Source organism: Anastrepha ludens, chromosome 2 (genome assembly GCF_028408465.1).
Source record: "Anastrepha ludens isolate Willacy chromosome 2, idAnaLude1.1, whole genome shotgun sequence".
NCBI lineage: Eukaryota > Metazoa > Arthropoda > Insecta > Diptera > Tephritidae > Anastrepha > Anastrepha ludens.
Genome location: NC_071498.1, coordinates 75,312,180 through 75,384,268, shown reverse-complemented (window position 1 = coordinate 75,384,268; position 72,089 = coordinate 75,312,180). Strand labels below are relative to the sequence as shown.

Here is a 72,089-nt window from a genome sequence, read left to right as displayed (position 1 = left end):
GCTAAAACCGTGATCATATCTTCGAGACGAGTGTACCAACATAAAAAACTAATAATACACAGTCCTGCGAGGGTCAGTTTCTAGAATGGCTGTACTTGCTTCTTGCAGTTTTTTATGCGCTGTACTATGCGACCTTTTCGTCAAAAATTGAAAAAAAAATTTTCTATCCCAAAAAAAATTATCAAAAATGGCTAAAATGGCCATTTTTTGACCTTTAGGCTTCATTTACCAAAAATCCTGACGTGATGGAGCATTTTGAAGGTCAGATTCGTTTTCAGCGCATAAAAAACTACAAGAAACAAGTACAGCCATTCTAGAAACTCACCCTCGCAGGACTGTGTATTATTAGTTTTTTATGTTGGTACACTCGTCTCGAAGATATGATCACGGTTTTAGCAATATAGCTTTGATAAGTTATGACATTTTGAAATTAACAGTTTCAGTTATGACATTTTGAAATTAACAGTTTCAGTTACGTATACGTTGGGTATAACGTCTATTGGCGTAACTGAAACTGTTAATTTCAAAATGTCATAACTTTTTTTTTTAAAATCGTACAATAATTTAAAAAAATGGGTTTTAAAGCTAAAGAGTTGTACTATGCGACCTTTTCGTCGAAAATTGAAAAAAAAAATTTTCTATCCCAAAAAAAATTATCAAAAATGGCTAAAATGGCCATTTTTTGACCTTTAGGCTTCATTTACCAAAAATCCTGACGTGATGGAGCATTTTGAAGGTCAGATTCGTTTTCAGCGCATAAAAAACTACAAGAAACAAGTACAGCCATTCTAGAAACTCACCCTCGCAGGACTGTGTTATTATTAGTTTTTTATGTTGGTACACTCGTCTCGAAGATATGATCACGGTTTTAGCAATATAGCTTGTTTAGTTTGTTTGTGAGAGGCATAAATAAGACAAGTGTTTTGCATGGTCGGCGATTTTCTGCCATTGAAAAAAATGGATCAAAGAAGTTGCATCAAATTTTGTCTAAAAAATGAAATTAAAGCTCAAAAACACTTGAAATGTTGACAGTGGCATACGATGAGAGTACTCTGAGTCAAAAAAATGTTAACAAGTGGTACAAGCTTTTCACAGAAGGTCGAGAAGATGTGAATGACGACTGAGGATGTCGGCATATCGGTTGGCTCATGCCAAGCAATATTTTCGGAAATTTTGGGCATGAAGGGTGTGGCAGCGAGTTCGTTACAAAACAACGTCGCATGAACCTCTCTCAGGAGCCAAAACCCAAATAAGCACGCAAAGTTCGATCAAATGTCAAAGGTTTGCTCACTGTTTTCTTCGATTACCATGGGGTAAGGCATCAGGGGTTCTTACCACAAGGTCGTACGATAAATAAGGAGTACGGAAAAATGCCCGGAATTGTGGAACAAAAAGTCACGGCTTTTGTGTCATGCACCTGCTCACTCATCTTGGCTTGTGAGAAATTATTGTATTTGGCGAAGCAACACCGTTATCATGCCTCAGCCACCGTATTCAACAGATTTGGCCCCCTGCGACTTTTTCCTGATCCCAAGATTGAAGAGATCCACGAAAGGACGGCGTTTTGCGACGATTGGGGAGATAAAAACCGAGTCGCTGAGAGAGCTCCAGGACATACCAAAAAGTGCATATCATAACTGCTTCGAGGATTGGAAAAAATGCTGGGGGAAGTGTATTATATCTGAGGAAGACTACTTTGAGAAAAATGTAAATTCACCTTATTTTTTTAACACATCTCGTACAAACCTATGTAATGACTGTAGTAATCTTTATACAAAAAATATATTGTAGAATTACCAATCAACTATTCGTTCATCGACTACTTAGACTACGATTACAGCAATCGTAATTTTGAAAAGTCGAAACGGTTACATTAATTGTAATTAGGGTTTCTTATCTTTTCAAGATTACTGAAATTATTTTCATATGGTATTGGTAATCCCATCGCCCAGTTATGGTTTGGAGCTGATTTAGTACATTTAGAAACTAGTGCAAGCAATACCAGCCTAGAGTAAAGTGCGCAATAACTCTTTTTTGCAGATATTCCTTTAGCCCGACAAAGCAAGAAAAAAGCGAAGATCGTTTTAGACGAAAGAACGCAACAGATCTGGTGAAATGCAAATATTCAATTCGCCCTACATACGGTTATATTTAACAATAATTCTAAAAATGATAAATTTCTTTTAAAACCTCTGATTTTAAAAAAATTGTAATTCAGAGGAAACTATTGTATAAGGAAGTAAATTTGTTCTGAGCCGATACTGACGGTAAATAAAACTAATTTTTTATCTAGAAAGAACCTTTTCATAGAAATCATACGAGTATTCAGGAGTATAATAAATTTTGGGGAACCTCAGACATTATTTATTTTATGTCTAGGTTTGACAGCCGGTGGGCGAGGGATAGAGGAAGTTTCTGAGTGATTTTATGCAACTCCGTAGCATTCGGAAGGGAAGCTTAGCATAACACCTATTAACCATGCATGCGCATTATTATTATTATATTTTCATACCTGCATATACATAGGGGAGGGGGCCCAGTTGTGACGCGGGTTTTGAAAAAAATTAAAATTTTTTCCTCAGTTCCGCAAATTGAAAAATGAAGAAGTTTAACATTTAACTATTAACCAAACGCAACTTTTCTCCAAAGAAAGTATGTTTATTTGAGTTACTCAAAAAATTTTGGAACAAATTTTTTCAGGATAACTTTTTTTAGGACAAAAAAAAAGTGGCCCAGTTGTGACGCACCTCAAGAAATTTACTGGAAATGAGAAAATATGAAAGGAATGTCATACCAATTGTTGTGATTTAATGATTTATTTATTTTGAAGGCTTTCAATGGCAAAAATAATGAAAAATACAAAAGAAAATGTCCGTCAATGGCCATAAATGACAACGATTTTTATTCATCATCGTCATCTAAATATTCCTAGTCGTCGTCCACGTCACTTTCGCAGTGTTTGCAAGTGAAATAACTTGCCTGCATGTTGGCGCACTTCAAATGAACTGGACGCTTGCATACGTTGCAATTGATCGAGTTGGCAGTTGGTTTTTTTTAAACAACAACAAAAATGTAGGAATTCGGCAGTTCTATATGATCGTAGTGCAAAAAAAAGGTGCGTCATAACTGGGCCACCCGCTGAGTCACAACCGGGTCACGATGCTATTTTGTGTATGACAAGCAAGTTTTTTATAGACACCACATAATCACATAAATCCATATAGAATCACAAAATATACGGCAAATACAATATTTTGATGCATTACACTCGCCTTTTCACTGTTAATTTCACAAAATTTTGGTACTTTGAAAAAAATCAAAATAACTTTTTCGCACGATTTTCAACACGATGTTTGGTGCGTGTATACACAATGCGACTACTAACGTTGGTGTCTGCACAAAAACTGCTGAACGTCAAACGAACATGATTGGCAGGGCTCAAACTGTCATTTTCATACCGCATGTCAAAAATATTTAGCTGCGTCACAACTGGGCCTGCGTCACAACTGGGCCCCCTCCCTTATACGCTAAAATAATCGGTTCGGTTGCACTGTTGTTGAGTAAACTTTTGAGTACCCACAAATTCTCAATTTTTCTGTTTTAATACTGCTTGTAAAAGACTCGCACCCTTTGTGCCTTAGGCATTGTAGGAGTGTGTATTTGTAGTTAGCTGTAGGAATACATATTTGCAATAAGGTTATTATAAATTAGATTTGAATGTGGACCCATGAAAAAAATCACGAATTTTGCGATATGTTGTTCTTAAAACTCGACCACTTCCAATAATTTTAACGCGTTGTTTTATTGTCTACTTGACATATACCAAAGATGACATAAAAAAGGGTTCCGTCTACAAATTTTTCATCACTGACATCTCGGCGTCATTTTTAAAGTATCTACTCTTTATATCATATACACTAGGCCGGGTCGATTTGTGGGGAGGCAAAAAAATCTCCCATTGCTCTGTGAAAATCATATTCTAGGGATCAAAATAAGAAACTTTGCCGAAGGAACCATACCTCTAAAACGAATTCTGATGTCCCCCAATTTGGGTCGAACTTTTAGTGTATTTTGTGGGGAGGAAAAAAAACCGCCCATTGCTCTGTGAAAATCATATTCTAGGGATCAAAATAAGAAACTTTGCCGAAGGAACCATACCTCTAAAACGAATTCTGATGCTCCCCAATTTGGGTCGAACTTTTTAGTTTCTTTTCTCATGTAAAGGCCAAAAATGGTGATATTTTGAAATAATTGTATGGGGACCTTCCCCCCCCCTGGGGAGTTCCAGGGGGTGTGCCACTGGCATGGGTGGATCGGCCGTTCAAAGTTAGTGGGGGTCGGTCATACTACTGTGGGCAAAAAGTAAGGTGAATTTATTTGTTAAACTTCGCGGGATTAAAATTTCGCTCTAGTTATTTTTTTCATGAGTTGGCAGCACTGTTAATAACATCTGTGCCAACTTTCATGTGAATGTCATTATCAGTAATATATTTACGCTTGTGTTTACCAAACAACCAAGAGCGCATTTGTTGATTTTTACAATGTTTGATTTGATTGAGCAGAGAAGTGCCATCAAATTTTGTTTGCGGAATGAAATTTCGGCTGCGGAAACGTTTAGCATGTTGCAGAAGGCATTTGGTGATTCGACCATGTCGCAGAAAAATGTTTATAAGTGGTACAAAGACTTCAAAGAGGGTCGAGAACGTGTTGATGACTTGGAGCGCTCCGGACGACCATCGATGTCAACAGATGACCAACACGTCAATAAAGTGAAGGAGTTAGTGCTCAAAAATCGTCGGTTGACTGTTAAAGACCTTACTGATATGATCGGAATATCAGAAGGATCTGTGAAAACGATTTTGAAAGACCATTTGGGCCTACAAAAAGTCAAATCTCATTTGGTACCGAAAACTATCAATTTCTTGGAAAAAAGTCGTCGCGTTGATGTGTGTGAAACAATGCTTTCGGACAAGCTCAAATGCATCATTACGGGAGAGGAGACTTGGATGTATGCTTACGACCCTGAAACAACCGACCAATCAAACGAATATCGTGCTAAAGGCGAGGGCAGACCGAAAAGAGCACGTCAAAGTCGTTCAAAAACAAAGGTCATGATGACAGTTTTTTTCGATTTTCGTGGTGTGGTGCACTATGAATTCCATGAATTCCTTCCACCTGGCCAAACTGTTAATAAGGAATATTATTCGAGCGTTATGCGTCGTTTACGTGAAGCAATTCGTCTAAAAAGATCAGAATTATGGGCCAATAACTCTTGGTTTTTGCATCACGATAATGCACCGTCTCACACTGCACTCGTTCTTCGTCACCATTTCGCCAAAAATTCCACGCATATCGTTCTGCAACCACCGTATTCGCCTGTGTTGGCTCCGTGTGACTTCTGGCTATTCCCAAAACTCAAGAGACCACTCCGAGGAACGCGTTTCGAGTCGATTGAGGAGGTAAAAGCTGAATCGAAGAAGGTGCTGATGGCTATACCGGAAATGGACTACTTAGCATGTTTCGGGGATTGGAAAAATCGTTGGCATAAGTGTATTTCATCGAGAGGGGTCTTTCATTTTACAACAAAATTCACCTTACTTTTTGCCCTCAGGTATACATTTGGACTCGATTGGAGCACTCTAAATGGGTCAAAGGGGGATTTTTCGTTCACAGAGCAATGAGCGATTTTTAAATCGAGCCGCCCTAATAAACACTGTTATCGACTGACCTCTTTCTCGGCTAGTTTGGTGTGTTAACGGTATGTTTTCCATTACTTTTTATTTTTTGGTATTCACCTTTCAGAAGTTTGTGTTGTAATTGTAAATATAATAAAATATATTAAAATAAATAAAAGAAAATAAAATAAAGAAGAATGCAAAAACTGTCAACTAGTCGGCTGCACGGTGAAATGATGTACTATGACCGCTGTATGCGATAGTTGTTCTCTCCCTCTTCATCACGCCGCATCAAGTAAATCATGCTTATTCAAATGGAACAACTCATTACGAATAGATCGCACGACAAGTGCTGCATGCAAGAAGCTATTCAAATACATGCATGTATGTATGTATACTTCATTACCTGAAGTCGCAAAAAGTCACTAAGCAAAAATAATCAAAACAACATGAGCGAGCAAAACATACAACAAAATCAAAATCAAATAATATTGCTGATAAACGAAGCAATGCTAGTAAAGAAAACGCGGAATACAGCCAAATCAACAACAACTAATACTCTCTCTTATGATTCCATCTAACAAATAAATTGTCTCCCAGCAAATTTAATTCGTACCTCAACTCCTTTAACGCATTCCCTTCCCTGAATTCTGATACTACATAGTAATACAGTAGAAATCACCGATAATGAAACATAGTAATAGAATCTTAATGACCTTCTTAACAATTACCCCGATTGAAGTTTATTAATTTACGAATTTACTCCCGAAATACAAGAGACAGAAAATCAGCTTATAACACATGGGATGAAAAGTCCCGGGCCTCACACATAGATGGACTAGTTTTATTGCGCTCAGTTAGTACTAACCTTAAAAAGACAGCTGTTAAAATTTTATCATATTCTATTCATTATTTCGTGAGTTATTGTGCTAAGAGTGGCGCTCCTTTTGTTCTTTTCAAAAAAAAAAATAAGAAAAATGTCGTGTTTTAATTTTCCACTGATTTTTGATGGGGGAAAATACCATCCAAGCCAAGCAATGGTTTGAAAAGTGTTATGGGAACGATAAACCTAAAAAAAATCCACAAAATCGTTTAAAATGAATGAATGAATGAATGAAATGAATGAAATTAATGGAAATTACGTTGATGATTAAAGCTAATTTTGAACAAAAAAACACATATTTTCTTTGTTAGGCCCGGACCTTTTCAGCCTACTCACAATAAATAGTGAGCTATTTCCTGTGTACTCAGTCAAAGCACAACCCCTTAGGCTACAAAGGTACTAGAAAAAACAATTTCTCTGCGACTTGTGCGGCTTGCCGAGCAAAAGGATAATAAACCCACATAAAAAAGGGTGTTATTTGAACATTTTACTACTAAAACCTTAGCATCAGAAAACTTTGAAAGGGGATATAACAGAATTGGAGCTCATTGCGCATTACAAGAACTTAAACGTTGGAAAGTTGGGGGAACAAATATACATAAACATATAATATTATTTGAAGAATAGTAACACTTAGCTGTCATCTGATTTGACAGAAAATTAGTTTTATTCTTCCGTTGAACGAAAATGGTTGTGTATACGCTCAAAGAACGCTGGGAAATATTGCGACATTACTTTGAAAATCATGGTAATGTTGCAGAATGTGTACGAAAATTACGTACTACGATCAATCTTTTGCGCACTGTCTTCGAAGATCGCATTATCAGCCAATATTCTGATATCGTTTGGCCGCCTCGGAGCTGCGATTTGACGCCGTTGGATTATTATCTTTGGGGTGGCGTCAAAGACCAGTGTTATGCCAACAAACCAGCAACAATTGATGCACTGAAAACCAACATACGCGATGTCATAGCTGAAATACAGCGCATACAATCGAAAATGTGTTGAAAAATTGGACCGATCGTATGGGATGGTGCATGGCTAGCCGAGGCAGCCATATGAATGAAGTTGTGTTCCATCATTAACCGGAAGGATTGTACTTCAAAATAAAAAAAACAGTTTGGAAAAATATTGATATATTGAAATATATTCTTTTTTATATCATTTTCAATTCCGTAAAGTTATATGGCGGACCCTGTACAATATAGTAAAACCTTTCCTCTGCAATCGCAAATTTTTCGATCGTGCAAAAAATTAGAAATCAAAAATTTGTTATCAGTTATCTTATTTACTATTGCCCCATTATATATTTATTTATTTATATTACCCCAATTGTTTTTTCTTATGCCCAAAGTGAACACTTTATTTATGCTGATGATGTTTTCAAAAACCACAGATATATTATGTAACTGTAATAAAAACTGCCTTTTCTGACATTTTCCACATTTGCAGGAAAATAAATGAAGTTTTTGTTATACCAAACCGCACAGGTCGCCGGTATTATTATTTTTTCTAATACTTTTGTCATGCAAGGCGAGAGGGATATTGGGCTAAATTCAAATTAATGTCAAATTTGAAAATTGGGTCTGTTTAGTTTTGAGATAGCCGAATAGGCTAGTTCGGAGCAGTTTTGATATGCACTTTTGGGTATGTCCTTGAGCTCTCTCAGTGATTCGGTTTTTATCTCCTCAATCGTTGCAAAACGCCGTCTTTTCACGGATCTCTTCAATTTTGGGAACAGGAAAAAGTCGCACGGAACCAAATCTGGTGAATACAGTGGCTGAGGCATGATATCGGTGTTGTTTTTGGCCAAATAATCTCTAACAAGCTAAGATGAGTGAGTAGGTGCATTATCATGACGCAAAAGTTATGCATTTTTTTCCACAATTCCGAGCGTTTTTTTCATATTGTTTCACGCAAACGGCGCATAACTTCAAGGTAATACTCTTTATTTACCGTGCGACCTTGTGGTAGGAACTCCTGATGCACTACGCACTACTACCTTGACATTTGATCAGGGTTGGCGTACGTTTTTTGGCCTTGGCTCTCCTGGACTCTTCCATTGGGACGATTGGGATTTGGTTTCGATATCATAACCATATATCCATGATTCGTCATCAGTTATACCATTTTAAGGAAATGTCGATCATCGTTGACCTCATTCAACAATTCTTGAGCCATGCTCATGCGACGTTGTTTTTGGTCAAAATTCAGGAATTTTCGAAAGAACTTCGATACCACACGCTTCATGCCCAAAATTTGCGAAAAGATTGCATGGCATGAGCCAACCGATATGCCGACACCCCCATCAACTTCTCTAATTGTGATTCGACGATTCTCCATAACAATTGATTTTACTCTCAATATTTTGATCGGTTGTTGATATGCTGGGGCGTCCAGAGCGAGTGTCGTCATTCACATCTTCTCGTCCTGTTGTGATAAACTTGTACAACTTGTAAACCTTTTTTTGGCTCAGAATACTCTCACCGTATGTAACTGTCAACATTTCAAGTGTTTTTGAGCACTTAATTCCATAACACAAAATTTGATGCAACTTCCTTGATCCATTTTTTCAATAGCAGAAAATCGCCGTACACGCAAAACATTTCTCTTATTTATCCCTCTGACAAACAAACTAAATATCCTATATTGCTAAAACTGCGAACATATCTTCGAGACGAGTGTATATACAAATTGGGTTAAGAAAAAATCGCATATTTTGTGTTTTTTCAAAAATTATTTATTTATTCATTAATATCTATTTTGTCCCCTTCAAAGTAATCCCCAGAGATATTATGCACTTGTGCCAACGTTTTTTCCAATCTTCGAAGCACTTCAAGAAATCAGTTTTTTTATCTTGTTCAGCTCCTCCTTCGATGGCGTCTTTATCTCATCAATCGTAGCATAGCGTCGTCCTTTCATGGGCCTTTTCAGTTTCGGCAACAGGAAAAAGTCACAGGGGGCCAGATCTGGAGAATACGGTGGCTGTAGCATCATTAGTGCGTTCTTTTGGCCAAAAAGTCGCGCATAAGCAATGATGTGTGAGCAGGGGCGTTATCGCGATGCAAGAACCAACTTTTGTTCTTCTACAACCAGTTATGATCCTCTGGAGCAAATTTGGGTCGTCGCGGTCAGAGTCCAACATCTCATTAGCAATGTTCATACAATGCTGCTTTTGGTCGAAATTGAGTAGTTTTCGTACGAATTTTGTGGCGACCCGTTTCATGCCCAAATCATTGAAAAAAAATCTAATGGCACGAGCCATTCGATATGTCTAGGTCCTCAGCAACTTCTCTAACGATGATTCGTCGATTGGCCAATACCATTTTCTTCACTTCATCAATTTTTTCGTCAGTTGTTGAAGTGCTCGGGCGTCCGACCCGCTTTTCTTCGTTCACGTCTTCTCGGCCTTCTCAGAACATTTTGTACCACCGATAAACGTTGCTTTGGTCCAAAGTAGCTTCTCCGTATGACAAATTCAACATTCGAAATGCATCCGCGCACTTAATTTCGTTTTTCCCAAAAAATTTAATACAGGTTCTTTGATCCATCTTTTTGAATAGGTGAAAATCGAAGTCGAGCCGAAACACGTGCAAGCAAAACAGCTGTCAACAATTAACTGAACATTCAAAATGGCCGAACACATACACTCTTTTTAGGTGTTTGGCCGAGCACCTCTTCCTATTTGCGGTGTGTGTTTTAATGTTGTTCCACAAATGGAGGGTCCTACAGTTTCAAGCCGACACCGAACGGCATATATTTTTTTATGAGGAGCTTTTTCATGGCAGAAATACACTCGGGGCCTTGCCATTGCCTACCGAGGGGGGACCGCTATTAGAAAAAATGTTTTCTTAATTTTCTCTATTCGGCTATGGCGGTTTTCGCCTTCGTTGTAGCAGATTCACCGGGAAAAATCCATTGTTTCGATTGTTGCTTAGTTTCTGGTGTGTAATGATGAATCCAGGTTTCATCATCGGTGATAACTCGACGCAAAAATTTCTTCAGATCTCGCTTAAATCGCTCCAAACACTGCTTCGACGTTATGTTGCTTGTGAGCAATCGCGGTACTCATCGATCCGACAATTTTTTCATCGCTAAATTATCATGTAAAATATTAATTGCCGTTCGGGTCGACGCATCTGTGGTCTCTGTTACTTAGCGCACTTCTGTTCGTCGATCAGCGAAATTCATGTCCTGGAATTTTTGAATGATTTCCTCGGTAACCACGTCTGCCGGGCGTCCTGGTCGCTCCTCATCAAAAACGGATGTTCGCTCCCGTTTAAATTCATTGAACCAATATCTAATTGTGGTCACAGATGGCGAAGCGTCCCCATAGACAGCATCTAACTTTGCTCTCCTTGTTTGTTTATATGCAGTGAAAGTATTACTGCGATACGTTTCACACATCACGCCAGTCAAATGCGTTTCCGAAACGGACACAAAGGACCCATTGCGATAGCCCTATAAAACAATTATCATTCGCCGCGACTGTCGCGCACTTAGAAGACATATTTACATACTTACATGGGTACAAATACTAATACCTATGTATATGTACAGGAAATTTCTGGCACTCGCCACGACAAAAATTCACGGTTCACCAAATATTTCGGTGTTCGTCAAGAAAAATGGATTTATGGATAGGACAGGGAAGTTGTAGTGGGCTCGTTTATAAAAGAGCGAGCTTTGTTTTGAGAAATATGCGCTTGGGTTTTGTTGTATTAAAGATCATTTTGGAATCCTTGCCTGCAAAGCAAATACAATACAATATTTGGAATTTCGACTGTTGGACCACAAAAGCACACGGAAGCAAGAAGATAGTGATGTCTCCCCGCAGATATACATACATATCCCATAAAGTCTGTTTTCAAATATTTTTAAGTTAATACAAACACTTGATTTATTTGTAGTTCAACACATAATATTTTTTCATTACATTATTTCTGCTTTACAAAAGCACGAGATTCTTCACCCCATTTTGTACATAACGGTAAATAATACAGCACCAAAATTCTGTCCTCAATTTTAAAACATATCGAAAAAGCCATATAAATAATATAGAAAAACAATAGAAAATTAATAGTTCTTTTGGATAGCCTTTATGTTATAAGGCTTCACTTAGTATATTTGGCATTGGGTTTACTTACATACTTCTCTGCTTCCTCAGTTGTCATCGCTATTTCTGTCCGCATAACACTTCGTCAAGCCGCCTTACTTGCTATTAGATCCCTCAGAAGCTCAACAGGATTGAGATCAGGTGACTGTGGGATTGTTTTGAGCTGTTTTGGAGTATTGTACTAGAGCCAAAGTTTAGATTTTATACATTGCCGATTCAATAAATTCCAACTGACCCACACCACTTACCGCCATACAACCCATAGCTTCAACAAACCCCAGTTTCTTATTTTCGCCAAACAATTTGACGACCTTACTTTCTTCTGAAAAAATGGCTTGCTTCCATAACACGGAGGGCTTATTTATATGCATAATTATTAGCGAATTCAGTACGTTCTCGACTGTCTACAAGTGAAATAAAAGGCTTTCTTCGAGCGACTCTATAATAGTATCCAGCTTTCTTGCAGTACAAATGCTTTTTTTAAATGTTTGGTTCACGTTTTCAGCAATTCTTGATAATAAGTTTGAGGATTGCCGCGTTTTTCTCTGACCTATAGCGTCCTAGTAGCGGTCGCCCCTCGGCAGGCAATGCAAACCTCCGAGTGTATTTCTGCCATGAAAAAGCTGCTCATAAAAAATATCTGCCGTTCGGAATCGGCTTAAAAACCCAAATACCCCAAAAGGGTGTACGTGCCAATTATATATATATATATATATATAGCGTCTTGGATACCCAGACCTGGAGATGTTAAAGTCCCGGTTTTCCACTACAGGCATAACAATTGTAGGTTGCTTGTGGAAAACTGTGATCTATGCAAGAATCTATACACGCGTTCGTTGTGGATAACCGTAACAAACTGAAATGAATTCCACATTACTGGGACATATTGCTTAAAATTTATTAGATGTTTCAAGTTTTTTGTTTTACATTTACTATGGCAGAAAGCGGTCAATTTCCGAACATTGTATTTTCTGACGAGAAAATTTTACAAATGGAGCCATTCGTAAACTCCCAAAACGATAGGGTTTATTTGACCGACCGTCCATATGACAATTTGAGTCAACCAGGAGGCAGTACCCGCCACAGTTACTGGTTTGGGTCGCTGTAACCGTAGATGGGCGCACTCCAATCGTTTTCATCGAGCCTGGCGTTGCTTTTAAGCCGTGGACAGACAAATATTTCGGTGGGAGACCATGGACCTTTTAATAGGACTCGGCACCGTCTCACAAAGCTCGAGAATGGCTAACAAATAACGTCCACAAAATGGGTCTAAAATTCAGAAGACGCGAATCTGATGGACTATTTTCTTTGACCCATTTTGGAAAGCAAGGTCCAAATTGAAAGATTCACCAGTCTCGAGGTGATGAAAAAGCCATTATCCGCGAGTGGGCCAAAATACCTGCAAGTCACATTCGGGCAGCATTCGTTAATCGAATTACAAAATATAAGTTAATATAAGATATGATATAAGTGGATATATGGATAATGGGTTATTTCAGTTGATAAATGGTTTGATTTTTAATTGTGTTTTGAAATCTGTGTATAAATAGTAGGTCTGCTTTACCTAAAGTCTTTGGCCATTGCTAATTGTCTATTCTCAACTTTGGTTATTGGTTGATGAAGGTGGAGCAGATTGTTCTTGTACGTAGATTGTCCTAGTTGCTTCCCATAGAGTTTTTTTTAAATAAATTAAATTAAAAAAAATAAATTTCTATCAAAGTCTTATTTCAAGAGGTATTTAATTTCTTTTATAATTGTAATACGTTGTCTGCCATCCTTTTATTACTATTCTTTTTTTAGAATATTCATTTTAATAGTGTCGGGTATGCAAAATTTTGTTCGGTTATTTGGGATAGTAGCATGATTCGCTAATTGCATTCATTATTGTGTTATTAAATTAATTAAATTTGTACGTTCAAAGTTTTCTTCAAGCTCTTTCCTGTCTCGCTTGTGAGTATAGGTTAAACTTGCCGTTTCTATAACTTTTCTTGAAAAAATACACAAACAAACAAAAAAACAGATCCCACTGATACCAGGCGTTTTTTATAATACATTAATCATTTATGTGGATGGTCATATTACATGATATCTATATTGCAGTATGTAATAACTTATATTTTGAATAATTTTTGCAAAAGCATGTTATTTACTCATATACATAGGGCGAAAGTGTATTCTTCCTAAATAAAAAAAAAAATATAAGTACATGCATTTATATGTTTATCTTAAATGTAATATCATTTCTATTTCATCTATTTCAGTTTCAATTTGTGCTAACTTCTTCTGCGTTCATTTCGTAGTTACATACAAACAAAATCGTTGTGCTTCGTAGTTTATGTCACGTTTTCTTTTTCTAAGTTTAAGGAAACATTACTTATTTGTACATACCAAGCCATTTTAACGTAATCTTCAATGTGATAGAAGTAGTAAAAGTGGAAAAGTTCAGACATTCTTGCAAAGTCATTTATTTTATTTTACTGGCAACTTCTTTATGTGACTTTCAAGTGTGTTTATACACAATTTAGCGAAAAAAGGGGAAGGCAATGCGGGTGGTGAGCTTGTTCAGATATACAAACATGGATATTCTTATATGTTCAATACATACCATATATTTATGCACATTCGCACATACATATATATGCTATAATATATAAGGATGGGGGTTTCCCAACGTGCATATGTTTTCCTTTATTTTTCTTTCTGCAGACAGGTTTTTCTGTGTCACTAACCTCGCAGCGATTATTGAACTTGAACATTAAAACTTGTAGGTCAAGGCAATAAAGTTTTTATTTGAGAATTTTTTCTTACTGTAAAAGTTCATTAGCTGAAAACCAAAAGTATATAAATATGTAAAAGAGAATCGAAATTTGTGTAATGTTAACTATGTGTTAAGATTGTTCAATATTACTGAATGCAATACCATTACATTGGCAATGTAATTTGTTATTTAATTTTTCTTACCACAATCAAAAAAAAATGTAGATACTGTATAAATTATATGCTTGAGTTGAGCATTTTATAAATGAAATACAGAAATTATTTCATAAAAATTCGGGAATATGAGGTGCTACGCGCTTTTGTTTATTCGCCAATCTGGTTTTACAATTTTTTTTATTTTGATGGTAAATAACTATAAGGATACACAGGAATGCTATAGTAGAACCCATAAACTTGCCTCACAAAGTTTTGTGGTTTCCCACTTCTTTGGATATGCCCACAATGCGCACAATCTTAAAAAGGTGAACAGATACCAAGTACGGAGGCATTAACCTTTTGAATTCTGTGGTAATATTTTTATTTGCATATTTTGATGACAATTCTTTAGCTTTCTAAACTGCATTTTCCCACTCTGAATACCCTTATTGCGTGTACTCAAATAGCTTCCTCTTGTAAGAAAGCAGTGCAATTTAATTATAGTGCTGGTAGAGCACTACTACATTGGTTTATTTAGGTTTAAAAATTAATTAATTAAAAAAATATGAATAGTTTGACTGACTGTATTCTGCTCCGTGTTTCGTCGCTGTGCAGCACCCACTCACTCACTACACTGCGACATTTTATTGGGTTGTTCTTTCACCAATCGTGTTGTTTGTATGTTAAAGAGATGCGATATTAAAAAAATTTAGATACTAGTATCGAAAGATGTATCAGAAATAGATTGTCGATACTAATATTTGTATTGGTATCGAAAGTAAAGTATAATATTTTACCCTTTTGATACAAAAATATAAAACGTGCAAGCAATGGAATATAAAACTATTTACGTAATAAATAACGCTAAAAAATGCAAAGAAGTGTCCCCATAATGATGACTTATTCCAAAAATTTTATATTACAAAATGTAGTGATGAAAAAGAATAAACAAGTATAATAACAGCTGCAGTTTTTATTTTAGCATTATTCCATTGAACTGAATACCAGTAAGTAAGTCAGTCAGGTGTATATATCAAAGTTCTCTATTGACTTTGCGACACACGTAATTTATATAGTCCGCGCCAAAAATACATATATGAAGTTTGAGAATGGACTGTTACATCCCAGAATGTAATTGACTTTGTCACGTGGTCCTACCCAAATTTAATTGACTTCGCATATTTTTTTACATGATCGGCATTTTGAGGATATGTTCTTGCAATACACAGCTCACTGTTTGGGAATAACATGGTTTACCTATTCTCAATCTCCATCTCTAATTTTGTAGCCGATATTTTCGGATTTTTAATTTCCCGAACTATGGCCATTCCTAAAATGACTTGAAACTCATTCTCGCTTTTCTAAACTAAATTAAACACAAAAAAATATCAGAAGAATTAACCAAATAAGCTAGAGAATATAAGGATAGCCCACGATGGAGAGATTAATCATTATATATTTTTTGAGGATGACCTTAATTGCATATGTTTCCACAGAAACACTATTATAAAAAAATACACGTAATAAGCCTTTTTTCTCAGTAATAGTTTCTTTGCCGTATACACAGTTTGTCTAAGGGGTTATGGGTAGTCAGAGGCCCAAAAAAATGATGATTTCCAATCATTTTTTTTTTTGCTAGCCAATTGCTTTATTTTACAAAAATAAAAACATAGCTTTAAAACATCATGTTTCGAGTTGACTTTAGCAAAATTTCCAAAAAAAATTAATTGTTAAAGTTAACGCCGGTTGTGTTGAGCCCGTTTCTCCAGAAATCCCTTGAGGTGATCATCATAAGTCCTTGGAGATTCATCTAAAAGCAATCAGACAAGAGAAATTACTTTTATTAATAGATAATCTTGTGCCCGATCGGAGCTTTTTTCAAAATTAACAATATGGCGGCCTCAGAAAATATTTTTTCAGATTTTCGAGAAAAACCGACAATTAATTGTTTAAAACAAATCGAAATTTTTGCAAAAAAAAACAATCCTTCGATCAGGCACGAGTTTTTTATGTTTTTCAAAAGCAGTATACATTTTCTTGAAATCTTCCGAACGGTTTTTAAGTTACAGTGATCACAAATTCAAAAACCATAGTTTTGAGAAAAACACATTTAAAGTTTTGCTATCGAACTCCAAAGTGCCCGAGCGCCCTTTGTTAATTGTTGAATATAACTCGAAAAGTATTTGTCGGATTCACTTCAAATTTTCACACAATATTTTTAAGAAATTATACTTTAAGAAAACGTAAACGAAAAAATTCAATTCGTTGAAACTTCTGACTACCCTTAACTCCCTAAAAGCGTGACCGCCATAACTTACAAAACTATTTGACGGATTCGATTCTAACAACCTGCATTGTGTGGGCTTATAATATTTATTATACGCAAAATATTCAATAAAATGTGTAGTCATATCATCGAGTCATACGTTTTACTTATTCATTTATTCATTTAATTTTAGTCAAGACCACAAAAGTTCTTACTGGCTGTTGACTTAGTGCTAATATAAAACATTTATTAATAAAATAAGAAATAAAATGAGCTTAAACTAAAATACAACTTGATCAAAACAATAACAATAATACTAGCGAATGAAATGATGCTTTCAGCAGATAAGAGAATTGGCTTTTAGTAATTGTAAAATCTAAGGATATGGAATTCGAGATCTTATTGAATTCGCGAAAAGTCGAGCAATAGGTGCATTGGACTCGAAACTCGTTTTGAATTTCTTGAGATACTCGTACAAAGAGTAAGAGCTTCATAAAGTTTTCGCCGGAATAAGAATAAATAATAACAAAGGAGAGCTAAAAGAGGGAATCGGGGCCAAACATTTAAAGATCTAAGGCAAATCGTTCCGCTACCCGACCATGACGAAGGGAGAAAAACGACAACGCGGCTAAAGAACAACAAAGCCGCGGGCGCCGACGGACTGCCGGCTGAGCAATTCATACAGGGCGGCGAGGAGCTGGTAAGGTGCTTGCATCAGCTTCTATGCAATATCAGGTTCCAGCGAGCGGCTTTAAACCTTGGATAGTCAGCCTTCGACCAAATTTTCACAATACGCCAAATCTGGGGTCTGGTGGTGAAGGAGGACAAAACAAAGTACCTTCTGTCATCAAACAAACAGTCAGTGCATTCGTGTATCGGCATCCACGTCACTGTTTAGCAAACCAGCATTAACATCGATAACAATGACAGCCTTGAGATCCAACGAAGAATCTTTCTTGTCAACAAGTGCTACTTTGGACTCTAAATAAAAGAAGTGCATTCGAACCACGTCCGAACAAACGCGGTAAACAGTAATTGCATCGTGTATGGGTCTGAGAAGTTGGAACTATTACGTCTAACAAAACCCGTCGTGTATGATTTTGAGATACTTATAATTGATATTACTTGAGAATGAAAAATTCAATAATAGCTTCGAACAATGTGGAAGTAATGGACAACTTTAAAATTGGTCTATAGTTACGCACATCATTCTTATTGCCACTTTTACAGATTTGAGTAACTATTGGCCCTTTCCAATGACCAATGACGATTCAGGTTGAAAGTGATTTATTAAAGATAATTTTTAGTGGAGTTGCAATAATGGGTTACTTCTTAAACCAAGTTACGGAAAGACCGTCCACATCAGCCTGAGATGAAGGTTTCAAAGCTAAGATTCCATCTGAGATGTCTCCAGTAGAGAAATTAAATTTACCAAAATTTAAGGATAACCACTGACAAGATTGCGGAACAGCATAATAGCCCCTATTTTCACGGACAAAGTTGGATTGAAAAAACTGGCCACCTCAAGAGGTAAATTCGTTACATTATCATCCATACGAATCGCAGTTGGTACACTCATGCAAGTCTTGTTGGACTTTATAAAGTCACAAAACGCTTTCGGATATGACTTAATGTTATTCTCAACACGGAAAATATAATTACGGCAAAGAAATTTATTTAGACAATTGAATACTTTTAAAAAATATTGGTATTTTACATTTTGTAAAATTTATTACGTAGATTTTTAAGTTTTCTAAACTAGGAGTATACCTTGGAAACTTATAAATAGCGGCATTTAACTTTGGGAATATTTGAGAAGCGTATTTAAATGCATAATAGAAGAATAATTAAACACAATTTTTTTGGGATTTGCTTATGGAAATTTCATAAAATTCAGCCCTAAGAAGGAATGATGCATGGCATTTGTCAGCGAGGGAAAAAGGAAGATCACATGGATAAAGAATTAAAGTTACCTGTGACGAAAATGATATGAAGAATTCGACTAAGTTTATTTCGAAGCAATTAATTTGAACTAAAACTACCATAAAGTCAAGAGATTATCGGTTAAATACAACTAAGAGAAGTTGGAACATTATTTGGAATTAAGCCATACAAAGAAAAATGTAAAATATTCGGAAGATTAAAATCGCCAAAAGTACAAAGACCGTCAACTTTATTACGAGCAGGAGTGACACTATTATCAGTATGAGCTTTATACATAGGTTTCCAAATAACAACTATAATTTTTGTTTAATTGTTAATTTATGCTCAAGTTGTGGAGGTAATCGACCCCAGATTATCCGAATTTTAATTTTTATAACTGTTTGGCCGTCCATATTTTTTCGTGTTTGAGTTTTTGCTTAACTATTGCCCAAACATGTTCAATACGGCTGGAGTTAGGCGACTGTGAAAATCAATCCAACATATCAATCCAATTTTACTCTTTCCACATTACAAATGTAATTTAGTCTTCGAATTGGTATCATTGTTTTCTTCTCAAAGTCGGTTAGTTCCTCGAAACATCTTCGCATCCTTCGGTAATAATACATATTTTTCTATAAATTTCGCTTCACGCATTGCTAACTTGTGCTTTGTCACAAACAAATCAATTATCTTCAGATCTCGTATTTTTTATACGCGGGACTCATTTTGTAAAAGCTAAGAACGCTTCCTAAATTTTTCAGAAGTTTAACAAATTGCAGCGCGTATTGAGAAAAGGATACACGTATTGGCAGCATTAACTTTTTTTTTAAACATAACTCTAAATTGAATTTTGCCGGTCACGCTAAATACAAGTTGGCGGCATTGAATATAGTGAGTTGTACTAGTTTTATGAAGTGTAACCAAACTTGCGGCCGCCGTAGCCGATTAGGTTGGTGCGTGATTAACATTTGGAAGTGCGGAGAATCGAATCAGCGGTCGCCCACCGACAGGCTATGACAAACCTCCGCGTGTATTTCTACCAAGAAAAAGCTTTAATAAAAAACAATTAGCCGTTCATAGCCGGCTTTAAACTATAAGACCCTTCATTTTTGGAGTAACATCAAGACGTATACTACAAATAGGAGAAAGAGCTCGGCCAAACACCCAGTGGCGAGCAGTTTTGTTTTTGCTTTCACATGCAAATTTTTGACAGTACAGGAAAAAGTACTTAATGAGTATTAGTAAAACCACGCTGATACGGGAAAACTTTGTTGCTTCAAGTCGTTACTTGTGACGTTTGTATTCTGTCAACACTATTTGCGTTTCCATTCTTCTCAATGTTGTCAAGGTGTGTGAACACGATGGGCAACACGAAAAGAGAATTCGCAAGGTTGAATCAACAAAAGTTTCCTTGTATGAAAGCCAAATATCAGAAGAGAGATTTAGCAGCATTGAAAATAGTGAGTTGTACTAATTTTAAGAGATGTAACCATACTCGTTAGTGGCGAATCTTGCTGGGTAACTTTGTCGTTGCTTTCATACGCTAATATTTCGTCCAGCGCGCAGAGCCCAAAAAAGGAGCACAGAAAAGTGCTGAATCGAAGGCGCCTGTTATTAGTAGGAAAGGTCAAATTGAGCGAAATATGGGTAATGAATATATATAAAGGTACCATACTTATAACTAAAACGCAAAATAACTGCATTTGGAGGTATTTTTATAAATTGCGCTTTCACAATTTAACTTAATTTTCGGTTTTCGGAAGGCGCCACCTTTAGATCATATACACTGTGTGTTTGACGTAACAGCCGAAGTTACTCTCAAAATTTTGGTTAAATCTTGTAACTTCGGCTGCCACGTCATCGCGGACTCGGCAACAGAATTCTGCCCACTTATTTCACATACACACCTAACACTTTTTTACACGCTAGATACGTTGCTTAGAAAAGGGGCACAAAAAATACATGCGACATATGATAAATTTGGGATATTTTCCACAACTTTAACCCTTGTGTTGCCACCCAAGAAACATCTACATACTCTGTCACCCGGGTACCCCGCCGAGTATAAGTCCTCTATATCCCGAAATAGTTGTATACATTCCATAAATATTTATTTGTTTATGTTGTAAGAACACATTTCTAACTGAATACATCAATAATATTATACCTATAAAGCAACTGTCTTACTCCTATATCAGTATCTCATTGGAAAAAAGTTATTCAACAAAATGTACGCCGTTGGGCACCCGGATACCCGGGTGGCAACACAAGGCTTAAAAAATCGTGCAAGATGAACAAATCCCAAAAAACCATGTTACGAAAGCATTTATAAAACAATAACAATTAATTATTAAAAACATTAAATTAATATATAAGCACAACGAAAATTCAATCCATAAGTATTTTTTTTTAATTGGCGCGAAACCGCTTACGCGATTTTGGCCGAGATTAACAAAATGCGCCATTGGTTTCTTTCTCGTACTAACCGGCGCCAGTTGGATACCCCAAGTGAAGCCAAGGCCTTCTCCAGTAAAGTAATCACCCTATCAGAAAACTAATAATTTTTGCAAATGATCAGCCATATTTGAGACATGTGAACTAGACAGCTGCAGTATACGAACAAGCAAGTAAGAGTAACTTTAGTCACATGATGGGCGTTGCACGAAAACCCAATGACGAGTTATACTCGTTATTTTACCGCAAAGGTTTACTGCAGCCGTAAATTGTAAACATACATATCATGATCTAGTATTTTCCTTTACATTTCAAAGTATCTCTTTTCATTAGTCGCCGTTTTGGCATTGGTACATGTAGTGGCCTCTTTCGAACTTCTTTGTAGTCGGCTGAGATACTGCGAAAATTAGCGACGCCAAAAGTGTTATTTTGAGCGTTTAAGGCAGTAATCTGGAGTAGCGAAATCAAGTAGTTTCTCATCTGGAATGTTAGGAGTTGCTTCTCCAATATAAAAATTTCCTGGAGTAAGTGCGACGCAGCTTTCCTCATCTTCATTGGGCTTACAAAGAGGAAATTCAATGCGGGGGCTGTTCAACACGCTTAAGGTTGACCCATAAGCCACTGAAGTGAGGGGAGTCTAGCGAAATAAAATGCCAAGCCTTCGCTATCAAAGCATGCTCTGAATTCTTTTGGTGTTGATACTATGATGCGTTAAGGCATGGTTTGCTGAAAACTGTAGGCACCAACAAAGTTTGTCCTACAATCTAAGTATAAATACAAGTATAATTGGTGCTTACGCCCTTTTTGGGTGTTTGGCCGGGCTCCTTCTTCCATTTATTCTAGAAATTTTTCCACAAACGGAGGGACCTACAGTTTTAAGCCGACTCCAAACGGCAGATATTTTTTATAAGAAGCTTTTTTCATGGCTGAAATATTGTAGAGTCGGAGGTTTGCCATTGCCGGCTGAGGGGCGAACGCTATTAGAAAACACTTTTTCTTCATTTTGGTGTTTCACGGATACTCGAAACTACGTTCTCCGAATTCCAATCTTAGTGTAAATTTTCCTCTGTGTGGAACGAGTCCCCAAAAAGCTGCGAGGAAAACTTTGCTAGATATATTTGAGACAGACTCCAAGTGGACAGCTTTTGTCACCATACACAGGAATACTCAAATATACCTTTTTGAGACTATTGGTTTCGGAGAGCCTGCTGGCGTACGTCAATTAGACCAGTATTCAAGGAGCCGTGCTTTTTCATACACTCGGAGGTTTGCCATTGCTTGACGAGGGGCGATTGCTATTAGAAAAAAACTTGTTTCTACTCTTTTTCGATATTCATGCATAGAGATTCGAACCTTCGAACGCTTGAATTGTAGTCACGCACCAAATGGCGAAATCAATTACCATGCCCACCTCCCGAAAAGAAAACACATGAAATGTGCTTGGTACTATTATATACATATATGATTTAATGTTACGTTTTACTACTAAGACTATAAAAATAATGTATATTTATTAAAGGGCAGAGAATTCCATTTTTATCCATTATGCAATCGCAACCGAAAAAAGAGATATTTAGTAAGTTAGTTAGCAGTTATATCTTTGGTTGAGTTCTACAAGTGTATAATTGTAGTGCAGCTTCAGAGCTAAAAACAACCTTACGTCGTGTAAAAAGTAATTTCCGTCTCTGTGAAAAATAAACAATAAGGTGGAGTAAATGAATCTGGACAAAGGTTCAAAGGAATCGCTTTGATGTTTGCATGAACAAAGATTTTATTGTATGAACGCCAGCAAATACAACAAAATATATGGTGATGGAATTCTTAAAAAAACACAAACTATTGCTATTAGTGCCTACTTTTTGTTGCTATCCGTTTTCAAATGCGCCTAAACTATGAATTTTTTCTTGCATCGAACTAAGGTACCCAGTAGATATAGATTTGCGCTTGTGCGCATGTAAATATATTTGTATACAACAAACAGTTATCAATATATTACAAACTTACATATGTACATACTATGTATGTATTTTTGTATGTAGGCAATTAATACAAGGTGGCGCTATATGACGATCCTACTAAACTGACACTATAGGAAGATTCATAATTTTTGCAATGGCGAAAAGATCAAAATAGAGGTTTCCATCTCTGAAAATAGTTTTTTTTGTATTTATTATAAAAGTTATTCAAAAACAATTATTAATTTTGCACTAGATTGTATGAGATTACATTAGAACGGCCAAAAATTTTATGTAGCGCGCGAACGGTTGAGTTTTCGTGTGTGGATGGGCATTTTGAGAGAGATTTATGAAAAACTAGATCTGTTAAGCCGTTTTAATTGAACAAAGAACCAGTTTTTCAGTGCTAGTTTAGCTCAAGAATGATATATTACAAGATTTGGTCATCCGAAGCAAAAATATGAGAGTAGCTTTGGCTGCTACAATTGCGCTAGCTAATTTCTCACGTATTTTTACGTTCTTCCAATCAGTCGCTGCTCAGACCACATGAAAGTGATATGGGCGGTGTCTGCGCTGACTTTTTCGTGCACGGCCAACACAATCTCAGTTTTAGCCAAACTGTGTTGTAGACAAACCCATGTTATATCCCTTATTACATCAACAAGTCAGTTTATCAATCAAGTCCGTTGAGAGCTGATTAACGGTTTTATCTTGGCCACACCTTTGCATTCTGTTCATTGCAAGTTTAACTATCCTTTCCAGTTAAACTAAGTTTAAACGCTCAATGCTGGATACTAGCTATAAATTCAGTATATAATAGATTCCCTCACTGTTAAACTAGCACTGAAAAACCGAACCTAAGAGTGGCTCAAAAAGAACGGGCAGCTATTGAAAGTGGCTCTGTGTTTTGCATAAACCCTTTTTTAAAAAAATTCAAAATAAGTGAGTAAATTTCTTTTTGTGTCGGCGGGCTGGTGTGATATAAATAGTAGACAGTGGCAAGTATTATAATGTTCACATTCATATTCAAGCAATAAAAAATATATATCGATTACTAATATATAATTTTTGTTACATTAGTACCTTACACATGAATATTTCCTTCCTGAACTTCTTGTAGTTTTTAAGTTAAAAATTCAAATAATTTCTAAACCCGCGCACTTGTGTTCAAGGCTAATATAAATGCCATATCTCATTTATAAATGAAGCAAAATTACTCAAACTTGGTACAAAATAGCTCCAAGAAAATAAATATGACTCAAATAAATTGTTTTTACTTTTCGGTAAATGGCTAATGGCTAATGACTTTCGCACACTCTTGGTACACTTATTGTTCCCCTCCTCATGTAGATCCTTAGGAATTTTCATATTATTGATTTCGAATAAAAACAACTTTTTATATGTTAAGACCAAATATGCGTCCATCCGTCTGATGTTATTTTTAGCCTAAAAATGGGAAAATTAACATTGGCGTAATGTCCTTGGTTTAAAAATTATCCGCAATGATCAATACAATTGCTAATTCGTTTGCACCACTTTGTGCAGTCGCGTTTCCAGGGCATTTTTAAATTGTGTTTAAACCAACGCGAACACACCTTTTTACCTCAAGGTGGTCATGCAAAACCTTACTGATTCTCGTCATACTAATGCCCAAAATGCCCCAATAACAATGTATGTGACGCGATGATCTTGCTGACCTATTTCGCGTACAGCATCGCTATTTTCCTGCAGAACAGCTGATTCTCGACCACCTTCCAAGAAAACTCATTGAGCCAGTTTTTATGGCACTAAGGCGTGATGTCTACTGCCGTATAATGCTTTTAGTCCATCAATTCATTCTGATCTGAATTCTGAAAAATAATTGCATGAAAATATTTACGGTTTAATTAATATAATTTTTTTGCCGATTTGAATTTTTAAAGCCAGTTTAAGCCACACTTATATGGCTCACACATCCGAATGCTTTGAGCTTTCTATTGGAAATGTCAAATGACGCCTGACAATCTTAAAATTTCCCTAGGCCAGAAATATCTCCTTTGCCATATTTCTAACGAATACAGACGTTCTGCAGCTTTCGCTTCAGTTATCGGCCATTTCCTGCACAAGGACTTGGCTTCACTGGGGAAAATCGCGCCAATTAAGAAGAAGAAGAGTATTGGAAATCAGGCCCCACACTCTGTATTCCCCAGTCATTGCACCTTCGGATTACCATCTGTTCCGATCATTGCAGTCAGTCCTTATTGGAGAGCAGTTCACTTCTTACGAGAGAATAGCAAACTGGCTCAATGAATGGATCAAGTCAAGAGAACTCGAGTTTTTCATCAGAGGAATCCGTATTTTGCCTGAAAGATGGAGTAAAGTTATAGCTTCCAATGGCACATACTTCACATAGTATCATGTATTATCTAAATAACTTTGGCTACGAAAGGACGAAAACTTGTTCCCATACTCAATGGATAACAACTCTGGTATTATTTATTTATATTAAAAATGTTTGACTCTAGGCACCAATTAAAACCAAAAAGATAAAAAAATAATAATAAGATTTGTAGTACCGAACAGAATGTACTAACGAAACTGTATTAGACGTATTCTGTAGACGAAATATATCATACTTACTTTTGAGGCTATCAAAGTATGATATTTACTCCGAAAAATACCGGATGTTTTGTTTTTTAAATAATACACAACAAAATTAGTGAAAATTATTTTTATTTTTTAAGTCAATGCCTTTTATGTATGAAGTACAGTATCCATTAAATGACAACCACACCTCCCCTAGCCACACAGAATGCGCATATTACAAAAAAATTATGCATACTTTTTTGGCATAATTCGAGTTGTATGGCATGCATACTATATGATAATTTATAACTCATACGATTTTATTTTTCGACTTTGGAATAGTCTCGGGCTTATTGTAAAAAAAAGTAAAGTAATAAATACATAAGCCCAGAGTTCTAACATAAACGTGATTGAAAACTTGTTACCTCCTTTTTAAGCCCTTTTTGGGAGAATATAAATAAATTTTAAAAATTATGCCAAAGACATACAAAGTAATAATCATAACCTTTTGTATATATCAAAAGAAAAATAAGTTTTAAACTATAAGATAAATACAAATGTATGTTAGGATAATGCTAAACAATTTAATTTTATCATAACTTTGTAAACTCCTTTATGAAAATGATTTTGGGCGATAAATGAATGAATGAATTGAAAACTTGTGTGCCTTTTCGAAGAAAGAAAATAGGGCATTAAAAACGGCAATAATGGAGGAGTGGCAAAATATACCGAATGCATACGACGTGAACAAATTGGTATATTCCATGAAAAAGCGCTTAAAAAATGTTATTGAAGCTAACAGTTATCATACAAAGTATTAAATTAATCAAATAAAGACTTATTAACATTATGTATCTAATAAAAAAAACAAGCCAATAAAGTAAAGAGTTATTGGCATTATCTAAATAGTGTGTTATAGGTTATTATCGTAATGTATCTTATCTCATGGAATGCATGGCAGTAGGATGTAGAGCTTCATCAATTACTATAGGGCAGGTTCGTATATATCTCATATACATCTTATATATAAACGTTGAACTTCCTGATATTTTTCAGAAACTGCCGAAAAACCTCAACAGAATAACTTCCCGGTAAGGAATGTAACTCACATTAAATGCTATATTTATTACTTGTTGTAATGCACATGCTTCCAGCCACTGTTATGGCTTTACTCAAAGGTTTCGAGTGAATTCTGCCGCATACCTATATCGAAGCTCTAGACACAGTAGTGAAATCCTGAAAGTTTCATGAGCACTTAAAACCGTTTTAAGGAATTCAGGATTCTTTAACTGGCAAATCTAATATATGACATCGTTTGAATCTTCGAGTAGTTTGACCTTGTTTTGTTTTTTCTTTCAGAGTTACAGCTTAAGTATTAGAGCGGTTTAGTTTTTAATATTATATCTCTTTGGTGTATTGAGATCCCTATGCGTTCCGCCTTAGAGTTTTCGATTGATAACATTGGAGTATTTCAACAATTGAGTGACTTGCTTTTCCCCAGAGTAAGACCAAATCTGTTTAAGAACTACTTTGTATACGGTCACTTTATTTTCCAAGCTCAGTGGAGAATTTTCCCTAAGAAGCCAGTGCAATCTCTTTGTTTTTTTTTTGTTTAGTTGCTTTACTTTAGCTTTTATATGTGCTTTCCATACCAGCCTTCTGTCAGGATGTGCACCAAAATATCCGCACTGTCATAGTTTGGGGAATTTAAGTACTCCACAGACTAACATGAGGGCATTCTAAGACTGCAGGTTGTGGTCAATATGACTAAAAGATCGAGGAGGTTATTACAGCTAATGGAATTTTATTGAATGAATAAATAGATATACATACATATATTTATAATAAGTTAATGGTATGTAAAAAATTCGTGAAGTTTCATAAAATCTTTTCAAAATAAAACCTAATTAGTTTTACTCTCACGTTGTATGTACGCACCCTGTACATACATGTATATATATATATATATATATATAGTATGTATTTGCTGGCGTAGGATTTATGTAGGTATTGCTTGATACATTCGTCTCCATAGTGGGCTTCTAGAGTAAAAGTTTCCTTTGTTTCACTTTGTAAAGCTTTTATTTGCATATTTTCTTCTTCCAGTCTGTTGTGTTATTCTTGTGTGTATACGTATTATATATTTGTTTATTGTACTAGTCAATGACTACCGGAAATGAAAAATATGGATTCAATTGCATTGCCAGTAATCTTATAGGGATTTCTGTTCTCGTAATTATGTCACGTTTATTCAGTTCGCTGCCAGATGGAACGACATAGATTTAGGGTTGATAGCCTCGCGGACTCGTACTTTGTGGATATCTTATAAGTTTAAACCTTATTGAACAGTTTTAAAAGCAAGCTTACTAGAATTCTTGACCTCGCCTTTAAAAATTATACCATGAACTTCTCAATCGTATTCTAATAGTCACCATTCACCCCTTAATATTTGTTTTGAATTTTATAGTTTCCAAAACCTTCGCATTAGTAATCAAATTAATTGTTTTTGTTTCAAACGATGGAATTGTGACATTGTCAATAACGAAGTCTTTGTTCTTGATTGGAATCAAGACGGATTTATTGAAGGTGGTCGCACTAGACCAACAACAATGTTTTTTACGTTTGTTTGCCATGACAAGGTATTGGCGAAGTAGAAAATAAAAAAATTTTTAACTTTGTTTTATCCTGTGCTGACCGCTACATGAACACAGCGAAAGAAAAAGGAAAAAAAAAACAAATCAGTTGATTTACCAACACCACCTTTAATAGATTCGCGTTGATTGGAATTAATTTTTACATTTTAATATTTCTTTATGCCCTGACACTTTTAAAATAAAGATATTTTATATGAAATCTGCCGCAAAAACGTACCTCGTGTAAGCAAACAATAAAAATCCATGATATACGAAAAATCTAAAAAAGCTTAAGAATTCGAAAAATAATTTTGTTAGAAAATTTAAACTAACATATACCCAAGCTTAAAGGGTTCCAAGAAGTTTAAACACTCAAGTAAAGCTCTCTAGCGGAACTATGTTCGTAAATCTGAGGCTGATAAAATTAAAACTTTGCTTACGTAGTAATTGTATTGTGCAAGAGTCTGAGAAGTTTGCACTTTTAGGACTAACAAAGCCAAGATCGAGTATGATTTTGAGATAATATAAATGATATGGTTGGTTAAAGTGGTGATTCATCCGTAATCCAACTAACGCTTTCGCGCCATTTTGTTGCCACATCCTCGCTGCCAATCCAGACAGTGCCGAAAAACTAAATTGCCGATAAATCGTGAAAAAATTGAAGAAGAAGAACATGTCCCGTGAAGAACATGTCCCGAATAGCCCGGTTGAATTGAAATGGAAAGCATCTATTATAAATGGCATTTTAAAAGACGCGCCTAGATGTCGTTTTTAAATAAAATATGTAAAAATTTAGATTCTTTCAGGTTTCAATATTTTTATTCAAAATACGGTTCTTAACAGTTATATGTGGAAATGTATATATTATAACTTAAATGCCAACCCGGAGCGCGTCTACAAGTAAAATCCGCCAAGCATTCCATTCATGAATGCCTAATTGCTGAGAACGTCGAGATATTGATACTGCCACATTTACAAGCATCGGTAGATGAAATTACAAATCTGTACACGTTGACTTCACAAGCAAGAAGATTAGCAATACTGCTAAACACTTGGGAATGGCATTGAACTCGAAAACGAAATTTACATAGAATCAAAAAAGCTTAAATGGTTAATTAGCATAAACACATTACTTATTTACAATTAAGTTCTAAAGTTCAATTGTGGAGATATACCGTTACTTCAAACATCGGTACAAAGCCAGCGAAATAAGGTGCTAATGAGTGCTTCTTGGTATATAAGGTATACGGATCTGCACAACGATCTGTCGGTGAAGAAGGTCTGTCTTTGCTACAAAGTATGAAAAACGGCTGGAAAGGAACATAAACTCCGAAGCTACAGAACTTAGAGAAGCCTTATATACAAGAAGACTACGAAGAACCAAGCCTCGAGACTTAGTGGTCAACGCATCATAGTTTGGTTTTAAAATTTTTTATTGTTTGTATCAAATATTATGAAATGTTAATATAAGAAATATTATTATATTGAAGGTTGAATTAGTTTTAAAGGTGGCACACAGATGGCGCTATTTATCACTTTATCGCGTTGGCAATACTGAATATATATTCATGACAAAGCCTCATCCCTAGGCTTTGTTTATCAGTATCTGCCATTTCGCTGAAGTATAAACAACGCAGTGTTTTCGTGCTCCGAGTATGTCAACTTTCGTGCCGTCGAAACGCAATTTGCGGGAAGCTTTGCTTTTCTGCTTCAATTTGAAAAAAAAAATACAGCCCAAGCCCGTGAATTGCTGCAGGAGGCCTACCCAGACCATACTCCGTCGATTTCAACATGTGAGTACTGGTTTCGACGATTCAAAAGTGGTGATTTTCACACCGAAGACAAGGAGCGTCTTGGCCAGCCCAAAAAGTTCGAGGACGTGGAATTGGGGGAATTGGTAAACGAGGACTCGTGCCAAACCCAAGAAGAGCTTGCTGAATCATTGGGCGTTGATAAATCAACCGTTTGCAAGCGTCTAAAAGCGATGGGAATGATCCAAAAGCAAGGACATTGGGTCCCATACGAGTTGAAGCTGCGCGACGTCGAACGGCGACTTTTTACGTGCGAATTGCTGATCGAGCGACAAAATCGGAAGGGTTTTTTGCATCGGGTGGTGACTGGCGACGAAAAATGGATCCACTACGATAACCCAAAACGCAAAAAATCATGGGGTTTGCCCGGCCACGCATCAACGTCGACGGCCAAGCAGAATATTCACGGCAAGAAAATCATGCTCTGCATTTGGTGGGATCAGGTCGGCGTCGTATATTTTGAGCTGCTCCAACCGGGCGAAACAATCACGGGGGATCGTTACCGACTGCAATTGATGCGTTTAAGCCGGGCATTGAAAGAAAAACGGCCGGAAACGGTAAAAAGGCACGACAAGGTTATTTTGCAACATGACAACGCTCGGCCGCATGTTGCTCAACCTGTCAAAAAATACCTTGGAACGCTTGGCTGGGAAGTGTTACCCCACCCGCCGTATAGTCCAGACATAGCTCCCTCCGATTATCATTTGTTCCGGCATATGAGTCTCGATTTGGCGGACCAGCGGTTCTCCTCGTACGAGGCTACCAAAATATGGGTTGAGTCATGGATAGCCAAGCAGCGGCCAGAATTTTGGAGAAACGGCATCCGGAAATTGCCCGAAAGATGGGCGAAAGTTGTAGCTAGCGATGGCCAATACTTCGAATAAAATATTTTGTACCGTTTTTTCACAATAAAGCACCAAATCTTCGAAAAAAACCTTTAAAACTAATTCAACCTCAAATAATAAATAAAGCGCTATTTTTATCCTCGGCAAAATCAATTTTTTTTTAATTTTTTGACGAATCTTTGAATTGTCAACTCATTCGGACGATTCAGTCCTCCAAAAAATCATGAGTTTTGCGATATATTTTTCTCAAAGAATGATAATTTTCATAATAATTTCAACACGTTGTTATATCGTGTAAAATTGTACTACTTGATAAATGTCAAGGATAACTTAGAAAAAGGTACTGTCTAGAAATTATCTACTACTGACATCTGGGCACCACTTTTGACAGAGCTTACAAGGTGATTCATGTAGCGGTTTTTAGTCTATGCTATTTTGACATTGACAGCTCTTTCCCGCTAGAAATCTTGAAAGAATGTAACATATCTCCACTGATGAAAATTAATCGCTTTACGCTTGAACAACACTGAAAAATATTATAGGTACATTTATTTTCGAAGCCAGTGTGTAGCCAAATAGTGCGTTTATTGAAAAAAAGTTAAAATTATATTTTCTGGCGAAGCGCATTTTCACCTCGGAGGCTACGTTAAGAAGTAAAACTATCACATCTGGGGATCGGAAAATCCGATTGTGATCGTCCATAAGTGATCTTCTGTGCCGGAAATTGAAGGCATTCCCAGGTCAGACCTTTGGTTTCACAAAGATAGCCCGCCATGCGTGTTATCGGCCGTCTCTATGAAGTCAGTTGACCAACTTACAGCTGAGAATGTTTACTGATTCGAGTAAAGTTATAAAAAAAACTCATTTTATTTTAATTAAAAAATTATGTAGAATGATTGAAGTTTCAGTAAAAGTTAAGCCTTCCAGTTTTCCGAGATTTTAAAGTTCTGACTAGAAAATGTGGTAATTTTAAGCATGATGCTATAGATGAAAATATGTCTCTCAATAAAATTTGCTTTAATGTCATCAAATTGTTAAAATCTTTTACATAACGAGCAGTGGGTGGAAACTCCATAAATTCTCAGAAAAGTCGCTTATAAAGGTCGGGCTTTTCACTCAAAGTTTTTTTTTAATATTCTTAGAGCACAAAAAGGTATTATTTCGCATGGAAATTGTAAAATAAATAAATAAACAAATTCTACCAATTCTATTCTATATGCCTTTCATATACATATATCATGTAGTTGGAGTTGATTGTTTTTATTGCAGCCAACTCGTTTAATTTCACCAGCAAGTATTCTTCGCAGACGTCGGGGAAATAGTTTTGAAATGGCTACTCTGCTCTGCAGCATGCTGATCGGCGCAGGATATGCGGCCATGGTGGTATCTGGAGTTGCACGTGCGGAGACAGTTTTAAATGATCAAAGTAATGTACCATTTCCACATCAAATCAGGGAGGTAAAGACGGAAGAGGAGGAGAAGGGCAAGCATGTAACAGGTCAAAAATATAAATTACGTACATTGCCTGATTTAGAAAGCCATCTAGAAGAAAACATGGCAGAGATGATGAGGCAAAAAGAAGACGACGAAAGGCGGATACGAGAGGAAACAGAACGTTTGGAGTTGGAGGTAATAGGTTAGCTTGTGAACTATATTTCTTTAATTCAGAATATTAATATAAATTAGGAAATGGAATTGGTTGCTGTAGATAGGTACCATTATAGGCGTACTCACGCCTGGGTTGTAATTGTCGATAATGCGTTATGGAGCATTAAGCCAAAGAAAACATATCTGAATGACGAAGGTGATGAAGTACCCGAGACACCAAAGACGCGGTTTATTGAGGCATCGACAGGCTTTATTTGTGAAAATCATTGTAAGCAGTATATACTTATTGATAGCGTATGGGATCATCAAAATTATTATGTGAATATGCAAAAGTATCAAAGAGTTGGTGAAATACGCTGGAATCTACAAGATAACAATGATTGGGAGCACCTCTTGCCAGGAGAGCCCCCCGAAATGCGAATATACACTGTAGGCTCTGATGAAAATTTCACAGAAAGTAAACGATCACTAGGAGAAGAGAAGCATCTAGACACAATACGGTCATGGGTCATTAAACTACATATTGGTCTTAAGGAATTTGTAGAAAGGTTTCCCAACCTAGAAAAAACCATTCATTATGCTGGTGCTGTTCATGATCGTTTTTCACCTTACTCCCAACGTGATGGCAAAGCTGCTCGGTTAACACTGTATAATGATAAGGAGTATAAAGAGCAAACAATACGGTGGGAACATTATGAAAATAGAGGAGATTTGTTACAACAAATTAAATATTTTTACGATACTGGGAAAATTGAAGAAATATTTTTTAAAGGACGGAATGACAGTCTCAGATGTAAGTATCTATACGGCTATTTCCATGCACGTATAATTATAATATAATATAATATTAATACACTCCGCGGAAAACTGTAGTACCTTAACATTTATACAAGTATTGACTATTTCTTTATTTACTTTTTCATTTCATTGATCATTTTTTATAAAAACACGGTTCATTTAAAAGGCTATAATAATCCCAGATTTTTAATTTTCAGAATTTCTAAAAAATTCGCCACTTTACAGCCCATTATATTTCAGCCATTTTTCAAAATTCTTATTGATTTTTGATAATTATTTCCCTGATGGTATTGCGTATTTTCCCCTTATCAAAAACACCGTCTATGGATAAGTTATAAAAACCAACAGGATTTGTTAGCTAATAATGCTTCTAATATGCTCTTTATTATACTAGAATTTAATAAACTATAAATCTGAATAACAATACGAGGTGTGTTAAAAAAATAAAGTGAATTTTGACTTTTCTCAAAAACTATTTATTTATTCATCAATTTCTAATTTATCTCCTTCAAAGTATCAATCCTCGAAGGAGTTGTGATATGCCCGTTTTAGTATGTCCTTGAGCTCTCTCAGCGATTCGGTTTTTATCTCCTCAATCGTCGCAAAATCCCGTCCTTTCATGGATCTCTTCAATTTTGGGAACAGGAAAAAGGCGCACGGAACCAAATCTGGTGAATACAGTTGCTGAGGCATGATAACGGTGTTGTTTTTGGCCTAATAATCTCTCACAACCAAAGATTAGAGCAGGTGCATTATCATGATGCAAAAGCCATGCATTTTTTCCACAATTCCGGGCGTTTTTTTTTCGTATTGTTTCACGCAAACTGCGCATATCTTCAAGGTAAGACTCCTTATTTACCGTACGACCTTGTGGTAAGAACTCCTGATGCACTACACACTACTACATTGACATTTGATCGGGCTGGGCGTGTGTTTTTTGGTCTTGGCTCTCCACTCTTCGATTGGGACGATTGGGATTTGGTTTCGATATCATAACCATATATCCATGATTCGTCATCAGTTATAGCATATTAAGCAAATGTGGATCATCGTTGGCGTCATACAACAATTCCTAGGCCATGCTCATGCGACGTTGATTTTGGTCAAAATTCAGGAATTTCGGAACGAACTTCGCTACCACACGCTTCATGCCGAAAATTTGCGAAAATCCTCAGCGATTTCTCCCATTGTGATTCGACGATTCTCCATAACAATTTGTTTTGGCTCTCAACATTTTGATCGGTTGTTGATGTGCTGGGGCGTCTAGAGCGAGTGTCGTCATCTTCTCGACCTTCTGTGAAAAGCTTATACCACTTGTAAGTAGTTATGCCGCTCACAAACAAACTAAACATGCTTTATCGCTAAAACCGCGAACATATCTTCGAGACAAGTGTACTAAATAATAATCGAAAGTCGAATGTACGTAGCCCGCGAAATGGGAAAATTCTCCTTAGTTTTTGAACACACCTCGTATATATCTTATATTAGAATCGAATTGGTCAAATAGTTTCTAAGTTATGGCTGTCATGCTTCTTTGGATAGATCATATTTGCTTTAGCTTTATTTTTATGCTTAAAGACATTCGTATAAGTATACTCGTATACCTTAGATACCCTTTTCTGCTAAAGTATTTGGTAATCGGCGGCAGAATATGAAAATAGGGCGCTAAAAATAAAACCAAATGGGCAAAATCAGTACTGTTAAAACTGGATGGACTACTCCGAAAACCGCGATTTAACCCTCCGTCCTGGCTGGCACTTTGGAGCTTCTTTGCAGGATACAACTCGCCTTTTTTCAACCATGTATAGCTGCATGTCCTATCTACATTCGCATCGTTCATTATATGAATGTGTCTTCCATGAAGTGGTTTCTGCAACCATATTGCTTTTTTTTCTTCGATTGTTACAAGAGGGAATGTTCCTTGCGTGTTATGTAGATTAACCCATTCGATCCCATTGTACTCGCTTGAGTACAGAAAAAGCATCTTTTTCGAAACGACGTCAAAAGCCAACGCTTACAAATTTTTAAATGTACTCGCCACTTTATAATACAGAGCAATGTCGAAAAGGAATACACATGTTTCTCCTTCTTTTTTTTGAGTCCCGTTATCCGTTATTCACTTGTCTTTGCGTGCACCTTTGCTATTTTTCTTCTTTTCATGGTTTAGTTTGCAATAAGCTCTCTGTTTGACAAAATCTAAGTTATCACGGAAAAAGTTCAGTGTTGTAATATTCATAATACATATAATTTGTATACTTTATACCAAAAAAACGAAAAAAGTTGTGGAAAAGTGCATTTCGGTAGGTTTAAATTCTAGTGTACTCGCATGGGTACAGTGGGAACATTCATATATATTTTGTGTGCATATTTCATGTAGATTTGGTAATGGATGTAAAAAAAATTTACGGAAAGAGGTTTCATAACCTTTCTGCGGCCACCGACTATATTGAATCAAGCGACCGTAGTCACTTCGACTTCGCTATTATACCGCCAAATACCCACTGTGACACAGATGAGGTGGACATTGAAGAGGATAATATATTGCGTGATGATATTCCAACCTTGGAATCGTATTTTTCGATTCTTCTTTACGTCATATGACCTTCTTAGAATCTTGAGAGAACAAGGATTTAAGGCTACTGGGACTGTTCGTCAACGGCGAACCAAAAAATGTCCTCTGAAAACGAACAAAGAACTACAAAAGAAGCAACGGTCTCCCCGTTTGATTTCATGTAAGTTTATCATAATGATTTATTTGAATAGTTGTTTTGTACCAAATTATGTAGGTTTTCTGACTCAGGAATACTTTTTGTGACGTGGAATGACAATAGCGTTGTGACAGTGGGAACAAACTTTGATAGAATTAAACCTTTACATACCGTCAAACGATGGTCAAGACAAGAGAGGCGCAAGGTGAATGCCCAGCAGCCGAAGTTGATAGCGGAATACAACTCAGGAATGGGAGGAGTTGACGTCCACGACCAAGCTTTGAATACTTACAATATAAAGTTTAGAGGAAAGAAATGGTGGTGGCCTCTTTTCTCCACAATGATAAGCTCGTGCGTAGTAAACGCATGGAAGCTTTATAAAATGGCAAGTAAGAGTCAATGCGACTTGTTGCAATACCAACGTGAAATTGTGCGATTTTATTTACGCAATTATAATATCCGGGACATATCTTCAAAACGATCGACAACGGCATCAATAGCTGGTTCCTCATATAACCATTTTCCCAAAGGATATCGAATCAGCTGAGGTGCAGGGAGTGTCACCAAAGAATTCGATGGATTTGCGAGTTATGCAATGTAGCCCTTTGCGTAGAGAGAGAATGTTTCAAAAACTTCCATACTGTTAACCGAACTAATAACCAAGGAAGTCTTTGAAAGTGTATTTTTATTTAATACTCCATATTTTCATATACAGGCAATGTATATTATATACATATTATCCCATTGTACTCGATTGGGTACAGCCCAAAAAATGCATTTCTTTGATTTTTTTTTTGTGTTTTTTTTTTTAAGGAGCTTAATTACATTATTTCAATAAACGTTTTATAAACGCATTTAAAAAAAAACTGTTTTATATAAGGTTGGGATTTAATGGGTTAAGTGGTGAGTAATTTTTGTCTGCTAGGGCTATTGCTTTGTGCAAACTGTATGTGTGTGCTATTGTTTGATTATTGTGTAGGTTGTGAATCGGTGTTATTATTATTATTATTTTTTCCCTCGCCACTTTCCCTCCCGCATACCGCGGGGGTCCATTTCACCAAACACGACGGCATATAACGAATGCAAGTCGTTTTGGCACTGTTTTTTGGTTAAGTTTTATTGCTGGTTTAAACATTTTCGCGTTATGTTGCATGTTTTTAAGATAATAGCTTTTTGAATTTTGTGATGTATATCGGCTTTAATGTTCAAAAATTTGAGGTTATTGACAAAACTTTTGTGAACTATCCCAGTTGCAGACATAATAAAAGGTAGGGTTTTACTGTATTTTGTTTCCAGATTCGTTTCACTTGTAAGCTTTATTATCATTATTATTATTATTATTATTATATTATTATTATTATTATTATTATCCCACGCCACTCTCCCCCCCGCATACCGCGCGAGGCGGGGTCCTTTTACACCGAACACGACGGCACATTCGGGATGCAAGTCGTGTCGGTACTATTTGTTTTTGTATTATTATTTTATTGTTATTTATGTCAAAGTGTTTCCGTTTATTATTAGTACGCGTTTAAAAAGGACCTAACTGTATTCCATGTTTTTATTATCACTGCTATCACCGTGTATTTTTTTGTCAATGTTTATTAATTTTAAATTTTCTATAAAAGTTTTATGTAATATAATATAAGTAAGTAAGTATTCCTGTATTTGAGATTATGAGTGGTATGATACTCACTTCGTTTTGTTTCCATATCCGTTTTATTTGCTCTGCTAAATCTGTGTATTTTTCTATTTTTTCAGTGTATATGCTGCGTATGTTGGTATCATTTGGTATGCTTATTTCAAGTAGTTGGGTGGTGTTGTCTTTTTTATTGATTATCGTAATATCTGGTCTATTGCATGTTTTGTCAGAGTAAATCGTTCTATCCCAGTAGATTTTGTATGTATCGTTTTCAACTATTGTGTCTGGCGGGTATTTATAAATAGTATGGCAGATTGTTTTCTTGAATGTTTAGATTTTTAAGTATTTCTTTGTGCATAATTTTAGCTACTATGTTAATAGGTCTATTTATAAGTTCGTGCGGTTTTACAACAGATGGCGTAACTTGATTATTATTCCATCGATCCACATTTCCAAACATTCATTGGAGAGCTACTGTCGTAAGGCACAAACGTCAGTATAAGTTTTTTATTTGAAGCGTAAACAACAATATTTTTACCACACTTGAAAATGTCGAATTTCGTGCCAAATAATGTGTTTTTGCGGGGAATTCTTCTTCATTATTTTAATATGAAGAAAAAAGCAGCCGAAAGTCATCGTATCTTGGTGGAAGTTTATGGTGAGCATGCTCTATCTGAGCGAACGTGCCAGAAGTGGTTTGCACGCTTTAAAAGTGGTGATTTTGGCTTGGAAGACGAAGAACGCGAGGGTGCGCCGCCAAAGTTCATGGATACCGAATTGGAGGAATTGCTCGATCAAGATCCGGCTCAAACGCAAGAAGAGGTTGCAAAAACTTTGGGAGTTGATCAATCAACCATTTCCAAACGTTTAAAAGCCATGGGAATGATCCGAAAGGTAGGCCATTGGGTGCCGTATGAATTGAAGCCAAGAGACGTTGAACGCCGTTTTATGGCATGCGAACAACTGCTTCAACGGCACAAAAGAAAGGGTTTTTTGCATCGAATTGTGACTGGCGATGAAAAGTGGGTCCATTACGACAATCCAAAACGTCGGGCAACGTATGGATACCCTGGCCATGCTTCAACATCGACGTCGGCGCAGAATATTCATGGCCTGAAGGTTATGCTGTGTATCTGGTGGGACCAGCTGGGTGTTGTGTATTATGAGCTACTGAAACCGAATGAAACGATTACGGGGGATGTCTACCGACGACAATTGATGCGTTTGAGCCGAGCACTGCGAGAAAAACGGCCGCAATACGCCGATAGACACGACAAAGTTATTTTGCAACATGACAATGCTCGGCCACATGTTGCACAAGTGGTCAAAACATACTTAGAAACGCTCAAATGGGATGTCCTACCCCACCCGCCGTATAGTCCAGACCTTGCGCCATCCGATTACTATCTCTTCCGATCGATGCAACATGGCCTGGCTGACCAGCACTTCCGTAATTACGATGAAGTCAAAAAATGGATCGATTCGTGGATTGCGGCAAAACCGACCGAATTTTTCACAAAGGGAATCCGTGAATTGCCAGAAAGATGGGAAAAAGTAGTAGTAAGCGATGGACAATATTTTGAATATTAAATTTGTAACCATTTTACGTCAATAAAGTTTCAAATTTCGAAAAAAAACCGCACGAACTTATTCATAGTCCTATTATTATTATTATTTATTAGAATAATATAGAATATTACATTAGGTAAAAAAACAAAGAGCACACTAGCTGCTTAGGCCTTCGGTGCTTGGTAATTATAAGATTATGTTTAAGTTTTAAGGTATAGGATAAATGACAATTTTACAAGCTTTCAATTAGGCAGATTACCTTAATAAAGTTATATATTTTAATGACATTCTCTGATGTGGTATTTTTCAAAAGTTCGGAGGGGTTTTTGGAACCAAAGATAGGTACACGTTTAGTATTTAAATTTGCACAGATGTCTATTATGTGTATAAGGTGAAATTGATCGTTACAGAAAGGACATGTGGGAGGAGACGTGGATAGACGAAGGTGTTAATGAGTTGGCCTGGAGTGGCCAATCCTTAAACGCACGAATATAGAAATTTGATTCTTTGATAATGAGGCTACATATACGTAGGTATTACTTTTTCACACTCTGGGTTGAAAGCTTTATACGGGTGCCTGAATTGCGCCCACGATACATATTTTTGTCGAAGGCTGTTTATGTAAGCTTGACGGTCTTTAGAGACAAGTGGAGTAAATAGAAAGACTGGGGATTGGTGCATGTATTTGGCACCGATTAATTTCCCAGAATGCCTTTGTGACTTGGTATCCAGACGATACGTATTTTGTTCCCATTTTTTATTAAGTAATCCCGTATTTGGAAGAGAATTTGACAACTACCGTAGATGTTGGATAGCCCTTGTATTACCGAAAAGCTATCAGTAAATATGGCAAATTTATCTTTCGCTTTCGACGCAAAGTCCACTGCTTTAAGGATAGCGGTTGCTTCGGATGAAAATATTGAGCTATAACTTGGTAAAAAGCCTCCTGTTAGCAAGGCACTATTGTTGTGTACTATAGCGAAAGTTGTGCTATCGCCGGATTTAGACCCGTCTATAAATATGTGAGTTCTACTAGCGAACTCTTTGTGCTTGGAAGCAGTCTTCAATGTATTAAAAAGAAGTCTATTGGCGGTGGTCAAAAGCTTCGGGATTAGCCTAAAGTAGGGATTAGCCTTAGGTAGGCCAGCCACGGAAAGTATGTTCTCTAAAAGTGTATTTGTTGTCGAATACAATACCAAGTATCTTCAGCGCATTAGCCTCAGCTATATTTGTATTTTGATGATTAATTTGTATTTGTGGACATCGTTTCTTCCGGCAGATATTCAGTGTCTTGCATTTGCTGTATGATAAAATTGCTCCCGAATGTTTACTCCAGGAACTAATATCGTCAAGCAGCTTATCGAATATTGATTGTACTTTATTGATGTCTTTGACTTTTGTGTAAAAGAAAACATCGTCAGCATATATCCGGAAGTCTAAACTTTTTTGTTTGGAGGCAATTTTATTTATTTCCTCGAAAGCTATAATAAAGAGTACCACGGAGAGGGTATACCGTTTTCAAGGCAGTGCATTGAGGAAGGTACACCATTCATTTTGATTTGAAATGTACGATTCGTTAAGTTCGACCTTACCAACTGGTAAATTTTCGGGCCAATATGCCACTCTGCAAGTTGTTCAAGAACAACATGGACTCCAATGCGGTCAAAGGCCTTTTCAAAATCTGTCGACAGTAATGTTACGTGGTTTGTTGATGACAGAGCATCTGTTATGTAGTGTTGCAGGGGAATAAGACCTTCTCTGGTGCTGTGGTGCTTTTTTAAAGGCAACTTGATTAGGACTCACAAACCCGTTTTTTTGTTATGAACCACATACGCCGTTTTGCTATCATTTTTTTCAAATGTTTTTTCTAAGCAAGAGAGAAGTGATATGGGTCTGTACCTATCGAGGTGATTGGTTGGCTTATTCGGGTTGGAAATTGGTATCACGTCGGCTGACAGCCAAGTGTGAGGGTATTTACCAGTTTTAAACATGTCGTTGTAGAAGGAAGGAAGGTTGCGTAGCAAGGGGTAAGATATCCTGTCTCTGCTTGGAGTTTTCCCTTTTGCATGCTGGATTGAGGTTTCTAGTTCAATATGGCTAAAATCAGTTTCCAATGCAAGGGCATCGCTTGTTAGCTATCTCGGAAGGTACAACTGTTGCAGAATTATTCATTTTTATTAAGATATTCTGAAGGGAAATCGAACTCACTTGAATATTCTGACCAAGTTTTGGCGAACGTCTTAGCAATGTCTAGGGAATTGGTTATTAATCCGGTTAAGACTTCTATGGAACTGATAGGTACTGAAGAGATATCCGGAAATGCTCTGTTAGAGGACCAAATTTGTTTTGGTGTTGAAGACGGACTAATTTCTTTAGTGAAAGTTGCTTACGATGCTTTTTTGGCTTCTTTGACACGTTTTTTAAAAAGGGCGTTAGCTTCCTTATAGGCAATTAGAATACGATTGGAAGCCAAAGATTTGTAGGTTTATCAAAGGGATTGTTTACTGGGTCGAAGATTGTTAAGGTCTTGATTCCACCATGCAGAATATTTTTTTAACTGGGAAGTATTGATCTGAGGTACAGCTTCATTGGCTGCTGATTTAATGGCTTTAGTAATTTTTGCTGCGAATTGATGAACGTTGGTGGAGCTACAATCAGAGAAATTTTTTTCACACAAAAGTTGATACCGCTTCCAGTCTGCGGCATCCGTTTTAAATTTGGGAGATTTATTAAGGTCACATGTGGTTAGTCTTGTTTGTATTGCGCAGAGAATAGGATAGTGATCACTGCCATATAAGTCTTTTAGAGTATACCTATTACACCTGGGGCTTAACTGTGTCTCTGTTAGTGCAAGATCAATGTGTGTGGAAAAGTGCGTTGTGACTTTGGGAACGTGATAAAAATGTGAAAATGTCATTTTCGGAAAATGATTGGCTGGGCGGTATGTAGGTGTTTATTATTGTAAAAGGAGGTGATGTGCTGAGTTCAATGGCTATGGATTGTGGGATACTATTTTGAAAAGTTTCTATGTGTGGGTTATTTCGTTTCACGAGTATGGCTACCCCTTGCTTGGATGTGGTATTAGAATTAAAGAAATGTGCTACATAGCTTTTGTGAGTTACTACCTGTTTAGTGATACGTAATGTGGAGTTCTTGTAGGCATATTATATTAGGATTTGTGTCTTTAATTAATAGGCCTAGTTCATTGTAATTATTAAAATAACCTTTTATGTTCCACTGTGCAATTAAGAACGACATAAGAAAAGAAAAAAAAGAGAAAAGAAAAATATAATAATGATAATTAAAGAGAAATCAAGAAAATATAAAGAGCGTAAGAGACGACTTTTAAGTATGAATGTTAGGTATAGTATTATATATCTACTTAAGTATATAAATGTATATTACTAAAATAGTTTGTGCTTAAAAATATAAATGTATGAATGAATGTTATATGTTGGTTGTACAATTTGGGTATTTTGTTTTTAAGTATTCTTCGATGGAGAGTGGTTGCGTGGGAGTGAAGTTTGTACTGTTGCTGAATGATAGCATTGAGGCTCCGGAGAATTGAGGTGTTGTTGGCTGTTGTGTTTTGAGAGTTTCAATATCCACAGTATTTACATTGCTGATATCAATAGATGTTTGTTGTTGTGGGAGAGTTTCTATTTCCATTGCGTTGTCGATTACATTATCGCTGTTGGTGTTGTTGGCAGAGTATGTACGCATTGTACCGTTCATCAAATCTGCTGATGAGCTGTTTTTTTCATTATCCGAAGAATACTCGTAGTTATTGTCTTTACTAGTTTTTAATATTAAATTATTGTTGGTGACTGTTTCTGTTACTTTTGTTTTTTCTGTTGAGTTATTGTTTGTTGAATTCTTTTGCCAACGCATTTCATACCGGCTGAAATTTTTTTCATGTATTGTTGACATTTAGTAGAATAAAAAAAAATAGTCAGCTGCGCGGTAGAAAGGGGAAAACACGTCAGCTGAACCGGTGAACTTGTAAAAAAATTGAAAGGAAAAGTACTTTATAGTCCGGGAGACAGGGACCATTTTGACCTAATCATTTCATGCGTTTATAGCGGTGGGAAGACCGTCAGTCGAAGCATTGAAAATTCCGCGCGCCGCCGTATGTAGATGAAGACCTCAAGCAATCGTCGGCACTAATAAAAACGAAACGGCGGGACGTCTGCATTATGACTAACGGCTGTCATAACTGGCTTTTGGTTTATCGGAGAACAAGCAGCCACAATGAGCCCTCACAATACTTACAGTAGTAAACAACCGATGCAAAAGGAAACAATCTTCCATTTCCTCTGTGAATGCCCTGCCCTATGTCAACCCTGGGCAAACCGTTGTTCGAGAGTCTCGAAATCTTTTTTAGATGACAAAAACCTTATAAGGTTCTTAAACCGCACATACTGGATATAATAGTCTTGCTGTAAATTACTAGTAAACAAGTTGGACACGAGGATGTGGCAAGAAAATAGTGCGGAAGCGCTAGGTGGATTCTGGATGAATCACCATTTTAACCAATCAAGGACTTTTCGCCATTAATTAGACAGTAGAAATATGGGTTGCTGAATTTAATCGTGGTCGTCCAAGCCGTACAATCCACGTCAAGGACATCCATAAACAAGAACAACACCAAAAATCGTGGAAAAAATATAGGATGTCGTATTGGAAATCGTCGCATCTCATTTGAAAGTGTAAATAATATTTTTACTGATGTATTGGGATTCAGAAAGCTGTATGCACAATGGGTGCCGCATTCGCTAACAAGGGAGCAAAAACACATCCCAATACGACTTTCACAGAAACATTTAGATAGAACGTTTTCGAAAGAATAAAGAAGGTTTTGTGCGTCGATTCATCATTATGTTTAATTTTGTGTGTGGAAGACACAATTCGAGAAAAAGACGCAGTTTGCGAAAGCAAAAAATTATTTTTTATCAAATCAACGTATCGACTCACAAGAGCATTTTGACAATGGCTAAAATTCATTAATTAAAGTTCGAATTGTAGGAGCATCTATCGTATTCAGATTTGCTCCCAAGCGACTTCCATCTGTTTCCAGACCTAAAAAATGCATAGGTGGAAATCGTTTTCGTCAAATGATGAGGTTAAACAATAACAGCTGTGGGAGCGTATTTTGCGTCCTTACCAGATTCCCACTTCTGTGATGGAATTCAGAAATAAGGATCTCGTTGGAACAAGTGCATTGATGGTCCGGGAGACTATACTGAATAATAAAGAGTATTTCAAACCATAAAATTGTGTTTTTCTAATCAACCGCATAACTTATTAAAAATCTAGTACATGTATGTTAAAATAGGAAAGAGAGAGAGAAAGAGAAAAAAAGTAAATACGAAATAGTTAAGCTGATGGGGGAAAAAGGCGAGAGAAAGATAAGAGTGCTTAACAATTGGTAAACTGTTTTCGAAGCTCATTTTTAAAACTAAGTGCAAATTTTAATATTTTTCTACTTATGGAAGAGACAAACAGTGAAAAAAAAATATATTGGCGTTGAAATATTTATGTCTTAAATTTAGCGTATAAGAGCTGAGATGATCTGATTGGCTTGGTAGTCTACATATGCCTGGGATCCTGGGGTTCTATATTTTCTTCAACATAGTAGGGCATCGCAATTTTAATAAATTTTTAAGAGTTGTGCAAAACTTTATTTTAATTTTTTAAACTTTACTTACATATTTACAATTTCACGCACAGACAATCTTTTTTTTTCGTGGGCAGTACATTTCCTTGGAATCATGTTATTTCGAATTTATAAAAAAATACTTAATTAACAATTTGAACGGAAAACTATTTGACAGACGCAGCATGAACGTATTGAAACCATATATGTAAAATGAGGAATCACCAATTTCGTTATAATCAACACAAATGCAATTTGTAATATGGGGAATCCACAAAAATACTGCAAACCTTACTTGGCGCTTATTTTTAATCGTGTTCATTATGTTTTTCGGTCTATATAGTTTGAAATGTAATGTCCGCGTCCTGTTAACAAAGCATCCGTTTATTGGGATGGAAAAATAAATGAGTTACCCTCGAAATTTGGCCATCTGTAAGCACTACCCGTGAACAATTTTAACTTATATTTGGCTTTTGGCCTTCTTAGTTTTGAGTGATTTTCGAATAGAATGAGAGAAGAACGCGTAGCACTGGTTAACAGTAGAAAAACCTAAGAAACAAATCAACCGATTCCTATGTTCTATGAGTCCGAAAATGCATAGGATTTCGAAAAAGCTTAAATTTTCTATCTTTTCTTTCTACTTCAGTTTTCAATAAAATCAAATATTTTCCAGATATTTACCAAGCTTATAAACAAATTGTTTGATCAATGGTGATTTAAATAAGTAAGTTTAAAAAATGTCTTGTGAGAGTTTTAGTGCGGGAGCCAGGAGTCATTTGACCTCATCATTTCATGCCAACTGATTTTAATACTAAAGGCAGACGCCATCCAATGGATGACGAAACCAACCGTCAGCTGGTCCAGTAGCGGTGGGAACGTGCGTGGGAGGCTGCGAAACGTGTCGAAAAAAGATTTTTAACAACTCATTTAATACCGGCCGAAATTTTTTTCATGTATTGTTAACATTTAGTAGAATAAAAACAAATAGTCAGCTGCGCGGTAGAGGGGGGAAAACACGTCAGCTGAACAGGTGAAGTTGTTAAAAAAATTGAAAAGTAAAATTACTTTATGCCGACAGAAAATTGTTTACATAATTTTGGACACATATGAAAATATAATAATGATGTTGAGCTGTATTTATAGCTGTGGAAAGACCGTCAGCCGAAGCGAGAATGTATCATTGCGTTCATACATATCGGAGGCGCGCGGAATTTTCAATGCTTCAACTGAGGTATTTTCCCCCAACGGACAATCAGCTGACGATTATTTTTCCATTTTCATTTATTAATACTATAATATTTGAAAATTTCAAGCGGTCTTTTATCAATTTACCAGAGATATGTTTAATAGTCCGGGAGCCAGGGGTCATTTTGACTTCATCATTTCAAGCCGACTAATTTTATTACTGAAGGCAGACGCTATCCTATGGATGACGAAACCAACCGTCAGCTGGTCAAGTAGTGGTGGGTACGTGCCTACGATGCTGCGAAACGTGTCGGAAAAAATTTTTTAACAACTCATTTAATACCGGCTGACATTTTTTTTTGTGTATTGTTGACATTTAGTCGAATAAAAAAAATAGTCAGCTGCGCCGTAGAGGGGGGAAAATACGTTAGCTGAACGGGCGAACTTGTAAAATAAATTAAAAAGTAAAACTACTTTATGCCGATTGAAATTTTTTTACATAATTTTGGACACATATGTATGAAAATATAGTAATGATGGTCAGCTGCGTTTATAGCGGTAAGAAGACCGTCAGCCAAAGCAAGAATGTATCATTGCGTTCAAATGACGTAATATATTTTCTCACCTCTACGGTGCAGCTTATTTTTTTTTTTTTTTCTACTAAATGACGACAATACATGAAAAAAATTTCAGCCGGTATAAACTGAGTTGGCAGAAATTCTTTTTCGACACGTTTCGAACCCACCCACAATCACACCCACCGCGAGTGCGCCAGCTGACGTTCACTTTCGTTATTCATGAAAGCTAAATCACAAGTATAGTCAAGAATTTAACGGTATAAAAACGCAGTCCAAAATCGACCCCTGGCACCCAGACTATTTATTGTCATAACTCAAAATGGCAAGAAAGACTAAGCGAATTTAAGAGTGTGGATGATACATTTCTTTATGCTGGCGCCAGACTAACTTCCAAGCATTACCGGCGTACATTAACAACTAATCAGCGAAATCTCTATCATCTCTTTCCCGAATATTTATAAAGCATTGACTCCAGGTAGTATTTGTAATTCATGGCAAAAGACATTTCTAATTGGAAATTTATCCAAACGAATGGCTTATACTTATTAATAGCAATAAATTGAGCCTTAAAGCTGTTTTTTCTGCAAAAAGGAACTGCGGAACCATTTATGTATACATATCGCCCATTTTGACAACTTAAAAAGAGCATGCAAAAGTAATAAAGGAGTAATGCTGTTACAATTAAGCAAGTATATTAAAAGATTCGAGAATATGCTGAGAAATCTTAACCTTTAAACAAAAAAGAAAAAAGCGCAAAGTACAAACGTATAATTGAAGACATCTGGAAAAATATGGTACTTTGAATCCGAATGTTATCAGTGTTATATGTTTAGTTATTTCTTTTGCAGGAGTAAATATGCTTCTAAAAATTCACTTCTTCGTATTTGGATTTTAGAATTTTTGTTTTCATGCGAGTAACTTTTATTTCTGTAATATCACATATCACGTGTTTTGATCGGATTCTCCAGATATCAGACATTTTTATAATCAATCTTTTTCGTTTAAGCTACGACCGTTATTTGGTGAGATCTCGAAAACTAAATACCTAACAGAAATACGTAACAAATTGTGTACATTTCGGGTTCAGAAACCGTTTCCAATAGAAATCGGATGAACTGGGAGTTTGGTTTCTTGATTATAATACTGTAATTAATACCACCCAACTTATTAGTAGCGAGGCGAGGCTCCAAAATGTATTTATTTGAGCTTGATAGCTAACTCACCTGAGCTTGATGGTGGCGGTGATGACGGACAGTGGGCCTATTACGTGATAGCCTAATTAAAGCCTGTAGTAAAAACCATCTCCCCAATTTTGGAGTGATGAGAACCACCAGACAGAGCTAAGAGGCTACCATGTACTATTTCAATTCAGTTGGCCATCCTTACTCTACTCGAACACTACTCTAGTTGTTACCGGCTCCCAACATGGCGCTTATTCGTGGCAAAGTTTTCGAGAGTGTGCTAAAATATATTCAGGTAGATATATGTAATTATATTGTTAAAATTTGTGTTTTGTCTATTACAGTTATGGAATACAACAGTGATCCAAATGAGCCAAAAATCCTACACTTTTATCCAGCTACCAGAGTTGATTCGTTGAAAAACCTCTCAGTAAACAATGAAAAAATTGTTTTAAATTATAGCGATCGTGCAGACCGGTGTATCTTCCAAGAGTTCGAATTTAAGCCAGGGGGCCAAGTTTTAAAGGTTAAACAACCAAAAACTATTTTACCTTTTATTTTTATGAAACAAATACAATAAATGGTTATTTCTTATTTATATTTTCCCAGAAAACAATTGAAAAATTTCAGCGCCAAACTAATGGAAATATACCAGCATACAAAGATATTGCAGTGCGAACGATCCTCTTTTCCCAACGTAAAATAGTATTGAAATTCCATTATGCTCGGGGAGCCCTAACATCGTCAACATTAGAGTTTATCAAACCACCGAAACCAAACTACGGCCAAGAAATCAAATTTGATCCTCAGCTTACCAAATCTTACAAAGTAATTATATACCTATATATTGTATGTATGTACATATTCCAGACTATGCAACAGAAAATCTAGAGGAGGAACAGCGTACAGTATTTGAGTGACGATGTATGTAATATGAAATAAATTTTGTTTCTGGATACTTCAGGTGAGACAGTAAGACTTCCCTCGCCAAAATGGTGTTGGATCAATTACGAGCCAAGCAGCGTTGTGATGTTTGTCATAGTTGATTTCATTCATTCGGTTGAAAACCAACACAGAACTCAGAACTTTCTGAAGCAACTGTCAAAAATTGCTTTAAGATTGGAAACACGAATAAGAAGCGCAAAGCGTGTCGCCAGTACGGGAGACAAAATCCCTTCTCTCTTCCGCGTCCGTCCTTCTCTTACAAACAAAATGTTTCCCCTCCAAATGTTTCCCTGTGTAAATGGGCACTATCACTGCGAGCGCTATGTGTGCTGGTGGGAGTCGCACTTCGAGTTGAGTCTGCTCTCCCGTATCTGCTCCTTCATGCCTTAGTGTTGGTGTTTTTATTTATGCCCATTTGCACATTGTTTTTTTTCTCAACCTATTTTTGTTTCCGCTTCGTATATTTCGTCTAACAGTAGCTACAACCTCTACACGGTCAGATATTTTCAGTTCTTTGATTGGCACTTCGTCGGCGATCTCGTTCAAGCCGCTTCTTCACTTTTTAAACCATGTCACGTGACATAGCAGTGTTTTAATGACCACCTCTATGACATTTCGCGATGCGACCAGTATCATTGTAACGGGTAATGCTAGTACAACAGCTGCGCGAGCGATCTGTACTTGATTGGCAACATTTCAGCAATTTAAGCCTTAATTGTATGTAACCCTCTCAAGTATGTTTAATGAGAAATACAGAAAAAACAAAATAACGATAGATAAACAAATTCTATAATAAGCAAAACTTCTTTTAATTTCGGATATCAGCTTCAAGGAGCAAGCTGCTGCCTGCTTAAACTTTAACCAGACTGCAGTCGAAACGTGATTTTTAGCTGTCAAATACTAATAGTGTAAGCTAAGTTGTATTCTTTCATTCAAAGCGATATGTGAAACTTAATTGCCGAAGCTAATTGGTCTGTAACTAATACGGCAATGTAAAATGACGTTGCGCAATACCAGCGGCGCCATTAGAATTGGGGAGGGCCTTCCGAGGCTTTTGATACCAAATAACGTTTCTGGCAAAGTGACTCACTGTCGTGTAACTTCTTTAACCTCATGGTGGAAAAGATCGTGCGAGCTAGCCGCAGAACTTAATCGCTCAGGCACAATTTTCTGTAAGAGCATACAATTGGTGGCGTATGCCGATAATGTTGACATTATCCGCCTTAACAAGTGCGCTGTTAGTTCTGCCTTTTCCAAACTTAATAAAGAGGTATGCGAATACATCTGGTGGTGAACGAAGACAAAACGAAGTACCTCCTGCCATCAAACTAACAGTCGGCGCACTCGCGTATCGGCACCTACGTCACTGTTGACAGTTATAATTTCGAGGTTGTAAAAGACTTCGGTTATTTAGAAACCAGCATTAACACCGATAACAATGTCAGCCTATGGTGCAGAAGCGTGGACGATGACAACATCCGATGAGGCGTCGCCTGAAGTGTTTGGGAGAAAGATTCTGCGTAAGATTTTTGGACCTTTGCACTTTGGCAACGGCGAATATCGAAGGCGATAGAACGATGAACTGTATGAGCTTTATGACGGCATAGATATAGCACAGCGAATAATGATACAGCGGCCACGTTGGCTGGGTCATGTAGTCCGAATGGAAACAAACGATCCAGCTCTGAAAGTATTTGATGCGGTACCAGCTGGTGGTAGCTGAGCAAGAAAAGACCTCCTCTGCGTTAGAAAGATCAGGTGGAAAAGGACTTGGCTTCACTTGGTATTTTCAACTAGCACCAGTTAGCTTGAAAAAGAAACGACTAGCGCGCTTTATTAAGCTCGGCCAAAATCGCGTAATGATTTAAGCTTTAATTTGAGGGTAGATTGAAGTCTAACAAGTTTTTTATGGGGTTTAACCAAGATTTTCTCAAAACCCTGACGTGGTAGACGTCATTAATAGCGTGTAAGAAAGGTATCGTGAGTGACCCGCAGGGTCACAAACATTTTGCACATTCCAACTTAGGTAGATATTTCAATTGTTCATTATTCAACATAATAAATATATGATAATGATGAGCAGAGAGCACAAAGACCATGAAGTGCCGGGTCTGAAGTCAGCCAAATGGTTCGAAGTAGTTTTTTAGACGTTGAACATAATCAAAAGCATTAATATATTGTTCGATGCGGTCAAATGCTATTAGAGTCCTGATTTAGAAACAAAAAAATTGTAGAAGCATACTACCCTACTCACCTTACTTTGTTGGAAAGCATACAATCATAAAATATCTTTCTAATATATGTATGTACATAAGTACTTTGTATATAAAAAAATTATAATTTTCAATTTCAGGCCAACGTTTCAGATCCTGATCCGACGACTTTAGAATTGTATAAGCTTTTGCTAAAAGAACTTCAACACGAAGATAAAATCAAAAAGCAATTTGAAAAGCTTGTGGAAGAAATTAACGGAATTTTCGATCTGCGCCGGCAAGAAATTAAAAACCCTATTCTCAAATTCAATATGTTTGATCCTTTGCACAACGGAGCCGCTAAAGCTTTACGAATGAAACAGGTATGATGATTGAAAAGCAAGCTGTGAGATTGTCATAGTTTGTCAATTTCATTGTGGTAAGAGACCACTTGGAGGCCGCCGCCGTAACCGAATGGGTTGGTGCGTGATTATATTAAGTAGGTATGATTAGTATAGTGATATTATATTAAGTATTCCAAAAATATCAATGTGGACCCTAAAATGGAATTAACGCAATATGGGAGAAGGGTGTGGTTATACACCGATTTTGAACTAAAGCCGTGAATTAACAAGAGAAAAATGCATTGATGAACTAACATCATTTCAACGCGAGTAAGATCATCAACTTTTAACACCGTAAAAAACTGGAACAATGAACTTTCTCGTAGTGACAGTTCGCTTACCGACGAATTCCGGGAAGGTCGTCTAAAATCAGCTGTTGAGCAGGAAAATATCGATGCTGTAAGCGAAATGCCCACCTTGTGGTAAAAAGATGTGTTCACGTTTGATCCAACCCAATTTAAAAATCGCCCTGGAAACGAGACTAGACAAACGAATGCAAAACTGTTGTGTTCATCATGGAAAATATTTGAAAAACATAAAAAAAACCTTTTCAACCACACATGTATAATAATTTTTCTATTGTTAAGCCCGAGGTATAAATGGAAGCCCACGTATCAAGGTGGCCTTGCTCAAGGTGAACTCGCAAATATTTCTGAACCATTCTCGAGTTGCATCTTGTAACATCCCGACGGAAATTTAGTTTACACATGTTGTGATATCGGAGTTTAATAATATTTATGTGGAATCTGATCCGTTTTTTGTTTTTAAGTTTACTTTTTTCGTATTTATTTTTTGATTTTTTTTGTTAGAACCAAATATCGTCGATGCTTAGCTGATTAGCATTGATTTGGATACAAAAAATCTGTCAGCATGGCTCGATAGCGCTTTCTACTTTTGGCGTTAAGTGATGCAAGATGACTTGCCAAACCTGAAGAGAAATGTGAGCATAGCTTGCCATTCTTAGCTGCCAAACCATAGTTATCGATATCGATTGTTCTTATGCAGCTGTTCATTTTTCTGTTTTGAAAATTACCGTTATATGGTAGGTTGGCGTGGTTATTGACCAATTTCGTCCATTTTCGATACCAAGCCAGATGGATGGACAGGCGGACGGAGTGACATATCTGACTGAGTGTCATATGTGTATATATAATATATCTCTATTTCAGAAGTATTTAACAATTACATACAACAAAATGCGAACTTTCGATAACATAAAACAATGGATAAAAATTATGCACAATAAATTCTTCGTTTCCTATGAAAATGATTAAAATTTACTTAAATACAATGAAAACAGCGTTTAAAAATGATATCTCAGTTATAAAAGAAATGTGGTATATGAATTATACATAAATTAAAAAAGTGTACAAATTCAATTCTGAAATGATCTCAAACCTTAACATTTTATGCAGTGATTATTTCTGTTACAGTGAAACCTCGATATAACGAATCTGAAGGGAACCAGAAAATTTTTCGTTATATCTATTTATTCGCTATAGGTATTTATTGGTAAAACCTTGGTGAAACGAAATTTAAAGAAATCTGAAAGAAAATTCGTTATAAATACTGTTTTTACCTGTTTACATCAAAATAATGATAAAACTGCACTGAAGTGGGGTGGATATAAAAAATAAAATGGTTTAAATTTTTTCAATTAGATTTAATTAAAATAATATTGTAAAATTCTCCACCTCTTCACCCCCCTCAACAATGTCGACTGTATTTCTGTTTAAAACACTATCAACAATGTCATCGTCAGTAATAGGACCCGTAGTACTGACGTTATCATCGAAAGTAACAAAATTATCAAATCGTTCATCCAAATTGAAATGGTTTTTAACAACAAGCCATTCTTCGCTGTCTTGAACACAATCATTTGTGGTCAAAATATTTGGACTGTCGATAAAGCCACATGTCGCACAACAGTTGATAATCGTTGGTTGTTTTACGTTGATATTACTCTTGCGCCCCTCTTCCATATCATTGATTAAAATTTTGACCACCTCTTTGCGATAGAATTGCTTGCAATTTTTAATTATTCCCAGATCTAGAGGTTATAGTTTCGATGTGGCGATGGCGGCAGAAATTGTAGTTTATGCTTTCCATTTCAATTCAACCGGGCTATTCGGGTCATGTTCTTCGATTTCGATCTAACTTAAATATGTTGCTCTCTGGTTAAAATAATGAGACACGTATTTTTTTGTTCGCCCGAAAAAAATTTTTTTCAACAGTTATCGGCAGTTTTGTTTTTCGGCTCAAACTCAATTTTTTTTAATTATATAAGAAACTTTTTTTTTAAATGCTCATAACTTAGTCAAAAATGAACTGATTTTAATAATTCTGGGTTCTAAATGATCGTAATTACTTACACGAGCGATTTCATGTAGAAACAGTTGCAAAAAATAGTTGAAAATTTTTTATTTTGCAAAAAACAAAAAGTGCGAAACAGGTTTTCTACTCAAAAATTCATTACTCAAAAACAACTAATTTTAGCTACTGGGCATTCAGCTTCATTGAAGTTTGAGGTGTCCTCTTGATTTGGAAAAAGTTATAAAAAAAAAAAAATACACTTTTTGAAATATTGAATTTCGAAAAAATTTCAATTTTTTTCTTTTTTGCTAACTAAAAAATTTTCAACTACCTGTTTGCAATTGTTTCTACATGAAGTCGCTCGTGTAAGTAATTACGATCATTTTGAACCCAGAATTATTAAAATCAGTTCATTTTTGACTAAGTTAAAAAAAAAAATTCTTATATAATTAAAAAAAATCGAAAAACAAAATTGCCGATAACTCTTGAAAAAAATTTTTTTCGGGCGAACAAAAAAATACGTGTCTCATTATTTTGACCAGAGAGCAACATTTTTAAGTTACATCGAAATCGAAGAACATGACCCGAATAGCCTGGTTGAATTGAAATGGAAAGCATCAGTTATCAACGAGCAATAACACTTCCCGATTAGCCTTAGTCATTTTGTTGTCAATTTTTTCTAAGTAATCCAACCATATTTCAGTAGTCATGCGAGCTTTTTTGTTCGCAAAACCCACTGGTAAGCTTTTAATATTTTTAAAGCATCTTGGATTAGCCGATTTTCCGATTACTAGCAATTTTCTCTTCTCAGTGCCAGAACTATTGAGAGTGTTTCCTTGCTATGTTTTGCCATTGTTCGATCTGGTGCGCATTTAAAAAATAGCCCAATTTCGTCTGCATTAAAAATATTGTGGGGCTGATATTCTGCCAACAGTCATGGTATAAACGTTTTCCAGTCAGAACAAACTTGGTCACTTAAGTACACTGGCACTTTCCCCACTCGTAGCGCTTTTTAAAATTTTCAAGCCGTCCGCTGCTAGCCTTAAATTCCTTGTGCCCCATACGTACAGTGAATTCTTCAGCTTTGGCTTTAATTAACGAACCTCCTAAAGAAACGTTTTGAATCCGACATTGTGAAAACCATTTAAACAAACACTGCTCAATGTCTCCATATTCAGCCGCCCGCATTCTTTTCATCTTTAATGCTTTGGTGTTGCAAATAATCTCCCTATTTTTTAAAATTGTTAAAAGAGTACTCTGGGGAATATTAAATTGTTTAGCAATTTCAATTATTATTTTTTCCTCGCGAATAGAAATTGAATTACGTTTTTATGAACTCATTTTGACAAAAGTCAAGGCACGAGTGATTACAATTTCACACATTTTTGTGTACACGTAACATAATTACGGGACTGTTGCTTATTTTGCTTTTTTCTCACTTTGTTTTGCTGAGGTTTGGGCTAACGGAACTGTAACGGCTTGCCAAAAATTTGATTTTGCCTTATTTTATTTTCGTTGTGTAGAGGAGTTTGAAAAATTGCTTCGCTATATAGGACTCAGACTCAGAAATTCTTCGTTATAACTATAGAGCATTTATGTATGTATGAAAAACTTCGTAAAAGCGAGGATTTTCAAGGGTTTAAATAAAAATTCGTTATGTTGAGTTTATCGTTATAACGAAGTTCGTTATATCGAGGTTTCACTGTATGTGCAATTGTACATGGAAAAGTATGATATATACATAATGTTTTTCTCTATAAAAAGCAAATACAATTTTCCTGCCAATTTTCGCTGTTTTTAAGTTCGGAGGGTTATACGGCTATTGGCATAGGTTGATAAGTCAGAGAATTATCGAATCTATTCGCAAACTCAACCATTGATATTTCCCTCAGACACATATATAGATAGACGGCAAATATTAGTTTACGCTTGATGGTAGTTTATTTAATTTTGCAGTTCAAAAATATCACAAAACTATTTCAAAATGTTTTTACTTCGGCTCCATGAGATTTGTTTTAAGTTTTTTTACAAACAATTGTAACTCTATTTCACTTTCTAAGTTAAGTGTTTCGAGTTGAGGGTTAAAACAATACATTTCTAATAAAGTTGCGACAATGAGAATTATCATATTTCATTAAAAAAGGTGCAATGCCTTTCTTCAGATAAAGAGTCACAATTTCAAATAATATACCTCGAAATGTAATATTTATTGCAATAGTGCCATTACATTATTACTTTTTGTAACCGATTAGAAGTGGCATGCCACAATGTCGTAGTCATAACCGTAGCCGTACCGACCTCGACCATTTGAATTTTCGTTTTTCGCCTAACCATAATCAGCTGGTTGTTGATTTGCTTCATTGTTATATATAATGACATTACATTAATGAAGAAATTATTCAGTGTTCATGTTGTTACCGTTTCTTTAGAGTCTGCACTTTCGAAATGAACAAATAAATGATAATATTATATAATATATATAAATATCAGCCTATTTTGGCTATGGCACTAATAATATATGACAGTAAATATCGTTATGATTAAGGTTATGGCGTTATGGTATACGCCTCTAATTTAACCTTAAATCAAACGCCTTAAGCACATTGACACAACTAAAAGTAGTAGTTTTCTTTGCTTTTTTTTTGGTGAATGAGGTAGGGTTCAAAATGCCTTCGCTCTTACAGCGACCGTCGTCTACTGCATCGTGTGGTGTGGCCACTAAAACAATCCCTTCGGGAGGGCCCAGAACGGCATCCATAAAGGACCAATTCTATTCACCCACGTCTGGGTCCACCATATTTGTAGCCAGCTTTCATGCTATAGGCTCGTCTTCTTGTGTCTCTATCTGCGCGGATTCACTTTGCTGCACTGTGTGGAGGTCGATTTTTTTCCGTAGTACGTTCTCGATGTATTTCTTTACTGCGTTCGAGCATTTTGCTGATTATGTTGCTCGGTGCAATGTCGCCAATCTGCCTCCTCAGAGCATTTCTTTCCGCGAGCCATCTATTACAACTATTGTAAAAAATGTGTATTCAGCGTCATCGCTCAGCGTTTCGCAGTTTATGCACTTGGAATCGGTTACCTTGCCCATGCGGTATAGATATCTCCGGAAGTATCCGTGGTCCGAGAGGAACTGAGTTAAGAAGTAGTTCACTTCCCCGAAGTTCCTTTGCACCCATTTTTCAATTGATGGAATAGGTTTCGCCGTCCATCTACCACTCGGTTCAGTGTCCCATCGGCTTTGCCACCGCAGCATGGTTTGACATCTCCGTTCTGATAAGCTAGTAATGACGGGTTTCTTCTTGGAGTCCCACGCATCCATTCGTTCCATTCGTTCCCGGACCATGAGGACGAAGGGTATCTGCCCGCTATCACGAAAATTGCTGCACCTGAGACAGTGCGGTAGGCTGAGGCAACTCTAAGTTCGTTGCACAGTGCTTTGCGCTTCGCTTTGCAGTTTAGCACAATTCCCCATTCTTCACTGCCGTACAGGAGAATTGAGTTTGTGGCCGCCATAATTAGCTTTCTTTTACTCTGTGTAGGCCCACCGATGTTTGCCATTAATCTACTTAGCCCACCGGTGTTAGCCATTAATATACTAAAAGTAGTGGTTGATACTGCGCATGTGTAGCAAGTGACACTATTGACACAAATACATACAACGGTTTATTTAAGACTTACAAAGACAGTGATGTCAACGAAATTTCTGGAAAACTGCAGGATATGTACATGAATATATAGGGTGTTTTTTAACTTCATGATAAAATGGAACTTTACGCCATTCAAAACTTTAAAGCGCACGAAGAAAAGCTGCCAATTGGCCAACTTTCATGCATTGCGGCACAATCCTTTTCTTTTTAAACCTTTTTTTGATAGTTGTCAAAGCAAGCATGCCTTGGGCCAGCATGAATTAAATATTAATTTGATGCATCACCTAGTTTTGTATATAATCATATCATTAATACGTCGTAAATTTTTGTTGTTTTTAATAAGAATAACTTCTCAAAATTGATTTAGGCTGCTGAAGAAGAAATGTTCAAATTGGACTTGGCAACAAAACCAGCTGATTTTCTGGCACCCTATTTGGTACCATATAAAAACCGGCCTTTATCATTCGAGGAATCATGGGCCGCTTACAACGCATGCTTAAACGACCTTAAAAGTCGGTTTGTGAGATTATTGAATGAACTTCAACGTCAGTACGAAGATGTAAGCGTAATGTATACATAGAATTGAAGGGATTTTGATCATTTGTTGAGTAATGTTTTTCTTACAGCTTACTACTGAAGCCAAATCACTGAACCGATTTCTAAATAAATTTGAGGACCAGTTTGACAACCATAACTATGAATCACTTGTAGAACAAGCCAATACGATCGCTTCACAAAAGCGAATGGTCCAACAGCGTTTAACTTTGACGCATGAGGAATCACAAAAGAAATACGAAACCGTGAAAAACTCTCTTATGAGAGATGTACGACTACAATTAAAACCTACACCTGTAGAAGAGAGTAATTAAATTCATATATTATATTTAAAAATGTTGCCAGAACTAGTCAATATTACCGCAAGTAATGATAATACATCCACATAAAAATTAGTTTCGCCATGAGTGTCTGACTATGTAAACTGTATGTTTTTGGGGTCGTTGAGTCCAAATCTGAGGTCGGTTAAATCTGTGTATGATTAGTAGGGCAGTCAGCATTAGTATAACTCAATTTACACTTCGGGGAGTTTTTGTGAACAAGTTGTATACGTCCAGTGCCCTTGTAAAAGCGGTTTTAGATAATTAACTTTGAAAAAAGGATATTTCTATATTATAGAACGATATATACGTACTTATATATTTATGTATATGTAATAAATCTTAAACTGAATCTTAAAAACTAAACTTGAAAAAGAAAAACAGTATCCAGTTTGTACAATAAGTAGGTATGAATGTGGATATAAAAAATAGTACTGTAGAAAAAAATTAAATAAAATCGATTTTTCTGGCCTAAAATGTCTTTAGTATAATATTTTAAAAATTCTGCGCTCAAAGGGTTAAGTTAAGAAAAATTACTAATATTTATATTTTGTTTTTCGTGCAGCCCTCACAGTCCAACGGGAGTGTCTTTTATGGCCGGAACGGCGTACCGAGGACTTGAAACACGTATTTTCTCGAAAATACATTTCTCAAGTCGATGTATCAAAAGATTTAGCGTTCTTCTAAGTAACCGAGTATATAATATATTGTAAAAAAAAACGTTTGTTCACCGTGAATTAAAAAGAGCTAGTACAGTTATTCCAGCCGCGCACCTTTAAAAAAGGCTGCGTCTAAGAAAAGCTGTGCAGCCACCATTTTTTTCTACTTAGTCTGCCATAAGTTATGTTACAAGCTAGGTCCGTTATAGATACAAAATTACAAATACTTTTTTAATGAAGTTAGTGTTATCTAATCATGTAAATATTAATTTTTTTTTTTAATTTTCATTCCAAATGGTCATTTGCTTTTATACAAGCTTTCAAACTATTAGACTATTCAGTTATTGCAGCGCACTCATTTTCCATGGATATTGACGTCGCTGTTCTCCAATGCACTCAGATCTGAACTTCCAGACGGCCAATATTCTTCGGCTATGAACCCATGAATATTGCAACTGCTAGGTAGTTTTTGCCTTATGGGCTGAAGCGGAATCTTGCTTGAAGATCCAACGCTCTCCATTGAATAGAGTACTGCTCAACTACTTCACCGCGCCATCTAAGACACCCTTAAAGTATAGTTTTGCCCCGGTCTTAACCCCTTTTTCGCCGAAATGTAACTTCTTTACAAGACACTCCCCACCATCCCATTATGGATGGTGGCCGTGCTGAACCCTTGGAACAACATTTTATGTGTCTTTAGAAGTTTTAGCATAGATTTTGTCGTTTTACTTATTAAAAACTTTTAGAACAGTGAAAATTTTCTCTTCTGTGAAAATAATATTTTCATGGCCGTTGAACGCGTGCCACCGAAGAAGCTGCTTGTATCTGTCGAGTCTCATATTCTTCAAGCGCGTAGTCAAAAGATGACCCGTTGAGCGACGGAAGGCTTTCATGTGGAGATCACCTCTAATTAGTCTTGACATGGCTCTGGTCGATATTTTCATTTCCCTAGATATGATTTTCTGCTTTCAAAGTGTATTTCTGCGAATTCTTTCTCGAACGGCTTTTATGGCTGCACTGGTTCGAATCTCGCGAGCCACTTCAGACATTTGGGAAAAACGATTGATCATGCGGTAAACAAACATTCTCGAAATATTAAGTTTTTTCAGGAATTCGTAAATCTCACTTGCACTTTTATCACATTGTGTAATGCAATCACTGCAATACGATTTTCTTTAGCTCCCCAATGAGCAACAATGTATACGAACAAAAGCTAGAATAACAGAACTCTATTCTGCGAATTTATTCTCGCCGTATGCATTGTAACATTTAATAAATTTAATATTTAGTAAAATGTATGGCAAAACTAAATATATTCCCTTGACGCTAACATTAGTAATACGATTCACTAACTTTTAACTATTCAACAATCCTTATTTTTGTCTACAGTATCTGTGTTCGGAATTCACAGAGAGAACGTAGGTTCGAGTCTCGGAGAAACACCAAAATTAAGAAAAACATTTTTCTAAAAGCGATCGCACACTTTCATCAACAATTTTTAACCTAATGCTGTGCTGTGTAATAGACGAGGTAAACGACATTTGAAAGTCAGTCAGAATTGCACAAGACCAATGGTGCATACGATGGAGTGACGAACTGGACGAACTTATTAATGGCGAAAACGTAGTACGTTACATCAAAGCTCAACGAATACGATGGCTAGGCCACGTTATGAGAATGGACAGCTCAAGAGCTCAAACAAAATTCTGGAAGCAAATGCATACAAAAATAAAGCAAAAGGTAGACCAAGATCGAGGTGGATAGATGAAGTGAAAGAAGACTTGGAAAAGCGTAATCTAAAGAACTGGAAGAAAACGGCAACGGAAAGAGCAGCATGAAGGTCTACTGTTCAGCAAGCCAAAACTCACAAGAAGCTGTAGCGCCAAACGGTGATGATGATTTGACGTTTGCTCTAACGATTGTGCTATTCACAAACTTATGTTAACTAACAATAAACAGCTGTCTTCTTCTTTTTATTCAAACTGATTTTTGCCAAATTAAGTATCTCAATGAGCGAATAACCCATTAAATTAAATTTTGAGTGGTTTTTCAATTATATTTGCACAAAGTAAGTAAAATAGAATAATTGTTTATTTGAAATTAATACTTTTTCGACCACCGTAGCCAAATGTGTCCGGGCGAATGTTCAGCTGTTGATGTGTGCGTCGAATTGAAATTCCGCTGTACTTGCGCGTACTGCCAGACACAGGTAACAAAAATATTTTCGGCTAGCGATACGATGTATACACTGTTTTGGCAACTCAACTATGCTTGGAGTATAGTAATGGTATTTGAGAGCGCTGTTAAAGCGCTAGCAGCTATCAGTTATCCCATCATTCCCATGGCAGCCGGTTCTACGTTACCGGAATGACTCGGGTTTTTCCCGATCAAGGGCTGCCGCCCAGTAAACTAGCCCTGTCTAGTGAACAGTATATCACCCCACCCCTTACGTAACAGGAGCAACTCCTCGCAGCAACCTTGCTCCAAATACTTCTCCTCAGGGCTGGTATTGAATCCAACCCTAAGCCAGAGGTATTCTATTGCTGCGTATGCCATTAACGGCTCCACCCGAACTCCACCTCGGTTAGGTGCAATAAGTGCAACGGGTGGAGACCTGTTCAGGCCTTAAGACTCATAGGGAGTGGTCCACACGGTATGGGGCCTCGTGTTGCTCCCGCCAGCAGGCGTCTGATGCCTCAACGGCTTCTACTCCCCCTGATAGGCCGGCACCACGAACCGCCATCATAACCCATACTTCCACGGCAAAGAGCCTATCGGAGCAACACAACTCCCCCGACTTAGCCCATCCCCTTCCCACCTGCTCCAACTCCAGTGCGGGGACAAACCAGCAGCTCTTGGCCCCCCGAACAGTCTGTTCCGTGTGTCAGACCAGAATACCTCGGAACCTGACATCAGTCAAATGCAATTCTTGCAATGGCTGGTGCTATTTTCGGAGGTGTTTCGCCCTGCGCACCACCCGTGAGTGGGCAACTGACTACGTGGCCCCCTGCTGCAGAGCTTTGCACCCGCAACCGCCCCCGGTGGCGCGGCCGCCCACCACCATCAGGCCGCAACAACTAGAACGGAAGGCACAGCAGACCCAACGTAGGCAACCTCACGCGTCCCTCACCCCCCGTGTTACTACTACCTTGCCAAGAAGCTTTAAGCTTATTCAATACAACTGCAACGGGCTAACGAGTAAGGTCGACGAGATACTTGACTCTATGAGCCGTCACAGTATCCCAATAGCTGCGATCCAGGAAACCCAGCTGCACGCTAGGTCCTCTCTGATCTCCAGGGATACCTATAACGTGCACAGACACGATCGCGAGCGAGACAATGTTGGTGGCCTAGCGGTTATAGTCCACCACACAGTTCAGTATCGTTTCATTGACGAAGGCATCGACCGCAGGGAAATCTATAATATATACATACTCCCTGTCACCTGCTGCCCAGCAAGATATCACCCTGATATAGGTGCGCTCATCAGAGGTGAAAACCGATTGGTAGTAGGTGACTTCAAACGCATCACGATCTTTGGCATTCAAGCCAGCTAAACGATCATAGGGGACAAATATTGGCAGAGCAGATAGACGATTCGACATTCAGCACTGTGAACAACGAAGCCCTCACCAGGGTAGTGGGCAACTGCAGCAGCTCGCCTGATCTAATAATAGCTAGCGCAGGTCTGATAAATAGCATAACGTGGAGACCTATGCTATTGCTTCCATCAGACCATTTGCCCATTATCGTCTCGACTGAGAGACCTGCCGACCTCGTTTCCGCGAACCACCGGTCGTATATTAACTTTAAAAAAACTAAATGGGCCCGCTTCGCGAAATTCCCTGAAGACACCTTCACCGCTCTTCCCATCCCTACCGAACGCGCATTCCTACTGGAAGGCTCAAGGACATTCGTCCTAATTTGCCAGCCGAAGCAGCTAGCTTGGCAAACGAGCGTGACCACCTACTCCAGGTCGATCCCGGGAATCCCCGCATAAGGGATCTCAATTTGGAGATCCGGCAACTGGTAGATCAACATTAGCGGACCAAATGGGTTGTATTGCATCCTCCGGCCGACAAAACCAAACGTCGTGCCACCAGAAGACTGACGAATGACAGTGCACCACTTACTTTCTCCAGTGATGGGGTTCAGGTGGCCATCAACAAATCAAAATCTACAAAAGCCATTGGCCCTGACGGACTGAATGCGCTCTGTTGAAGCACCTGTGACCATCGGGAGTAGGATTTCTCACAAGGGTCTTCAATCTGTCCATGGACACTCTTATCATCCGTGACAGGTGGAGAGCAAGGAGAGTGGTCCCACTACTGAAACCTGGGAAACCCGGCAACCAAGGGGAATCTTATCGTCCGATAACTCTCCCCTTTCCCCAGTAGTGAAGACACTTGAATCCCTCCTACTCCCACTCTTCACGAAACATCTGGCCGACGAGATCCGGAACAAAACTGACAGAAAATTACTGTATTAGAAAGTGTTTAGACAGTCAATAAACGACATTCACCGGGAGAATGCCGTAATCGGAGTCCAACCACCACCTATAGCAAATGAAGAGCTCCAGCTTTCCCGTGAGTCACGTGTAACACTGGCACAATTACGTTCTGGATACTGCATCAGGTTAAAGTCCTACTTATCTAGAATTGACCCCGACGTACTAAGCATATGTTCGGCACGTGAAGACACCCCGCACGACACTAACCACCTCTTCACATTCCCTCTAAAACCTACTCTCCCTCTGGACCCAACCTGTCGAAACAGCATGCTTCCTGGGCCTACCTTTAGATGAGCCAGACGAAGATGGCCGGTGATATACCCTACACTGACGGGGCTTCTATTACTGTTAAAACAATAACAACAAAATCAGTTATCCCATCGGTTTCAATTCATTTGTGGTTGAATTGGCTTAGAGAATAATATTTTAGAAGATCAAGTTGAGGTTTTAGTATGTCTTCTATAACATTGACAAAATACTTGTAAACTGTAGTCTTATGAACTCCAAATAAACTCCACGAACTCTATATTCCGCATAACAAGCAAATTTGTACTAATAATAAAGAATCTTTCCCACAAAACAAAAAAACTGCCACATTCAGAACAATTCAAAGTAGAGATATTTGTTACCAGGCTGTTGTAGTGCCCACTAGCACATATTGTTTTTGCTGATTATTTAAGTATTTGCCGAAAATGGTTCAATGAATCGTTTCACGATATCCTTTTTTCTTAGTGCACTTCTCGTTTGTTGCACCACATTTATTTGCAACTTTTCGTTATTCGACGAAATTGTTCGGCTTGGTTGTTCCATTTTACTAATACTTTTTATTAAAAAACAAAAATATATTGTAAATTAACAGCTAATTGTAATCCACATCAACAAGGATTTCCACTGATTTTTTTAACTTTAGAAACATACAACAGAAATGCGAATTCAATTGTGCTTTTATCCAATCCTACATACATATGTACGTATGATACATAAAAATTACGTGTGAATATAGCATGTCATTTTAAAAGAAATGCGCCGATGGGCTACCTTTTGGATTGCTACTAATATGAGATTTAAAAAGAAAAGAAAATCGCATTGCTTTACAATTATAATAAAAAAGAATTTGTGGAATTATTATTAATCTGTGCATCCTATTGTATAATCAAAAGAAAAATAAGTTTTAAACTCCTAGATAAACACAAATGTATGTTAGGATAATGCTAAATAATCTAATTTTATCATAACTTTGTAAACTACTATGTTAAAATTATTTTGGGCAATAAATGAAATGAATAAATGAAATGAAATGTGCATCCTGTTAACTTAAATATTTATTCAGACGTGTATCGCTTAACTCTTCTCAAGTAAGCATACAGGCAGGCAAAGTACGTAAAGTCTTAAAGTATATGATCTAAAACAAATAAAAATAAAAATATTTAAGTATAGTTTATTTTTTCTTCGTCTATTCGTCTTGCAGTTAACAATTTCTGACTTTAATTCACGAATGGTTCGGACGATATTCGCCTTGACGGTTACATTTGCTTTCTGAATTTCTCTTAAGCTTGACCTTACAGTTAACATTTCGAATACGAAAGAGCAGGACCAAAATAAAAAAGGCCTAAAACATATTTCCTAAAATTAGAAATATAAAATTCATATACATACATGGACTTATTAATTTTAACTAAGCAAACCGTAGTTTTTGCAGAATAAAATAAACGAACCTAAAATATTATGACATGTTGGTGTATATATAAATTTACAATATATACATATAGCCAGCCGCCAGTTTTCACTTATTATTACGAACTTCTTTAAAATCTTTCCCTCCATATCATTTAAGTTGGTGATGGGTAAGTGCTTTGCCTAAAAACTTTCCCAAAAGTACAGTTGTGCTAGCACAAATCAATCGGTCAACACGACATAAGAAAATGAATCGCGTCAGCGATTTGGTCCGAGACAGCATCTACAACTCATTTCGCGTATATTTTGAGATGAGGATTTCCTATCATAGGTATTAGCGAAGGACATCACATATGGGCGTACATTTGTATTAGTGTCCGTAACCATATTCACGCCAACTTCCGAGGATATAGAGGGCACACATGTACAACGGCCCGTGTAAATGTGCATTTATAAAAGAGGGCGGAAAATGAATTCTCACTTCACTTCAGCCCTGAGTGTCCTTCTTTGAATATTTCAGCGAACGAACGTCAACTGATTGTCCAACCTTTGTTGGGTCCGCAGCTTTACCAGTTTTGAAGGTATTGCAAAGCATTTACTTTCAATGTCGCTGGACGGTTTCGTAGTTATTGTACCTACACCCAAACACTTATTTACTCGCATATACAATCAAATCATTACCTTGTAGTGAATCGGTCTGTTCGCGGCCTATCTCGGAACTAGGCCAGATTCACTTGGCGTCCAAGTATTTAACAAAGACTTAATAAGTCCGCAAATATTTTTGTCTTTGTTGACCTTTTCACGTATGCACATACATAAATACATAACATACACGCACGCACTTATTCAATTATCCTACAAACTATACTTTCAAAGTAGGCTGAATAGTAAAGAAATTAAAAAAAAATTAATATTTCCGCCTCCGAATTTCCTAAGATGAAATGTACTGTGAAAACATTGAAAATTTTAATAAAATTCTTGCACATTAAAAAATATGTGCTTTTGTGAATTTGTGATATAAACGTGTAATGAATATAAAATAAAAATAAATTAAATAAAGAATGTGAGTCTTACCACTTCGATATAACTGAAAATGATTATTTAAAAAGATGTCAAGCAAATCTTTTAAAAAGGAAGATGTTAAAGGTATGTATGATATCTGCGTTGCTTCAGTTTAAGACAATCGCGAAAAAAGTTATGTATATAAAACTAGTCTTTTCATGATTATACTTAAATTTTTCTTGCGGGGAAGGCTCAAATAAATTTATTTGTACATATACCAGTATGCGTGGGTATAAATGCACATACATTACACGTTTCTTTTTGTGTGGGGTTAAAAAAAAAACACGAAGAAACGGCACTGTGGGAGGATGAAAAACTTTTAGCATGGTATATTTTATGTTCTATTCTACTTATTATATATGTCAGAAACAGGATACGTGGCACATAGTCCCGAACCCTCGCACTGTCCCAAACATGAAAAGCGTTATATTTGTTTTGTATTCAAACAGAAATGGCTAAGTATGTTGCTGAGTGCCACGTTCCCATACGTAGAGTAGTAAGAATGAAGCGAATTTTGCGCGGACAGCAGTGGACATTGAAAAATGGTGTGAATACACATGGGTGTTTCGCGAGCCGCCAAACCCTGTTCGCCGGATGCTGGCATTTGTTGGCCGATGGTCGCCAGTGGATTGTTGATTGTCAGCATCCAAAAAAAAATATATAGGCATCTACCTTCATTCATACATATGTACATAGGTATGTACTTGCACGCGAGCATAATATTATATAAATGCGAATGAAAAAAGGTAAAGAGAAACTCTTATCGTCCCTTTTACGTGGCCTGGCTGTACTTCGGCCTGTCCCAAGCAATTGCGACAAAAGGTAAGTATACAAACAAAATCGCTTACGTGAAAAGTTCAAACCCGAACCAATATTCCTAACTGAGGACAAGAAATCGATGAGGTTAACAAAATGTAATATATCAACTCCATATATTGCTTATGTATTTACCTACTTATTAGTTCTAATGCTATATGTGATTTAAAATGTTGCAAATAACTATGTTCCTAAATATTTAATACATATGGTTTTTGGTACACACAAAAAATTATGAAAATAATCAACAGAAATTAATAGCTTTTGCCCAAATAATGTCATTGGGACGGTAAAACATTAAGTATTTTGTACAATCATTGACAAATTAAAATACATTTTCTTTAAACTTAACTTAACTACAAATTATAAAAACCAAAAATGTAAAACAAGGAAAACTAAAGGTGGTGAATAAATAAATGAAAATCAGCATCAGAAAACAAAGAAAAAGAAGTGGAAAGATTTCTGTTCAAAGATATTTTTAACTGCCCTTTTAAAGCATCCGAAAGTTTATATATTTTTAATAGAAGTTTTCTAACGAATTCCACATTCTGAAGCATCAACAAAGAGCAAAGAAACATTTAGGGCTGTTATGGGCCACACGAATTCATTTATGAAAAAGATGCGGAGATTGACAAGTTCGGATTGTCTTAAATATAAATTACTGGTACTGGTAATTTTTAGTGTATAATGGAATATAATCAAACTTATCTTTACAGTACACAGATCGAATAACATTATTTAAAGCTGGGTTCAGTTTCTTGTGCATAATATTTCCTCATATTCCGTTATATCACAGATTCCTCTTGTGTTCCCCGTTGCTTTTTGTTATTTTTATTTATGTACCCTGCCCCGCTTTATTGTGTCTTTATTAATTTTATTACTTTGTTGAGTGTAGAGTACTGCAATCTTAAATATATTGTGTCTCCTTCCAGGACGAACTTTAGTATAAACTCTAAGTCCTTGGAATTCACTGTGCCATCCATTATTATGTGATCACCCATTGTTTTTTTTTTTTGTGGATTTGGACCTCGGTTTCGTTCTGTACTCTGCCAAATATCTAGATTCCTCAGTGCTTAATGAAAATTACTTCAAGTTATTCTGATGCATACCATCTTTAAGGCGTTTTCGGAGTATTTCAAATCTGGTTGATTGCCCTATTATAGATCCTTGGGAACCTTACCCAAGTCGTGGAATGGCTCTGGACCTATGTAGTCAGAAACTTAATTTCCTTAAATGCCAATGCTACACGCTAGTTAGAAAACCCAAGCTTGGTTGGTCATGCCAAGTGTATTAAATGAGGTGTGATTGACAACTCAGTGCGGCTCTCTTTTAGAGACTATAATGTCAAAAACATATACAAGACACCCCATTACCAGGCTTTATCTCTTACTCTATCCCTAGTCTTCTTGGGCTAAACTTTGTAAATGTCATTTTCTAATTTCTAAATGCTTAGCACTTGCTGCAACATTATTGTATTCTATTTCACTTTGTTATTATATTTTACATACATATATTATATATTAGAGAAAGGTAAATGTTTCCCAAATATTATATTTTTCGTTTGAAGGCATGTTTAGTGCCTTCGTGTTTAAATTAAAAAAAAAAACATATTAAAAAAACATATCCGTATTGTAAAATTTTAGTTGATTTAATCATTTAAATCTTTTAGATAGGTGCCGTTAGGTAGGTTACCGAAGGGGTTGTTTTCTTTTGCAAAATACTTAGAACGTACATACGGCCTTTTTTAAACGAAAATTTCTAATGAACCTGCATTAAAATGCAGTTAATAATAAGGTTATCACTTGCATTGAGAAATGTACTTACTTAATGTACTTACTTTTTCTATGTTGTGGCGTTGCTTGGTTCCTTCGACGCTATTCGCTGAATTTTGAAGCACTTTCCTCTACCAACAGCACGCATAATTGTACCTATTTGCCAGCGAATCCATTTTTTTATTGGAAATTTGTGAAAAATATGAGTCAGACGGTTGTATGCGAATTCTCGAAATTTGCTATTTGAATTTGGCTGCACTGTCGTGGCGAACGTTCGAATTCGGTGGATCTTAGTTGTGATATGGCTAAATAACTGTAAATGCCAGTTGCTAATACTTTTAGAAGTACTTTTTTAGAAATGTCAGAAGATCGGTGGAATTAACATGGAAAGATGGTGCGGGTTTTCTGGAAAAAAATGAAATTGGGCGGAATAAAGGGGGAAATCAGCAAAAGCAGATAGAGCTTCTGGAAATACCTATTTCTTTAGTTAATTAATTAATTAAAATTAAATTAATTTACCATACCATATTTCATGCATTAAAATTGTATTTATTCATTTGAAGTTAGTCCCTATGGTAACCAAAGCACATATTCCAATGCTTAAACCAATTTCCAAAACATTTTCCAAATACTGAATTTGGAATTCATTTCAACGAACTCTGCTTTAACGCCACTTTCCGCGAAAAGCTACTCTGCACCATGCCAGGTGAATAGGCACACGATAAAATGTCTGAGCCGCTGCATTGTTTCAGTGGAAAAATTACCAGTTATTCTCGCCTTTTGAACGATACTCCTTTTTAGTGCTCGAAAATGCGAGATTTCGAGTACTTTTTAAATAGATCTATAGTATTTACACAACTACATTTTTTAGGTAATTTCGCTTCATACTGCATCATTATTTACATAAAAAAAAAAAAAAAATATAATTGGCGCGTACACTTCTGTTAGGTGTTTGGCCGAGCTCCTCCTCCTATTTTTGGTGTGCGACTTGATGTTGTTCCACAAATGGAGGGACCTACAGTTTCAAGCCGACTCCGAACGGCAGATATTTTTATGAGGAGCTTTTTCATGGCAGAAATACACTCGGAGGTTTGCCATTGCCTGCCGAGGAGCGACCGCTATTAGAAAAATGTTTTTATTAATTTTGCTTTCACCGAGATTCGAACCAACGATCTCTCTGTGAATTCCGAATGGTAATCACGCACCAACCCATTCGGCTACGGGCCGCATTTACATTATTTACATACCATATATTATTTTCCTATAAATTCTGAACGGGGTCGATGATCCAAATTGGAGAAATCTTAGGAGCTTTATTATTGGTGCTTTACGATGCAGGTAATTTATATTAGATGAATAATGTTGATCTTTTTTCCGGCAATCGACTTAAAATGTCAATGCTGTAAGTTCATTTTAAGTGTAACAAATTTTTTGTAATCTACTGTTTTTACAAGTTATTATGTAACAACTAAGTTATTATATAACAAATAGATAAAAATGAACTTCTATCTATCTATCTATCTCTTATTTTCCTATCAAGGCAAAAGCTAAATAAAATGAGGTATTCTGTAATAGTTTTTGCCTAGTCAATTCACACGAGCGCAATTCTTTTTTTGCTTCTTAATACCTTTACGTTTTGACTTTATTTAGTTGGATATTGAAATACTTTTAATCTCTGGTTAGTTTTTCTACGAAAAGCTAAGTGTCCGAGCAAATAGCAGTCCAAAAATATACAAAGTTTTAGAAATGAATACATATGCGATTTTAACTGCAAACAAGTGTTACGTTATAAGAGGTACGCATTTCTTGTCGATGTAGTAGTATATATTTTTGGCAGGAATGTTAGCAGGTTGCGCATTAGGGTGAAGTGAATACCTTTTTTAAAATAAGAAGAAAGACAATTTCATTTCAAAAATGTGAAGCCTAAGAGTGTTCATAGCCCACAGAATATGTAAGGGTTCTCACAAATTAAATGGAATCGGATAATTTAAATTTTTTCCATATTCACGCTTTCAGTTGAAAATGCGGGTGCAGCCCTAAATCTAATTTACAATATTATTTTATGTACAGATTTTGAAAATATTGGGCTTAAATTTCTTTATTTTCTTTAAAAACGCTATACACAAATTTATTTAGGGCCACAAAATAAAGAGTTCTTAAAAAAACTGTATGTTATGTTTTTAATAAGAAATTGGTATTTATTAAAGACTCAAAAAAAAGCGAAACCAATTGGCAATTCAAGAATAATATATCGACGTTTTAACGTATGCGTATTTCCACCAGTAAGTGCAGAATGTAAAATGTTGGTATTGCTTACGTTGAAAATAGTTAACTTAGATTACCTAGCATTTATTTTAGTATGTATGAATTATAAACCGAATATGCTCTACACAAATTCAATTTGAGTCGTTTCTTGAATTATTCTTTTTGATTGGGTGCGTCGTGATGTTGTTCCACAAATGGAGAGACCTACGGTTTCAAGCTGACTCCGAACGGCAGATATTTTTTTATGAGGAACTTTTTCATGGCAGAATTACACTCGGGGGTTTGGCATTGTCTGCTGAGGGGCGACCGCTATTAGAAAAATGTTTTTCTTTATTTTGGTGTTGCAGCAAGATTCGAACCTACGTTCTCTCTGAATTGAATAATTAAATTAGCTCTAGTTATTTTAATAGTAATGACTTTATATAATTTTGATGGGTGAAGTAACAAAACGTTAGCTCTTGCCAATAAACCAAGTAAATATAACAACAAACGGATAATGACTATGTAACATAATAACATATTTGAGGAGTAAATCGGTATCTTAAAATACTATACTGCAGCTATGGTAGGCTGTGATGGAGCAACCATTCGCCTTATGAAATCATAAGTTTCGCTACAATAGTACACAAAACGTTTGCACCTTCTAAATCTTTAGAAGTACCGGAAGTACCTCGGCAAAAAGTGCGTTAAGTAAATTTAAGGATATAATTTAAGTAAATAATGTATTGCATTATTTACTTTCCGTTTCTTCTTCTTCTTCATTGGCGCGACAACCGCTTAAACAATTTTCGCCGATTTCAAAAATGTCCTTTTCTTTCTCGAAAAACCGGCGTCAGTTGGACAAACCAAGTAAAGCCAAGCCCTTCTCATTGTATCTTTGTCATGAGGAATTTGTATCCATTCGGACGGCATGCCCTTTCTAGGGGAGCCGTTGAAACAACACACACTTTTTAGAAAACAAAACTGAGGGGGCAATCAAGAGCAAAGT

General features: G+C 36.6%; 1 protein-coding gene across 1 annotated transcript; it reads left to right on the top strand.

The window, feature by feature from the left end:
• The first annotated feature begins 32,314 nt into the window (after positions 1–32,314).
• On the top strand, positions 32,315–58,804 carry LOC128871876 (coiled-coil domain-containing protein lobo-like). Its single transcript, XM_054114008.1, has 7 exons — positions 32,315–32,668; positions 32,726–33,440; positions 48,309–48,490; positions 48,574–48,792; positions 51,263–51,484; positions 57,836–58,027; positions 58,095–58,804. Exons 1-7 carry the CDS (start codon positions 32,369–32,371, stop codon positions 58,335–58,337), a joined length of 2,073 nt encoding a protein of 690 aa, XP_053969983.1. The 5' UTR covers positions 32,315–32,368; the 3' UTR covers positions 58,338–58,804.
• The last annotated feature ends 13,285 nt before the right edge of the window (positions 58,805–72,089 follow it).

Bases quoted from the DNA above. Each gene is read 5' to 3' on its own strand.
- LOC128871876 (XM_054114008.1), top strand. From the start codon at position 32,369: ATGGCTACTCTGCTCTGCAGCATGCTGATCGGCGCAGGATATGCGGCC. The intron at 32,669-32,725 runs GTAATAGGTTAG...AATATAAATTAG, and splicing joins CAGAACGTTTGGAGTTGGAG to GAAATGGAATTGGTTGCTGT. The intron at 33,441-48,308 runs GTAAGTATCTAT...TGTCTATTACAG, and splicing joins ACGGAATGACAGTCTCAGAT to TTATGGAATACAACAGTGAT.